Raw genomic sequence first — 72,089 nt, 5'->3', positions numbered from 1 at the left:
GAAACTAAGAGGAAAAGGGGTGGAAATGGCAGAGATGGAATCTAGAAGGATTGAATGAAGGAAGCAGAAGGATTCAGGGAGAATATCGCCAGTCTCGGCAAGTCGCCACCGCTGCTTGGCAGGAATCTTTGCATGACCTCACTTTTGAACACTAAAGGAGAGAACCTCGCAGAGCATGCTACAGTGATTCATTGGCCCTGTTTGGATACTCTAACACAGTTAGAGTTAGAGTTATTTTCTAACCCACTCTAACCCAAATAAGCATCTCTCCACCGGGATAGTCGGGTTAGATGAAACTAACCACTCTAACTTTTCATGTTTGGATACTTTTAAGTTATTTGAGCCTCCAACTAATTCAAATTAGTTCTAACCCCATGATCCAAACAGGTCCATTGTTGGCGTGTCGATGAAGAGAAAACGAGCGGAAGGCTGCACGTTCACGTTAACATCTACTTAGGACCCCTGATTCCTTTTTTTAATGTACGTCGCTCAAATGCATCGCGCAGAAATTTTGTTCGAGGCGCGCTCCATCATGTATGACTCATGTTCCTGGCTCAGCTCTGGCATCATCCAGAAAGTACGGCTGTTCATACGTCCATGTCTTGTTACATGAGTAGCTACAAACTAATACTTCTTCCTTAATAAAATATAAGAGCGTTTAGATCACTAAAGTACACCAGTGCTTGGAGCTGATACACTTCACTTTACTGACGCAGTCATACCTGTACATGGTACAATAATCAACAGTCACGAGCATACTTGTACCTAGTAATTCATCCAACATAACCATTGTTATGCACGTACAATTAGCCGATACAAACATACTTGTGCCTCGTACATTCACATGACACAATCATACATCAGCTAAAATAATACTACAACTAAGCACAATATATAATTTCCCGGCGCCTAAAAAAATCAAGCAAAATGACAACAATTCCTCCATGTTTGCATTGCGAGACTCATACGGCTACACTACCTCCTTCAGACACGTCCTACATGAAAAAACCGTTTTCATTTTGCTTAATTTTGTTTGGTGTGGGAAAGCATCTATTTTGCTTGGTAGAAATGTTATTTTGATTGCTGATGACAACAATTCCTCCATGTTTGCATCGCGTGACTTATACGGCCGCACTACCTCCTTCAGGCACGTCCCCGATGACATGCATGAGCTTCCCGCATTCCTCGACGTCGAACAGAGAAAGATCCCATTGTGCTGCCCCATAGCTGGAGAACACAAACTAGTGTCCTTCCTCAACACCATACATGAGTACTTGGACGTGGTACATTTAGCCAAACCATATTTTGACCTGATACATTCAGTCAACACAAAGATACTTAGATCTGGTACATTCACCTGACACAACCATACTTGGACATGATATATTTACTGGACACAAACATACTTTGGACTTTGGTACATCCATTCACCGGGCACGATCATATTTGAACCTCACACAATCAGCCCGCACAATCTTACTTGGACCTGGTATTCACTACGATAAACATCTAATTTGCCGTCAGGGAAGTACAAACAGCAAAGGACGAATTACTGACGGCAATGATTTTGCCGTCAGCCAGTTGACAGCGAAGTTAGACAGCAGCGATTAGGCGGCAAGGGGGTACTTTGTCGTTAGCCTTTCATCGGGATGACGACAAAGATACTGTCGTCGGTCATTACAGTTTTGCCGTCTGCCGCAAAAATAACAGACGACGATAATGTGTTCTTTGCCGTTAGTCAAAACGATTTCTTTGCCGTCATCCAAACTAAAGTACAATAGGCAAAAATTGTTTTTCTTTTTTTAAAGTGACGTCCGATCAGAGCACCTCGCTGGACACATGAACATCAGCCCAAGATAGGTTCAGCTCACGGAGATTTTGTATTCGACACGGCCGTGCTGCCTTTCATTCATCGTAGGTGTAGTTACACAGAGGTTACACAGCTGTCCTTACAATTTACACAAAGAACCCTAGAAAGAAAAATAAAAAGCCTCTGTGCCCCTCCTCTTTCCCGTCCGGCGATCCCGTCGCGCAAAAGGGGAGTCAGAACCTGTCTGTTGTGTTTTCTTTCCCTTAGGTTTCAGTTCCCCTGGCGGGGTGAGTGGCTATTGCGTTCTTCAAAGTCTAGTATGGCAAAGATGCTTGCGGGTGTCCCACTTCCTTTACTGTTGATTCAATACAATTTTCATTCTCCAGTGTGCGACTTACAATCAGGGGGAGAAGAGGGCTAGTTTGATTTTCAATGGATTTTTATATTACCAATAGTTTTTACGTACAGTTGTCTATCTTTTATACTGCCTTTTGTTTCCTTCATATTAATCAGAAATGCCATTTTGACTTTTGAATAAAATATGAAAATCTATTTTTCATCAATAAATACCAGAAAATTGATTTACCCAACAGGTTGGGGGTTTTCATGTGCTTCAGTTCTCGGTGGCCCCAGCGCAAGCTGCTGGGAAATTTGTTTCCCTTGTCCCTGACCATCAAGGTGATGGAGAAGGTCGTGCGGGGAGAATATACCGGGTCCAAGTAGGTTGAGTGGGGTGAGTGTACCGGTTCCATGTATGGTTGTATCGGGCGATTGTACTAGGTCCAAGTAAGGTTCTGTCGGGTGAATGTACTAGGTTCAAGTAAGATTGTGTCTTGAATGTATCAGGTCCAAGAAGGGTTGTGTCCGCTAAACGTACCAGGTCCTAGTATGTTGCGTCCGCTGAATGTACCAGGTGCAAGTAGGGTTGTGTCCGCTGAATGTAACATGTCCAAGTATGGTTGTATCGGGTGAATGTACCAGGTCCAAGTATGGTTGAGTCGGATGAATGTGCCAGGTTCATGTATGGTTGTGTTGGGTGAATGTACCAGGTCCAAATAAGGTTCAGCCGGGTGGATGTATCAGGTCCAAGTAAGGTTGTGTCCGCTAAATGTACCAGGTTCAAGTATGGTTATATTGGGTGAATGTACTAGATCTAAGTAAGGTTGAGTCGGGTGAATATAACAGGTCCATATATGGTTGTGTTGGGTGAAAGTAATAGGCGGAGGGCCTGCTCCTACTCAGCTGCTTAGCTCGAGCCGCTCGATCTGGATCTGGTGCATTGTGCTCTGTTCTGGTTGCTGATCCTGCGTTACAACGGTGGTGATGGTTATATCGGGCAATTCTCTTCTTCTTAAACAAGAAAAATGACAAGTCTTTTGTCTTGTTTAAAAAAACTCATATGACCATGGCCTCTCCTTTGGACACTTCACTGACATACTGTAGCACCCATTTGATTAGCAGGTCTAGCAGATCATTAAATGTGGTAGGATCTACAATTTTTTGACCGCTTCTGGGCCTAGTCTAGCACTGTTCGACTTAGCATGATTCCACCTAGCGGGGAAGGAGAGATAGCGCCCTTGACTCGACTGCCCACGTGACAGCACGAAGGGCATACTTTGCGTAAGCGACAGTGGCATGCTGCCGGACGGCCGTGACTTGCATGGATTTGACATCGGGTAGATGCTTGTCTGCTCGGCTCGTATCCATTGCGTGGTCAGAGAGAAAACTAGGGTGCTACTATGATGCATATTACGTTGTTATGGTACCGTGGAAACTGAAAACATAAACATAAAACAGAAAATATAACTATGTTTGATGTTCACTATTTTCTATTTAATTTTGTTTTTTCGTATCTGCCTCATAGTAGCCTTCCCGTGCATGACGTGGCAGAGTATTTCCATCAGCATGCGGGACGATGCAGCCATCACATGCGCGGTGCGCGCATCCCTCCACCCAACCGTAGCTATCACGAATCACGTCAAGCCCCAATGTGTTGCGTACACAGATGTGACTATACAACTTTTCCCTTTATCGGGACAATAATATTTGGCGCCGAGTTGCTTCACCGGACTTGGCCACATCATAAGTCGTCGGGCAGGAACCTTTCTTCTGGAGCTAGCAGGCTGGTGGCATGCAGCCATATGCATTCATTGGCCGCACCATGTTTTAGAAAATATTCCTTCGACCATGTGTTTGAACGACAGAGAAATGAATCTCAAACTGCATCGCGCACAATTTTTCTTTTTATGTACACCCACTCCTTCCTGTGTGACACCCGTACCTGGCTCACTTGTTCGTGGCAGATTCGGAACAGATGGCTCTACATGCGCCTGGTACATGTTTCGTAATGGGCATGGTACAGATGAGGTACTACTTACTTCCTAGATATGCATCTATATATTAGGAGCCACATCAACTTAGGAAAATCACCCAGGGGGCCTTCGGGTTGTGGGATTGATCTCCTAAGGGCCAAATATTTTTCTAACGGAAATTTCTTTGAAGGGAGGGCAAGGGGCTCACCTTTTTGGAATGATCTTCAGTTGATCAAACCAGCTTTTGCCATGGGGGCAAAATTTTTGGTTGGGAACGGCAGATCCGCGCGATTCTGGACTGATCTTTGGATAGGTACCCAACCCCTTTGGGTTGAATTCCGGGATTTGTACGATATTGCTGTTGACACCGCGTTGTCAGTGGCGGATGCGCTTGCCGCGACGCCACCTGAGATTCAGTTTAAGCGGGAACTCAACGGGCCCGAGCAGGCAAGCCTCGCGGCCTTGCTGCAACTAATCGAACCAGTGGGTCTTTCGGATCAGCCTGACACGGTGAGTTGGGCGCTCACTAACTCGGGGAAGTTCTCGGTGAACTCCTTATACCGCAAGTTGTGTCGAGGGCCGACACAGCCAGTGATTGCAAGATTATGGAAAGCGCGGATGCCTTTGAAGATCAAACTTTTCATATGGCAACTGTTTCGTGATAGGCTTCCCACTTCCTTGAACGTAGCCAAACGTAATGGACCGGCCACGGGTCCGTGTGCGTTGTGCGGGGAACCGGAGGATGCCAATCATGTGTTTTTCCGTTGCCCTCTAGCGAGGTTCGCGTGGAGTGCAGTCCGGACCGCGGCGGGTGTCCTTTGGGACCCGCGCTTGGCTACCGAGCTTTTCAACCTCCTAGATGCGATTAAGGGCCCAGCATATCGGGTTATGTGGAGTTGTGTTGGGGCACTTCTCTGGGCCTTATGGCTAACTAGGAACAAGTTTACTATAGAAGGGTGTTTTCCAAATCATCCGGCTAATATCATCTTCAAATGCAACCTCCTATTGCAGCAGTGGAGTCCGTTGGGGAGGCGCAAGGATGCTGAGTTGATCAAGACCGCCCAACAACGACTGGTGCAAGTGTATGCGATGGCTAGGGAGTCATGACTTCGGTCCCTTTTGGTTGCTTGACGAGTCTGCGTGCTCTGTACGGGCCCTGCACTGTAACCTTGATTTGCGGCTTGTTTAGTTTAGTTTCATTTGAACTGTGGTGGTCGAGCCGGCATGGCTTTTGGTGATGTATCAAGACTTGGTATGTGGTACGCTACCGTTGGGGTTTTATTAATCTAAAACCGGACGCATCTGGCATCTTCGTTCTAAAAAAACTTAGGATGACACATGTTGAACCTAAAAAAAAAAACTTAGGATGACACATAATGGAAAAAAAATGCCAATCAATTCATAATAACCCAACTTATCTTCAGGGCTTAAATAAATATTGATTCGAATTGTCATGTGCCCGGTACATGTATCTTAATGGGCATGCACATTTGGATATATCGTTTGTATTTTCTATTTTTCTTTTTTGTTACTCACTCCGTAAGAAAATATAGCGAAAACTGAGGGAGTACCAGTGAAAATATAGTGAAAACTGAGGGATATATTATTTTTTTCCTTTTTTGTTACTCACTCACATTTGGATATATCATTAGGTTCCCGCGCTTTAATTTTGATCATAAATTTAACCAATGAGACCGATTGAGGTGGGAGCAAAAATTATATCAGTGAATTCGTATTCAAAAGAAGTTTAATTTTTGCTTCCGTCGCAGTCAGTCTCGTTGATTAAATTTATGATTAAAGTTTAACCTTGAAAAACGCGGACGCGCTACATTTTTCAACGGAGGGAGTAGAAACTATGCTTGAATCATGTCAGGAAGCAGTACTATGTGTACGGCAACTCCCGGCTGAAGGATACCCATTCTCAGTTTCTCACCTCAATCGCAAAACACTGATGCAACGAAGAAGGAAATATAATATAGAGGTAATATCACCGGAGGTCATATAACTTACGCTGGATGTTCAGTTTGGTGATAGAATTTTGAAAATACGGATTTGTGATCACCTAACTTACGTTCTTGTACAAATACGGTCATCTTATCCGTATCCGGACGTATCCTGACGTATCCTGCGCTTACGTGGCATGACTGAAACCATTTTTTACCGAAACACCCCTGCTTTGTTTTTAATTGCATAGAAGCCCCCTCATCAGCACATATAGGTTACACTTGATAGAGAAATGAGAAATAAAAAGGCCGAGCGCATGTCACGCTTGACAAAGAAATGAGAAACAAAAGGGCCGTGCGAGGCTTGAATTCACGAGGCCATGCACGCACATGGCCTGACTAAACCATTGTACTAAGCACGTCTTTAAAGAAATATACCTTATTTCACTCTATAATGTAAGCAGGGATCAGCTGACATTTTCACACACTTGCAAGCTGGGGTCACCTACTGGATGCGCAATACTAACCACTGGAACATGCCCAAGATTTGTACTTTTTTAGTTTCAATTTATGTATTTAATTGCCAAAAACTTTTGAATTCAAAATCCATTTGAATAAATTCTGGTGAAAAAAATCCGCTCATCCTCAAGTAGTTGCCGTTGCCAACATATAAAATTCTAGGTTTCTCCTTAGACACATGAACACGTATGGATTCCAAAATGGCAAAAAAATTCGCTCGCGCTCGAAATGCTTGAAAATTCTTTCATACAAAGCAACAAATTTTTTGTTTGAATTCAAATAATTAAAAATTTAGAAGTCTAGATAAATAAAATATAGCACATAATGATATATCATTTTTATCCTGATGTTTGTCCATTAATTAGCTTGCAACTGGCCCGGGTTTGAATCTTGCGTAGGTTATATTTTTGCCAAAAAAACATATTCAGTACAAAAACAATCAAAATGTTTGTACCTCGTGATTTGAATTCTAGACCTAGAGGAGTGAAGAAAACTAATCTACCGCAACAGTACAAAATTGGATTTGAAATTTAAGTGATCCAAGTCCATTTTGACATAGGAGTTCAAACCAACCATAAACAATTTGAGCGGAATGAAAAAAAATTGTGTACCCTCTAAATTCATTTAGATAACTTGATATTAGAGCAAGTTTATTGATAACACCATTGTTCTCTTTGTATATGATTGAATTTATGGTTGTCTCAGCTAAAAAAGAATTTATTTGTCGCAAAAAAATTAAAAGAAAAATAATTTGTATGTCGGGTTGCACAATATAACAACATATGCATGTCAATCCTAGACAGCAAAGGACGTCTAGTGTGGTGGCTAAAACATGAGACCGGATTGAAGAGGTTGTTGGTTTGAATCCAAACGACACGATTAATTTTTAGATCTTCAAATCTTTCTCACGTCCACTAGCAGGTGAGTCCCTTATAGGTCTGACTACCAAATGAGACCCACAGACTTAATTATTAGTATTTATTATGTGCGAATGAATTATACAGCCATAATTATGAAAAAACTAGGGGTGTTTCTACAAAATGGACATTACACATGTCATACCTAACGCCTCCTCCACCAACAATCGTTGACAGTGGGACCATGCATGCGTGGCACGCCATGCAAGCGGTGGATACACCCGCGTACACGTTTTGTGACCGTATTTGCACCACAATGCAAGTTGGATGACCATAAATCCATATTTTCGAAGTTCTAGCATCAAACTAACATAGAAAGCAAGTTATGTGACTCCCGGTGATATTACCTCTATAATATATTGGGACGATGTGAAAACTTGTTAGGAATAAAATATCTTTAGATTTAGAGTAATTAGGAAATTAGCATATTCCTTAGAATATTCTATCTAGTAGTTAGAATATTGGCTTTGTCCATACGCTGTGTCTCTCTAATCATCGTTGTGCCTTTTCTAAATGACGCGACTCTTGTAACAGACATGTACTTGCAACTGTTCAGGTCATATAAAAGCCTACAGTCATTATCAATGAAATCACTCTTTCACTTCATTTCTCTATACTCTCTTCACGTTATCAAGCACTGTTCTGACTAGAGCAAATAGGCTACAGGAGAGAACGGAGAAGAAAGGTGAGAAACTGATGATTTTCTTGCCGGATGTTGCTTGTTCCTTCGCTTTGTGGCCAGAGAGCACCGGCACTCTCGTTTTCCTCGCCGGAATTTCGCTCTCGCTGCTACTCGCCGATGGAACTCCGACGATCGCCGGGCATTAAGCCTTCGCTGTCACGGTCGTCCGGACAGAAACGACGGCCTCCACCGCCGCCTCCGCCACTGCGGAAACCTTTGGCTACCCCGACACCGCCTGGCGCCCGCCGCCGCCTTCGCAACAACCGCTGGGTGCAGCGCCACAACTACCCTGGAGCCCCTGGACCAAGTATCAGGGCCGCTGCCGCGCCGGAAACTTCCGCAGTGCCGAACGCAGAATGAGGCCTCTGCCTCCAACTTCAGCGCGGACGCTGACAACTAGTGCCGCTGCCTCCTGAATCCGCCGTTCGGCCTATGGAGTGGCTGCTGGGCGGACCCAGCGCCGGATGGCTCATCTACGACCAGAGCGCGAGTTCGACGACGAGCCCGTGCACGACTCCGGCAGCGTGGAACTCGCGGTCGCGGCACACCTTCCGCCGGTATACTACTGCCTGCGCCATGGTTTCGAGCCGTGCCCACAGTCCCCGGCGCTCCTCAGCCTCACCAACCGCTTGGGATACCTGCGCCCCGACGACCCTTCCGAGGGGACGAGCCAACGCTGAAGTTGCTGGTGGCCACGGACCCACGGTGCCGGCACGAAGCATGAAGGGGCGATAGGAAAATAAGGGGAGGCGGCGCTCGTACAGGCCTGAACCTTATCCACTGCTCCTCGTTCCCCTTTTGACCTGCTGGTCCAAGCGGTGCCGACACAGGCTTGTGGGCCAAAAGGCCTTACGTGCCATGCTAGTGTTAAATAAATAACATGCTGATTTAATTAGGCGATTTAGCAGTAGTCCGATATTTCTGGGAAGCTGCAGATCTGCCACTCTATCTGTACTTAGTGTACTTTAAATTAATGTCTAGCACCTCCAGTTCGTACTATGCTTAGTTCGACAATGTATTCTATTGTACATATATATTCTATAGACCTTATGTCTATTAAAAATTGAAATATGACATGTTATATATTTGCCTTTAGCATATTATGACATGTTATTTGGTACAACAATTTTATTTTGCATTTGAAAAATTAATTTATACTTGCAATATTATCTCATTAATATGAGATAAAAAGGCCAAATAAAATATGTGATTATCTTGAATTATATTTGTGCAATCACACAGTAATGGCATCTCTACTGTATATTACAGTTTGCCTATTACTCAGAGGCATTTTTTATGCCCCCATAGTGCTCTTCCAAATATATCAAAATTCGATGATATACACATATATGGCTTACAAATTATAAGTGTTCCTCTAGAACATATTTGTTGTTACCAAAATAAATTTTACTATCAAGTAAAATTAATCAAATGCATGATCATACATGCAGGAAATATGGCTGACATCAATAAGAAAGAATTCCAAGAACTACAAATAGATGGAAGTAACTATCTATCATGGGCCATGGATATGAAAATATTCTTAAGTGGATGTAGCCTCGGTCCTTGCATTGTCGCACCCCCTGAAAATGCTCCAGAAATACCTCAAGTGGTAAAGTATGCAGCATTGCACTACATAAGGCACCATCTCCATCCTGATTTAAAAACTGAATATTTGATGGAGGAGGATCCCTTAGCTTTATGGGACTCCCTCAAGGAGAGATATGACCAACAAAGAGCAGTAATGTTGTCGGAAGCCCAAAGAGAATGGTCTCTTATAAGGTTTCAGGACTTTAAGTCCGTTGCTGCATATAATTCTGTCGTGCATATAAAATTAACTCCAAACTAAGATTTTGCAATCAACAAGTTTCAGATGCAGACTTAATAGAGAAAACTTTATGCACATTCCATCCCTCGATGAGGATATTGCAACAGCAATATCGCCAACAGAAATACACAAAGTATTCGGAGCTCATATACACATTACTTCAGGCCGAGAAGCATGATGAACTTCTCATGAAGAATCATAATGCTCACCCAACGGGTGCCATGCCTATCCCTGAAGCACATGCTAATGCTCATTCTACTAGTAAATTTGGAAACCGTAAAATGAACTTCCAGAAATTCAAGGGAAAATGGAAAAAGAACAACGGTCAAACTAAGGGGAAAGATCATTTCAAGAAACATGATCATAATGATAGCTCTCCAACTTGTCAACGGTGTGGATGCATGAATCATCGTACTAATCAATGCCGAATTCCCAAGCACCTTGTGGATCTATACATGAAGTATGGAGAAAAATGCGAACAAGTTCATGGAAAGAAAACTGAAGCTCACTTCAACGCCATTCAAGATAACCCTCAAGCTGGTCCTTCTCAAAGCACTATTGAAGTATTCAAGCCGAAGGACGATATCATCCTCGATGAAGACATGCTTGTGGATTACACCCAAGATGTTTCTGGAGACCTCACTTAATCTCCGTAAATAAGTCGATGTCATTTAGCTATTTCAATACTACAAAATGTTATATACTGTATAACAATAAGTAGAATAAAGTCTTTCAAACTACATATATTATATTATGTGAATCAGACATAATATTGTAATGTATTTATATTTGAATTTTTAATATAAATACCTTGTCTGTAATTTTATGAATATATGAATAAGATAGGATTTATTCTAAAATACTCTCTTTCTATCTATAGAACTTTTACGGGAAAAATCTGATGGAATAAGAGTTAAGTTTAGTGGATAGTGCTACCACTAATACAATTTTAAGGGAAACAACATACTTCTAAAGCCACTTTCACACTCCCTATGGATACTACTATCGTAATTCGGAATGCACTCTTGTATCCTGAATCTACTCGTACCCTTATAAGTTTCAAATATATCCGATCTAACAATTTCCATCTAAAACATTAGAGGTGGATAAGACAGAATTTTTGCTTTTAACAAAAAGCAACGGATATGAGGAACAAACTCTTGAAAAATTCCCTTTATTCTCATCTGAATTAAACTTTACATACATCAAACCCGTACCTTACGTTGCGTATAAAATAATTTTTCAAAGTCTTGATAAATTCAAGACTTGACATGATCACCTTGGTGACCCCAAAATTGGGATGATATGAAAGATTAATGAACATTTTGTTGGTCACAATTAAAAGCTGCAAAAATTCTCAAGTAGATTTTATGTGCACCACATATGCCATGAGAAAATTGATTTTTAGGACACTCTCATCTTAAAATTCAGAAAGTAGCCACTTAAATTTCTTGAACACATCGAAGAATATATATGTGGACTACTCAACCATTTCTGGGACATTTATTCATGGTATCAATAGACATCTAAAAAATGATCTTATGTGAGTCTCTAACCTCCACAAAATCATGAGTTCCTAAATTAATTGCTCAAATTATCAAATTAAGAGCAAATTATCCTACCATATGGATTATACCCATTTGAATGATGTTTTCACGAGCATGTATGATTTTTACTAAGTACCTCATGTACATACCCAAAATGGTGCAGCTAAATTCTTTATCAAAAGAATAAAACTAATAATGTGACCAGTTCTACAGAATTTTAATATGCCAACATCTTGTTGGAAACATGCGGTCTTACACACCGCAGATCTATTCTAGATCATAGCAACTGCATATCATATTGCTTCCCCTTGCAGTAAGTACGTGGAAATCAAACAAGTATTTCTCATCTGCAATAATTCGATTATATACCGATATCACCACTCCATCGTACATGGGCCCTCACATAAATTTGGGATCCATGTGAGGTATAACTATTTATTTATCCGTCAATCATAAATATTTTAAACTCCCATCAGGAGAATTAGTTATTGCCCTTACGCTGATTACATTTAAAATAAGGACATTTTCGGCATTAGGGGGAGATTCGTACCACAAATAATGCCAAGAAATTAGAAATGTCATAGACATTCAGTCCTCATATTCACGTACTTCAAAATGTGAACCTAAAGTTCAATCATATATATTTGCAACAGTTTGCAAATCTGCCAAATACATTTACTTATGACAAAGACGTCATCAAATCACATTATACATGCAAGCAATGTGCCATACAAAGTGGAAGTACCTCATACAACCACTATTCTCCCCAAATGAGAGCTAAAGGGGGAGAAACATGGTCACATGAGAAATGACTTCTCATATGCATCCGCGGAAAAAAGAGGAAATTATATCCTCAACTAGTAAATGTAGTTCGACCTCAAGTTGAATAACACATAACGGATGCTCATCATCCAAACCCAACATAAATGTGCACACAAGTTGAATTGTTGGGACATCGAAACACCTTGACTCCATTCTTATGGGAAATCACGAGGAGTTAAAAGATGTAAATATTATTTCCACAAATTCTATTGATTCAACAGAAACATATAACATAAGACTACATATGTCGACATATATTTGTTCTTAAATTGCTAAAACCTTTAGGGCCCCGAACCAAAGTCCATGGCAGAATGCCTAATGCATTCATATATTGGTTCAACTAGAAGGAAGCAATTAAATAAGAATAGCACTCGCTTAACAAAAGAGATGTATTTATCACTGTAATACATTCTCCTCATAATTATCTTCCTTTTCGGAAGACAAATGAATTTTATTTCATAACAAAAACAATGAAGTGATGAAAAGCGATGCTTGTAGCATAAGGGTTCATGCAGAGACCTGACATCAATTATGATGTAACGTACCCTCTTGGTATAGGTGGAATTACGTTTCGATATTAAAATTATTGGCAGTTACAAATAAACCATCCATGCAGTTAATAGACTCGGTGATTACATACTCATATGGATCACCCAATTTAGACATCTATATATAAGTCCATTAAAGGCTTGAAAGTCTAAACTTATGAACAAATCGCAACATATATTGTGTAAAACATCAAAAGTCACTCCATGACTAAAAATAGTCGAAATATTGTGTGGTAAAATCGACTACGAGAGTTCCTTCTTTAAAAAGATTACTCACATAATGATTGCTTGAAGACATGTAGTTATTAACAAAATCCTCGCTGGATTCTACATGACCTATGTATATACCAGTGATTTTCATCCTCAAAGTATATACCATATATGAAAGGTGCTCGCAATCATATCAAGACGGAAAGTTGGATGAAACCAAATATTATTCAAGTTCATAACTTGAACTTATTCCCTCAGGAATACTCATCTATCAGCCCTCTTATATTCAGAAAATTTTGGAAAAACTCAACATGGATAAATCATATCCATCCAAAACACCTGTGGTCGCCCGATCCCTTGATATGAATAAGGATCCTTTTAGACCCAGGGATGGCAACGAGGAGGTATTGGGACTTGAGTTTCCATACCTCAGTGCCATAGGAGCACTAATGTAACTTGCAAACTCTACTAGACCAGACATTGCCTTTGCGGTGGAACAAACAGGGTTTGTATTTTTACATGGTGGAACTGCTATTTCATGAAAGTCAACAAAACAGACATTGGTAGCAACTTCCACTAATCACTCTGAAATAATTGCATTATTTGAAGCCTCGTGAGAATGTGTATGGCTTCGCAGAGTGATAAATCATATTCAGACATCATGTGGAATCGAATCATTAGAATTACCTACCATTATCTATGAAGATAATGCCACATGTGTTACCCAAATGCATATGGGATATATTAAAAGTAATATCACAAAACATATCTCCCCAAAACTATTTTTCATCATCAATTACAGAAAGATGGAAAAGTTAATCTTTTGCAAATAAAATCTTGTGACAATCTTGCTGATTTGTTCACTAAGTGTTTACCAGCAACATCATTTCAAAATTGTATTCATGGGATTGGTATGAGACGACTACGAAATTTGCAAAGCCCAGGGGGAGAAAACTCCTAGAACTAAAACTTATTTATTATCATCCCCTGATGATAAATATATTTTTCCTTATGAGTTTTTCAACGGATTTTCTCATACAGGTTTGAATGATATAATAAATTATCCTGACAGTATATATTCGAATTCCATTTGTTTTCCTTATATTTTTCACAGGATTTTTTGGAAAACATAGACAATATAAGATCAAGGATTCTCGAAGTTACAAGATCAAGACAATCAAGAAAATGCAAGATTTTTCAGCACTCAAGACAATGAAGATTGCTGACAGCGTTGTCCAAGGGGGAGTGTTAGGAATAAAATATCTTTAGATTTAGAGTAATTAGGAAATTAGCATATTCCTTAGAATATTCTATCTAGCAGTTAGAATATTGGCTTTGTCCATACGCTGTGTCTCTCTAACCATCGTCGTGCCTTTTCTAAACGATGCGACTCTTGTAACAGACATGTACTTGCGACTGTTCAGGTCATATAAAAGCATACAGTCATTATCAATAAAATCACTCTTTCACTTCATTTCTCTATACTCTCTTCAAAACTGACGCAGTTGTGAACCCCCACGGGACCCGCGTCGGCTGACCGGACTGCTGAACACGTTGCGTGATTGAAATCTGAAGTAGATACAACGCATGCACTTCCCTATGCATTGTCCTTTCAAGGATGGCCCGCCTGGAGTCGTGACATGCCTATTACGGTGACATCCGTGACCTCGTGCATGCCTACAATGCCCTGCTACAGCCTAGGACCTACCCTGCTCATCTCCGTAATTTACCTTGCCTAATTAACCTGACACCCCATGTGGTCTGCTGCTGGCGAATAAGCTACACGAATCTACAAATCGCTGTACGGCTCGGATAAGGGGGTGTCGGGGCACCCGGGTGCCGTCGCACCTTTTCGCTCTCTCTATTCATAGGCGTTGGCACTATTTTTCCAGGTTGCATGTCTGACAGGATACATCTGAATTGAATTCATGGATTCAGAAAGTACAGTCCGACATTAGTCATTAATTTATTTATTTAGGACTGTAAAATCAAACTCCTTCCCAGCCCTCTCACATCTTGTGCGCTCCTGGCCTGTCTGATTTCGTGATATGGTCATCCCTGGCCGTTGCATTCATATAGCACCGCAATAGCACCCGCAAACTGCTATAGGGCCGCTACTCCCGTAGCAAAATGAGAGGCCTCTGGTTGATTGGACTGGCTTACGGTTCATTGGCCCTTGTACATATACGAACCCCATATGTTTACCCTCCTTTCTTCAACTAGTAAATGTGCACGTGCAACGCACGTCTAGATAAACATACATGCATTGAAACTGACTTCAGGCCATCGTATTTTTCGTTACATATACAATCGTTCAAAATTTGCAAGTCATATTATTACAATGTTATCCAATAGAAGCTGGAATCCCCTTGTTGCACAATGGATAATTTAAAGTGTTCATCACTATTCTCCATTTGCGCAGACACGCATGCAAATACCATTTCAGTACCAATAAAATTGAATGAATGACTATCACTATGAGAAAACCAAGTCCGTCATCCACAAAAATGAGAAGTGGCCAATGTCAGACCGTAGAGATAATAGCCCGAAGGGAGTATGAAGACTAAAATCTGAAACAAACTGAATATCATCTTCTCAATGAGAAGAAAAAAACAATCTATCAGAACATAGGGCTTGTCACATTTGTAATGATTATACCTCGCATCCACACTTGAATCTTGGAGTTGCTGGTTGTTGATATTGAATTCATGAACACCGTTTTTAAGTGCAGCCTTGTTGCCCTTCTCACTATTATGCGGAATCGGAAGATTGAAATCATTCCTAAGCATGAAATTTACTTGTAACCTTGTCCCCTATTACTGTTCTGCGGATCAAAAATTTGGAACGAGGAGCAACAAGATCTTGAGGTGCGACATATAGCATCAGGAGAAAAAATGGCTTAAGTTTGAGAACAAACATCAACAGACATGCAATAATCCTGAAGCTGTCACAAATTCGGGATCCCAGATTATGAGTAAGTAATGCTTAATAACAACCTCATGAAAATGGTATCAATGTGGCTAAAGTTCAGGGAAAACAATTCTTACATTTTACCCACATTCTCTGCATTAAGGCAAACTGATGCATGAACACACTCCATGTTACAACTTTAGATCTTGTGGGCTTTTGTATTTTTACTACATAGTTTTTATCTGCGCAATAAGAAGTTCTCATGTCATTTTTATCCAAACAAATAGTCTAGTTCTAATATTCTTCTAACAAAACCAAAATGCAGCTCTGATGACATTAAAAAAACATAAATCTTCAATTCCCAGGGAAAGAAGTATACAAAGAATTGTAATCCACAAACCTGTGATCACCAAAACAGAAAGCAGGGAGGATAACATAGCGTCCTCATAGTTGTGTCATTTCTGCCATTTGTTGCCAAGTTGCAGGCCAATATTGACATAGAAATTAATTAGCGGAGTTAAATAGAACTGCTAGCGATCAGTGGCCCTTATTTGTGAATAGAAGGCATGTCCAAATAAATCTCATATAGATCAGAAATAACCGCATACAAATTTAGAAAACCCAACCAAACGTCAGCATATAATATATTAAAGTACAGTGGAAGTACCATGAAGAGTGGCATCATTAGCACGACACCCAAGTGCTGAATACCAACACATCTATCATCATCTATATACGTTGCCTACCTACCAAGATAATACATCATTTCCTTGAAATAAGTTCTAGCTAAACTTGAATATATTTCATTTGCAGCGCACAATGATTGCCGAGCAAAAAAAACAAAATCAGAGTTTCAGGTTCAGATCCTTTGAGTACCTTCAGTCAACCTTCTTAAGCTTTGTAGCCACAAATGAACAGATTTTTAAAGAAAACCATTCTTGCATCAAACTTGAATTTCTTTCGGGTTTGTCTAGAGTTATTGCACATCTAAGTGTCTCAATCAAACTAAAAAGGAAAAGAGAAGGACAACCGAAAATCTTGCATGAATCTTCGCATAAAATCAATGATATAGGACTTAGATGTGCAATACTTAGGGCACATCTAGATGTGCTTTAGCAAAACTATTTTATTTAAGGTGTGCTGATGAACACTTGTCGATGTGTAGCATAACCTATGCCAGGTCCGCCCAAGACCCTAGATAGGCATTAGGTCGAACATATGATCACCGGTACAGAGAAAACGTAGAAACTCCATTTAGATGACCAGTGCTCGAAACATAGATTCAACCTGAAAAAATGGATAGCAATACCTTCACCTGAGCAATAGCATCAGCAAGGAAAGTAATATGTAATTCTAGAGAGGTAAACACATATATGTCCTCTAAAAATCCATATTCCAGTGAAATGTCATTGTCTTAGTCTCCTTCTTGTAGTATTTATAACTCTTTTGAAGGAAAGCTTCACTAAACAATTGACAAACTTGCGTACCATTCAAGAGAAAAAGCAAGACCTGTTTTCTTATGTATTCATTGAGTGTAATTCAGCATCACAGAATCTCACCATCTTAGGAGAAAAGATAAAATTTGTGCAATGGAGTTTTAATATCAGAATCTATCTTAGATGTTGCAAGTCAAAATTAAAAGCACTAACATGGATGATTTATCCCCCGTCACCTTAGCGAGGCCAGAAGCGGTCACTGGGTTAGAAAAGCATGGGGCTTCATCGTTGTTTTGTCTGTAAGCAACAAAATAGTGTGACAACAAAGTTGGTATAGATACATTTACCACCTTGGCACTTAGAAACAGTGTTTACATATACTACGACAATGTGAACTGCAGATTGAAGGTGCCATGGCCTAAATTTAAAATAATAGTACCATGGTGTGATAATCTTATGGTGCTGAATAGTTTTAAATAGCGCGCTAAGCCTCTTAGCGGTGGACCTCTTCTAAGTGCTACAGCGTGCTATTTAAAATATTTGCTCATGTGTTTGAATCAACGTCCCTTAGCGCAAGACCTCTTGTAAACGCTGTAGCGGGCTATTTAAAACCATGCCCGCCTGAACACAAATGTCGAGTAAGAACGAACGCCCATTTTAGTTATATTGATACAGATGATCCATTAGCGATTCTAAATAGGCTGCCCAGCAAAATACGACCCCCACCGTAGAGCACACAAACCAATGAAGGAAGATGCTTGCATGTCATCCAATATTCTGATCTAGCAATGATCTGTACCCTCCTATTTATCATCATTTATTCACAGTAACTCCAAAAGAGCAAGAAAAAAAGTAGTGACCATGGTAAATAATTTACCAGCATCAAAGGCTTGTGCTCCCGATTGTAATGGATATGTTACACTTATATATCCTGCGAACTGTAAAGCCATGATCTACTAATTAGCTAATTCTAATGGTCCGTAACAATATATAACAATTTGCCAGGAAACTGAATTATGAGGAAATGCATAAATGAATGTTATGGTTCTAGTGATGTGCAGGAACGCTGCCTCCTCCTTTCATTGAATTATGTGAGGGTAAAACACGGGTCTTCCTCCCCCACCGGCGAACAAAACGATGAGCCATGCCATCACGCTTCCCTCTTTTCTTTTCTCTCCTCCTCCTTCATTCTCTAACCACCGGTGCAACCGTACATGAGGCATCACGCCGCCACCGAAGTCATCTGCACCCGCCGCCGCCGCCCCAGATCCGGTCGCCTCCGCCTATTCCTAGCAGCGACAGAAGCGCCGGCGTCCTCCACGAGCTCCTTCGTGTCGCCTCACCGTCGCCACCATCGCCTTCCATTGACCCGGCGAGATGCGCCGCCGACACCTGGACCCCGCATCCCCGACCGCCTCGAGCCGCGGCACCCGCACTCCCGCACGGCCCAGCAGTCGCGGACTCGGCGCTTAATGCGAGGCTAGGCGGAGGAGCGTCGGGCGACGAGCCGCTCCCAAGGACGGCAGCTGGGGCCCCTGATTGTAGCGCGTGCAGTTCTTTTAGATGATCCACGTTGAGGCTTCTTGTTCATGTGTTTGAGTTTAGAAGTGGCGGGAGTAGGATATGATGTATAGAAGGAAATCATTTGCGTGATTTCAGGATCGAGATCATTGCCTTCCGTGATTGTAGGGGACGCGGGATCGCAGAGACTCCTCTCGTGGTGGAGTATGGTCAGTCATTGGAAAACGCTAAGCGCACATCATAGATGTATTAAATAAATAATGACGGTTAGATTTAGTCTTATGGACTAATTGTATGGTGTTGATTGGTTTGTGAGGTGTTGTGGGACTAATTATGGGGTGCATATAAGAAAGTTCTTGTTTGATTGTTTAATAGTAGTGAAGATACTCCATGCCGCTCTGCCTCTCCCGTTACCTCCTCCGCATTGAAGGTGTTCCGAAGAGCATTGGAGGGGGTGGACCCAACAACCATCATGGTTTTCTTCAACAAGCCTTGCTGACTAGTCACACACGCACCAGGGCTTGCCACTCAAGGAGTACCAGGACAATCAATTTGTGGGTACTTCAACGTCCACACCTCCATGATAATTTATACTTTCGACCCAGGTGGATATTTCACGTCGAATGTCATGCCTCATGTTTCCATGTTTTTAGCATCCATGTATTGCTCAGATCATGATTTTGTGTATCTTATTTGTTGTAAGGTGAGATTTAAAATGCATTGATTTTTAATCACATCATGAATATATATACATATATATATATATATATAAATTGTTTGCTATCAGAAAATTACAGTCTATTAAGAGAAAAGTGCGTCACTGCAATCATTTCCCTCATTCCATGCTATTTCTTCATTAGCTCTTTGTTACTAGTCTTATGTCTAAATCTCATCTCTCAATGTTTCACGCCACTTACTACTCCCTCCGTCCCATAATATAAGAGCGTTTCTAGTGTCAGAAACGCTCTTATATTATGGGACGGAGGAAGTAATTCCTATATGACACACATGAAAGTGTGCTTTGACAGATATATCAAGGAAACATCCACATCTTGTTTTGATATATTTTATATAAATTCATAGCTCACTGGTCATACCATTTTCATTTGTGACATAAAAAAAAATCTTTGCCTTCTCCAACCACTACACATCGAGATTCCCTTTTTGTTGGGATTGCAACATGGTCAATTAATTCATTCAAAGTTTGCCAGGAGGAGGTTAATCAAGGAAGTACAATAGCTAAATTTAATTTTTCTTTGTCAAGAACATAGACCAAAACCTTCTCCTTCTAGATCCTCTCCTTATATTGCACTAAGGTTTTGAAGTGTACTATGGTAAATCTGAAGTGCAAGCGGTGCTGGTATCTATAGTTTCCTGTCATACCACTTAAATTATTCGACATGCTTGGATGCAGAAAATATTTTGGCTAGTTGATACCAGTCAGCATTTGCTCCACGGACAAGATCTTTCTTGTAGCACTTTCAGAACAGTACATGACAGTGCTGGAGCTAGGCAGGATCTTAGGGGCAAAGGTTATATTTTTTCTAATCCAAGCACCCCTTAAAAAATTTCCTTCCTATTTTTTTATTAAGGCTGGGGGAATGGGGGCCATGGCCCCTGGAGGCTACAACGTAGCTCCACCGCTGGTAGAACACCCGACTAGCTGGTTGGCTCCATGCTTATTATTCGTTAGTTACCTAGGCTCGGTCCATGTACTTTATGCAAGAGTTCATGTATAGCTTGGGATCTAGAAGTTACATAACTCATTTTGGGAAGCATGTTGCTACTCTATTATTTTGGTCAGTACCAATTAATGTTACTATGCACTATACTACCTAGACAATGATGCCCTATATAGACACCGCTTCATCGGTTCCTAAATTTGCTGGGACTGGCTGGTTCTATGTATTTCTTAGTACTCCCTCCGTTCCGTTTTAGTCTGCGTTTTAGATTTGTCTCAAGTCAAGTTTTGTAAACTTTGATCAACTTTTTATATTAAAACATATCAACATCTACAATACCAAATAAATCTAGTATTAAAATATATTATACAATGCATGTAATGATATTGATTTGGTATTAAAAATATTAATTTTTTTCTCTAAAAATTTGATCAAACTTTATAAAGTTTGACTTCAGTCAAAGCTAATGTACAAAGTAAAAAAGGACTGGAGGAAGTATGACTGAAGACAGAGCTAGATATTGTTTGTTCTGACTAGCACAATATTTCTCAACTATTTGCACCATCGAAAGAAAGAACTAGGCCCATCTTTCGTCACTTTATTTACGAAAAATCCTATATCATTCGGCTGCAAAATATGGACGGACGCGGCACCGCGTCTGTGTGAATTGATGAGACGATGATGAAGTATGTACAAAGGCTGTTGAAAAGAAGATCGATCCCAGTCACATATGTATGGTGATCGGTATGTGTGCTGTAAACGTTGCTCTTAAGCAAGAAAGGGTCGACGCAAGAAGAATCACGGGTTACTTTCTTGTCATGGCAAGAAGAAATCACTTACAATTTGCACTCCCTCACGTCTCGCTTGGTTTCTGTGTGCGTCGCCAGCTGCGCGCAAGAACGCTCCAGCTACTACTCCGCACATGCACACTTGTCCAAGTCGTAATGCATATCTGAATGCAAATATGACCTGACACAAATTGTTTTTCATGGCATCTAAAAGGGAATTCGTTTTCTTTGGGGTAAAAAGAAGAAAAAAAAGAGGAACCAAAAGGAATTCTTTTTTTTTCTGGTAAAAACAACAAAACAAGAGAAAAAAATGGGGCATTCCGAGAATTGAACTCGGGACCTCTCGCACCCTAAGCGAGAATCATACCACTAGACCAAATGCCCTTTGATGTTTCGTTTTCCGAAAGTGAATATTTATTCTACTATCATACATACGTAAGTACTGCCCACACAGATGATCTGGATGTTTTCTTTTTCTAGAAAACACGACCTGAATCTGAGATGGGATTCAACTCTCTTGTGGATCTGGCCATCACGCGAGCTTTCATGACATGCACTCACAGTGAATGATAAACAGTTCAGAAATGTACGCCTTATAGTTTGTCATGGAGGTAGTATGTAATCTCCGTTGCTCCGTAGCCTGACAAACATAGTCCTTCTATATACACTAGTTGAATGCCCAGGCGTTGCCATGGAATAACAAATTTTAAATGGAACAATCACTGTAACACAAAAGAATAATCATAACATACACACCTCTCTCCATATATATACAGACAATCGCCTCACGCCACTACTTGAATTTCTTTCCTTGGCACACGTGTTATATTATGTTTATTTAAGTCAAACTTAATTAACTTCGGTTACACTTATAGAAAAATATCACCATTTCATATAGCTATACATTTGTCAATTTTCTCTTTATAGTTCTATTTTAGCTATTCTATTATGTATAACATTATAGTTGATGTGTTTCGCAAAAAAACATTATAGTTGATGTGTTGAAAAAAAATGTGAATTGTTGCCGTAAATACGACATGTACACCTACAACTAAATATGCCAGTGTCGCCCAGCTCCCGAGCGTCCCTTTCACGTCCTGATGGTGTCGCCGCCCGAGGGTCGTCTCCCTCAAACTCCCTCTCCCTATGTTGCATCTCCACGACCATGGCACTATGTTAATTGCCCGCAGTGGCGGGGGCAGGGGGTTGCCCGCAGGGGCCTGGCCCTCCCCCACGTCCTGATTTTCCTGCTATCATGCATATGAATAGTGGATTTTTTTACTGTTCCCTACCCCCACCTCAACATCAAATTTTAGGCATTTTTGCCACCGCCACTGGTTGCGCGGGAGCTTAATGTTGCCGCCTGTGAGCTAGTGCCGGTTCCAGCTACCAAAATGAATCAAGGTGAGTTAATGGCAGGCTAAACCCTACGAAAAAGCAAGGGTTGACAGTACTCGAAAATTAGTGAAGCTATAATAGATGGGTGCTTCTTGGTTCATTCATATCTAAATAGCTAGCCCCTACTAACATATTTCTTTCAACAAGCAAGCACACCACTTCATCATGCAACATACATGGAAAAAAACCACATCAACATGCAAACATGCATGTCCTACAAACTATGCAAACATATATGAGAATTTCCATTCTATTATGTTATTTGTATTTAATTAATATTTTACAACTATGCAATAATCAAACACAATAAATTATAAGCAAGCATGGAGAAGATTGTAAGCGACGGGATGGTATTCATTTGGAAGAAAAAGTTCGTTGGCGAGTGGTGGGATAGAAAACTGTGGGGGTAATGATTGCATCAACAGAATGTAAGAAAATCTCAAAATGGGATGCTACTTTTTAGGAATGGAGTATAGTATAGAGGCTAACACATTCTTCAGCCGTGTTGCTTTCACTCATGGGATTAACTCTTTTTTTTCTTTAGTAGATTACTGCGGTTGTTTTGTTTGGTTTTATCTGCGCTAGCTTGGGTTTTAATGATGTTCCGGTGATGTTTTTTTTCCGCTCATATATCATGTTGGGCTGTGGGTGCTGGAGACGATTTTTATTCTGAGAGGAGACTGGAGTTGTTCGTTGCATGATTGTGGTGTCTTTTACACGTTTCCACAACTCGTGTTGATTGTGTGAACCCACTCAGAGCTCCTATTCCACACCGACACCTTGAAATTGCTTATATACTAGGTGGCCCAGGAAGCTCTCGCTCGCTCAGCTCGACTTCCTGCCCCGTTGCTCCCTTAGTGTTTTTCACTCGCTCCAGTGCAAGCTCAGGAAAAAAACAGCTATAAATTTTCTTATTTGCGAAATTTTGTTAAATCAAAAGATGTTAATGGATTTTTACAATGTTCATGAATTTAAAAAATATTCGTGGATCCCAAACATTGTTCACGAATTTGAAAAAAAAGGTTTCACAGTTTAACACGGACTTAAAAATGCTCATAAATTTTAAAAAATATTGAATTTTAGAAAATGTTCGTGACCAAAATGTTAAAATAGAAAATAAAATTTTTGAAACAAGAAAAAGGGAAAATCAGGAAAAGGGGAGATAGGAAAAAAGAAGAAAAATAACCAAAATCCCAAATACTTGAAAAAAATCTAAATTTTTGAAAAATAATATCAATTATTTTAAAAATTAAAAATCTTAAAAAATTTCATGGATTTTGAAGTAAAAGTTATTTGATTTTGAAAAATATTCACAAATTTAAAAAATTATTCATCAGTTTTTTTAAAAAAGGGCTCATCAGGTTGAAAGAAAGTGCACAAATTAAAAAAAGGAAAACAAAAAATAAATAGAAGTAGAAAAGTAAAATATAGAAGAAAAACTGGCAAACAAAAAAATTAAAATTAAAATAACACCAAACAGAAAACCGCTGTGTATTTTTAACGTTGAAAAGAAAAAGAAAAAAGCAACCTAGGCACAAAAGGTCGGCCGTACCACCTAGTCATCCGTTTGGTACTAAAACTTGGAGGTACACAGTTCGAATCATACTTTAAAACATAAAAGAAAAGGTGAATGAGCCGGCTCAGATAAGAGGGGGTATGTGCGACAGTTTGCTAAAAGAACTAACTGGCGCTTAAGGCGCCATATAGGGTTTGGGGGAAAGGCGCCTGCGTGTGCCATAGACGGGCTGGCCAGAGGAAGACAGCGCCGGCCGCCGGCGTCCGCTGCGTGTCCGCACCGGGCAAATCCTATTTGACGCCTGCAGGCGTCAAAAGGACGAGCCTTCTCTGAAGCAAGTAGCCACTTGGGCCGAACCACGGACGGATTTCATTCGCTGCTATTTTCTTTGTTTCTTGCGGGGTTTTTTTTCGTTTTTCTTGTATGGTTTTTTACTTCCAGTTTTTTTCACAGATTTTGGCCGGTGTTCAGTTGTTTTGTTCCGGTTTTTTTATTTTTCTGTTTGATTTCTTTTTCCTTTCATTTTCTTTCTTTTACATTTATTATTTTTATTTTCTGTTTCTGTTCTTCTTCTCATTATTGCGTATTTATAGAGAAAGTTTGCCATGTGTTACAAAAATTGTCAATGTATTAAGAAAATGCTCATCGTATATTATGAAATAGTTCACCTTGCACTGTAAAAATGTTCATTGTTTATTACAAAAACAAATCATTGTATATTGAATTGTTCAACGTATATTAGTAAATGTTCATTGTGTATTACAAAAATGTTCATTGTATATTATGAAATAGTTCAACGTATATCAGAAAATGTTCATTGTGTATTACACAAATTTTCATTGTATATTGTTAAATTGTTCAATCTATATTAGAAAATGTTCATTGTGTATTACAAAAATGTTCATTGTATATTATTAAATTGTTCAACGTATATTTGAAAATGTTCATTGTGTATTACAAAAAGTTTCATTGTACATTATTAATTTTTTCAATGTATATTAGAAAATGTTCATTGTGTATTTAAGTTTTGTTCATCATATATTAAAAAATTGTTCAACATATACCGATAAAATGTCCATTTTAGTATTTTAGATTTGTTCACTATTTTTTTATAAAAATGTTCACTATATTTTAAAATTTCTTCAACGCATATTATAAATTTGTTGAACATCCTTTTTTAAGGATTTGCCGCTTAAGATTGGCGATGCATCTAAAAGAGTCGAGGTAGCTAGTTCGGCTGGCTAGCCTCACTGGATTCTTGCATGAGGTCGGAGGTTCGATCCCGCGCATGCGCTTCTTCCTTTTTCGATTTTCACTCACATGGCATGATTGGGCCTGCCTGTGTGCTCGTTGCTTCAGCGAAGTCGCAATGATCGGACGCACACGGGCGGCGTATAGGAGCTCCCTCTGCACTGGTGTAAATCAGTCTTAAATTTGGGCCAAAAATATGTCTAATAGGACAAGAAAACGGACAGCCATCCCGTTGTGTTGGCTCGCTAGGCCGTGTTTTCTGTCCGTTTAGACTCAAAAGGATATGGACGACTATGTATTATTTTTGAATGAAACCCTAAATGCATCTTATACGGGGGAGGAAGTCAAAAGGGCTCTTTTTCAAATGTTTCCATCCAAAGCACCTGGGCCGGATGGGTACCCAGCTCATTTTTTTCAGAAGCACTAGGATGTTTGTGGTGAGGAAGTTACCAAAAATGTTATTCGAATTGTGGAGGGAGTAGAAAGTGACGAGTGCATCAATAAGACATGTCTAGTTCTTATACCAAAGGTGAAGAGCCCGACATCTTTATCTCAATTTCGTCCGATAAGTCTTTGTAATGTTCTATATAAGATTGCTTCAAAAGTCATTGCTAACCGCCTCAAGGAGATATTGCCAGAGATAATATCACCGGAGCAATCGGCCTTTGTCCCTGGTAGGCTCATTACAGACAATATTATCATGGCATATGAATGTCTGCACTTTATGAAAAGAAACAAGGCTCTGAAACATCGTCATTGTGCTTTGAAATTAGACATGATGAAGGCATATGATAGAGTTGAATGGGAGTATTTGGAAGCGGTAATGCTCAAACTGGGCTTCTCAACAGTTTGGGTCAACAGAATTATGGGAATGGTAAGATCAGTTTCTTTTCCAGTCATTTTTAATGGGAGAAAGTTGGAGGAATTTAAACCTACAAGAGGTATTCGGCAGGGAGACCCAATATCACCCTACCTTTTCTTGTTAGCAGCAGAGGGCCTTTCAGGCCTCCTCAAATCTAGAGATCAGTCATCGCATGTTGGTGGAATCCAGGTGGCCCCCTCGGCGCCTCCAGTTAATCATCTTTTATTTGTTGATGATAGCCTGCTGTTTTTCAAGGCGAACGGTGCGGGGGCGACAGAGGTGTCAAACTTACTGAATTCATATTGCCAAGCGTCAGGGCAAAGGATCAACAATAGTAAGTCATCTGTTTTCTTCATTAAAGGGTGTTCGGAGGTGGTTAGAGAAGAGGTAAAAGGCATCCTTAGGGTACATACAGAAACTTTAAATGAGAAATACTTGGGGCTGCCGTATGATATAGGGACATAGAAAACATGGGCTTTCAAATATCTAAGGGATAGACTTTGGAGCAAAGTGAAAGGTTGGATTGAGAAAGCGATCTTTGCTGCGGGCAAGGAGATTTTGATCAAGTCAGTGGCCCAAGCGGTTCCGGTTTTCTCCATGTCTTGTTTCAAACTGCCACGAGGTTTATGTAAACATCTAAATAAACTCATTAGACAAATTTTCTGGGGCAGCAAGGAGGGGCAGCGGAAACCCCATTGGGTATCGTGGAAGGCCATGACACAACCGAAGAGATGCGGAGGTTTAGGTTTTAAAGACCTTGAGTTATTCAACCTAGCATTATTGGCACGCCAAGCTTGGAGGATCTTAACAGTTCCTGACTCAGTGTGTGCTCAACTTCTGAAAGCTATCTACTTCCCAGAAGGCGACATCTTAAATGCGGTCTTGGGGCCTCATCGGAGTCAAGTATGGCGATCACTGGTGGAGGGAAGAGATGCTTTGTCCATGGGCTTGATTAAGAGGATTGGTGATGGTACTACCACACAGATATGGTCGCAGAACTGGATCCCGCGTGATCATCCGATGAGGCCAATTGCTTGCATAGGCCAAAACCCACCTTCTGTGGTGGCGGAGCTAGTTGACCCAGTTTCAGTGTCCTGGAGAGCTGAAGTTTTATCCCAGTTTTTCCTCCCGGCCGATGTGAAAGCAATCCCAAATATTCCTTTGTGCACACGGTTAATGGCAGATTTTTGGTCTTGGCAGTTCGAGACGAGGGGAGTTTTTTCGGTAAGATCAGCATATCGGATGCTATGGGAAATGAAGAGAAGGGGAGAAGATCTGCTGAGTGGAAGAGCATCAACATCGGATAATACTCTGGATGAGAAGGGGTGGTCCTCATTATGGCAGACAAAAGTGTCGTCGAAAATCAAATCGTTCTTGTGGAGGCTTGCTAGGCAATCTCTGCCAACAGAGGACGTGCGGCAACACAGAAACATGAGTATTGTGGACAACTTCCGCTTATGTGGTAACATTGATTCGTGGAGACACTCTTTGATTGAATGCTCAATGGCACAGTGCGTATGGGCACTAGCAGATGAAACCTTGGTCGAAACCATGATGGAAACAGTGGAACCGAATGCCAAACAGTGGCTATTCCAGATTCAGAAGTCATTATCACATGCCCAGTTCGTGGAAGCATCCGTGACACTTTGGGCAGTTTGGACGGCGAGGAGGAAGGCCATTCATGAGGAAGTTTATCAGAGCCCACTAGCAACGCATGGATTCGTTCACTTTTATCCAGGAGCTCAAGAGTATAGAAGTATTGTCAAAAACTGCATCGTCACCCAGCACAAGGCGTACCGCTATCCCGAGTGGTGTATGGCAACCTCCGCCTAAGGGTCACGCGAAAATCCAGGTGAAGGGATGTATTGACCAGGAGCTAGGGAAAGGGGCGACAGCTGCAGTTTGCCGAGATCATTTGTGACATTATTTGGGCTCCTCCGCGTTGGTCATCTCCAGTAATGTTGATCTAAGTATACTGGAAGCAGTGGCATGCCGGGAAGTGCTGGCCTTAGCTCAAGACTTACACGTGCAGAAAGTGGTGGTGGCTTCGGACTGCAAATGATTGATATCAGATATCCAAAGAGGAACTGGAGGAGGTTACCTGTCGGTAATCAAAGAAATTTCTCTCACAAGTTCTATTTTTGATAGCTATAGCTTTATTTCTGAAAGTAGATCAGCTATTAGTGAGGCGCTTTGCCTTGCCAGACACTCTCTTACACTTGATCAGGGGCGCCACATGTGGCTTCTATCCCCTCATGATCCATCTTGTATCCCTCTGAACTCTCTTATTGTTCAATAAAGTGTCTGGTTCCCCCTAAAAAAATGTATTATTTTTGAAAAATAATTTTGATGTAATATTTCTGAAAATTAATTTCGGCGTGTTGGAGTTGGGCTAATCTCACCGGGAGGCCCTGGCCCATTCCCTCCCCCGATGAAGTCCTGTGAAAAAAAGCCCATGGCTCTACCATTGTTCGTCGGAGGTGTATTTTATTTCTTTTTTTCATTAAAAGCAAATCAGTCCCCACCTCCAATCGATCTGTAGGAGTAGGAGTACGTGCCAATGGGCAGAAGCAAGGGCGCCGCCGCCAGGCGAAAGAAGGCCGCCCCCGCTAGGAAACCGATCACCGCCAAGGTTGATGCCGACGTTCCAAGACACTGGCCCAGCCTCCTACCGGAGCTGCTGGCGGACATCCACGATCGCCTGGGATTCCTCGACCGCATTGCCTTCGCCGCGGTCTTCGCCGCATCCTGCGACGACGACGACGTATTCAAGCCGTCGGCCCCGTGACTCCTCCTCCCCGGCAAGAACGAGGAGAACCCGGCGGCCGCTACGCTCTTCTCCGTCGCCGATCGGCGCGCAGCCACGGTGCGTGCGCCGTACCCTGCGCTGCGCGACGACCACGTCGTCCTCGGCTCCTCCCGTGGATGGCTCGCCACGGCCGACGACCGAGGCCAGATCTACCTCGTCAACCCCGCCACCGGCGAGCAGCACGCGCTCCCGAACATCACCACCATGGGCGTCTTCCTCCGCACGCCCTACGAGGGGTTCATGGTGGACATATGGCGCTTCATGGCCATTCGATTCGGCTTAGGGCCGTCGTTCATTAGTGATTCGTCGAGGCGTCTGGTGTACGGGGCGCACGTGTTGACCGCCGACGAAATGCGTACGTCATTCTACCGGAAGGTTGTCCTCTCGCCGGCCTCCCCGCGTCGCCTCGGCAGCTATGGTACGGCCATGCTGATCCTGGACCTGGATTTCGGCGCCCCGGCCTTCGCCACGGCGGAGGACGCTGCCTGGATGCTGGCGCCGTCGCTCGATGGCGTGGAGGACGCTATCCACCACAACGGTTGGTTCCTCTCCGTCTCCTATTCCGGCATGATGGAGGTGTGGCAACGTGACACTGAGTCTGGCGGTTACACGAGCACGGCTGTCACGCCAAGGCTGGCCATTGAGGAAGGCGGCTCGCCGTGCCATCGCAAGTACCTGGCGATGGCGCCGGGTGGGCGGTTGATGGTGGTGCTCAAGTACGCCCAGATGACCAAGGGCAAGGATCTGTACGGCCGGTATAGGTGGACGTGCTCCTTCAAGGTGCATGTCATCGGCGATGACGGGCAGTGGAAGGAGACGAGGGACATTGGCAACCTCGCGTTGTTCGTCGGGGTGAACAACTCGTTGTGCGTGCCAACGAGTGAGCGCTCAGATATCAAGGCTGGCTGCATCTACTTCACTGACGACGAACCGAGGGTCGCCGCCGCACTTGGCAAGCCCATGGACTTATGGGCTGACGAGTCCGACGCTCGGGCCGTTGGGGTGTACCGCCTCAAGGATGGCACAGTAAAGAAGATGGAGGCCCTCGGGCAGCACTACCGTACATTGTCGGCACCACCGGTGTGGATCACGCCTTCTATTTCATGATATAGCAAGGTCGATCTGTTTCGAATTAGCTAAGTTTTTGCGTATGATCGCTAGCAGGGTACAATTTTACAAACGTCGCAGATGGGTACGTGCACCATTTTTTAGCTATTCATGCGCAAAATCATTTTGCCAAAATGCTACAGTAAAACTGAGCTACCTCCAACAATGTTTGCATTGATTTACCACCAAAGTAAAAGAGAGACTCCCTGTTAAGAATCTTCCTAGCAACAGGTAAGAAGGCTGAGAACTATACAATGTGTTCTCTCTTTTTCTCTTCGGGATATGCTGTTCTTAGGGTCAAAACCGAGGGTCGCCGCGCTTAGCGAGCCCAAGGACTTATGGGCTGACGAGTCCGACGCTCGGGCCGTCGGGATGTACTGCCTCTAGGATGGCACGGTAAAGAAGATGAAGGCGCTCGGGCACCACTACCGTAGGTTGTCGGCCCGGCCGGTGTGGATCACGCCTTCTATCCCATGATATAGCAAGGCCGGTCTGTTTCGAATTAGATAAGTTTGGGCGTATGATTGCTAGGGGTGTACTTCATGTACTAAGCTTTGGATTAGTTAAGAGCATCTTCGATAGATGGTTCAAAATTTGGTGGTCTAAAACTGGAGATGTAAAATTTGAACCGTCAAAAAGTGCGTTTTGAAGCTCTGAAAAAACTCAACTCCAAAAGATGGTCCAAATGGATGGTCCAAAACAACAACTCCAATGGATGATTCAAAATGAAGATGTAAATTTCTTAAAACGACAAACTACTAGTCCATTCAACATAGTTCAAACATCAAATTCAACATAGTTTCATACATGAACTTCAACTACTACTTATTCAAACTACTAGATAAACTACTCCTCATCGTCGGAGCCGCGGAACTGCACCTAAGAACTCCTCCTTCTCCGGGTCGTCGCACCCCTCCTCCTCCTCCCCCTCCGAGAAGTTTGCCCAGCCCTCCTCGGAAGAGGACTCGATGGGGATCACCGTCGAGGGACCGGCCTCGTCCTCCTTCTTCGCCCCTTCTTCTTCTGCTCCGCCTCACGCTTCCAGTAGTACTCCAGCTCGGTCTGGACGTACTCCGGATGCTCCCGAGCAAACTCGCCATCGCCTCCTCGTAGGTCTCACCGGCACTGACGACAACTGATGGCTTCTTCGTCGTCTTCTTCTTCTTCGTCGGGATCTCCTTCATCTTGATGCCCTGCGGCACAAGCATCTCCGCTTCCGCCCGACTCTCGATCTCTGGGAAGTTGAGGTGCTCTCGAGGCCTCTCGGCACGCCACACCACCACGTCGTAGGCACGCACGGCCTCGTGGGCGGAGGGGTACGTGCCGATCCACCAACGCCTTTCGACGTCGGAGAACTCCACTCCGAAGTTACCGGAGGGCTTTTGCCTCACGCCGAAGAAGCCCGACTTGCCCTTCGGCGTCTTCTTCGGCACCATCGGAGAGCGGTGAGAGTGGTGGAGCGGCGGTGGCGTGCGGCCGGGGTGGTGGCGGACGGAGCCGGGCGGGGCGGAGCTGCGGGGCGGCGGCGGCGTGCGGGGCGGTGGCGGACAGAGCCGGGGCCGGGCGGAGCTGTGGCGCACAGGACGGCAGCGGGCGCGGCGGCAGCGGCCGGATCCGCGGCGGGCGGGCGGCGTGGAAACAACGGCAGGGGGCGGGGCTGGATCTGATGCGCGCGGCGTGCGGCGGGGCGGCGGCGGGCGGGCGAAAGGTCGCGGGCGGGCGGGCGACAAAGGAAAGGAACTGGCGGTTGGGCGTTCGCGGATGGCGGCTGATTTTGGACCAGATGCACCTCGTGATGTAAATTTGCACCGCGAGGTGTTGTATTTTACATCACGAGGAGGCCGCGGTCTAATTTTTTTTTACATATAGACCGTCTGTTGAAACTGCGTTTTTGGCCTCCGACGGTCCAAAAATTAGTTACTTTTACATTTGGACCGTCTATTGAATGGAGATGCTCTAAAGAAGGACAAGGCGACTATGGGGAAACATGTCGTGTAATCGTGCCTTTGTAATTTTCGTTTCTTTGGTTTTTTTGAGGCAGCCACTAGTAAAGCATATTTATCCTACAAGATACTTTGCCTTATTTTTCATTTTTTATATTTTCTTTAAATTTTTCTTTTTCCGAAATTTTTAAAATTTCCAGTATTTTTTGGAGTATTTGAGCGAAATGTGCCACGCAGGCCAAGTGAGGCAAAGTATTTTTTGGAGGTATTTGATGGAAGATTTTAATGAGACAACCACTAATAAAGCCCCATATCTATTCCACATGATGATACTTTGCTTCATTTATCATTTTTTGTATTTTTTATTATTTTCCAATTTTATGTTTTTTTGGAGATACTTGAGGCGAACTTGCCTCGGTGGGCCATGCGGGCCGAGTGTGATGGCCGTGCCTAATGTGTCACCGTGTTGACCCATGTAAAAATACCAGATTTTTGCTATAAAAAGGGCTGCCCACCCCTCTCATTTCTCACACTCAAATCTCATCTCATTTCCTACACGCAAACATGGATGGTCCCAACCTATTCCAACTTTATGCACGTGTTCATCGCAAAACCTTGAATTGCTGGGACTACTTCGCTGAAGAAATAGTTGTGGAGGGCGGTGTCAACGTGCCTAAAGCTAAGTGCAATATATGCGGGAACTTGTTGCCCACTATGGGAAAGGGCGCAGAGGAACCGACCACCTGCTTAAGCACAAATTGGCACACATAAAAAAGGACAAGGAGACTGTGGGGAAACATGTCGTGTAGTTGTGCCTTTGTAATTTTTCTTTTTCTTTTGTAATTTTCGTTTCCTTGGTTTTTTGAGGCAGCCACTAGTAAAGCATATTTATCCTACAAGATACTTTGCCTCATTTTTTATATTTTTCTCTTTTTCCGAAATTTTCAAATTTCCAGTATTTTTTGGAGGTATTTGGGCGAAATGTGCCACGCAGGCCAAGTGGGCCGGCCATGCCGGCGCGTGTAATATGGGGCCCGTGCCTCGGCTAGGCAGGGGGGCCCGTGTGGCGTGCCTGGCCGTGCCGGGCCATCTAGGCAGGTTTGACCACAAGTAGACCTTCAGCCTCGCACCGCCAGTCCACTCCGCCAGGTTGGCGTCTCGCATTCCTGGCCCCATCTGGCGGCCTCAGCGGGCCCCACCTGCCAGCGATTACCTCTCGCGCAGCCACCCCGTCTCACAACGCGAGTAGAGAGGGAGGGGGCGAGCACGCCGCCCGCCGCCTGCGTCGTCCATCGCCGCCTTCGGAGAAGGAGGAGGCCGGACCTATGGCGGGCCGCGACGGATTCGAGGACGATATCTTCAACCTCCCGCAGTCGTCGCCACCGCGTCGTCCGTCGCTGCCGCCGGAGAAGGAGGAGGCCGGACCCGGACCCATGGCTGGCCGCGACGGATTCGAGGACGACGACGTCAACCGCCTGCAGTCGCCGCCACCGCGTCGTCCATCGCCGCCTTCGAAGAAGGAGGAGGCCGGACCCATGGCGGGCCAAGACGGATTCGAGGACGGCGACGTCAACCGCCCACATTCGTCGCCCCCGCGACGTCCATGGCCGCTGTCGGAGAAGGAGGAGGCCGGACCCATGGCGGGCCGCAACGACTTCGAGGACGACGACGTCAACCCCTTCGCCGTGAGTCCTCCATCCCTGCTTCACTCGTCGGCAACAGCCCTCGGGATACTTCCCCCGTATGCGTAGATCTCGGGATCCCTTTATTTTCTTAAACCGGTCTGGTTCGCGTGGGCTGTGCTCGTATTTGGGGCTGGCGTTGCTTGGATCTGAGGCTCCGAACGCGGGATGGGGATGCGATGGGGAGGTGCCGATTTGTGCGCTTCGAGTTGGGGATTACGCTTTGGTAGTTGTGTCCGCTAATTGCTCTGGAAATGGTTGGTTAGCTCTGGATTTGTGCTCGTGTGATGAACTAGGCTGCCCAGTGGATGATTAGTAGCTGTGCTAGGTGATTGGAAGCGCGATGCGTGAACTAAAATGTAGCTTGGTTGCTGGAACTTGAGATTTGCTGTCGTAGCAGGCCAACACAATATGGTGTGTATGGTACCGGTCTTATATGACTTGGTTTGCTTGTTAATTAGTTGATGAATACAAGTGCGAAGTTGTCGGAGCTTGGCTACTACTGTATGATATGTTTAACATCAGGGACTTGAATATTATGTATGGTGAATGTCCAACTTTTCTGGTAGTGTTTGTCATGTAGAGAGGATGAGCACTTGTTGCTGGTTCTGGAAATGCATTATGATGATGCTTTCCTTGGGCATTTTGGGACATCTTTAATTATAGATCCAATGCTTTGAGTTCAGTAATTCAAGTGGTTTCCATGCACCAATGTGCTACAAGGTAAATGTATGTTAGTACATGGTTAATGATACCAGTGCCATTGTATAGATAGCTCATGGATAAAAATCGTAAGTCCGAGATTTCTCAAATTCTAGGGCTCTAGGTGGAAATTTCCAAAAATTGAACTGTACATGTCGCAAGGTGTTTTGTACCACCCGGCAGTGGCAGCGCTAGAAGTCAGAACAAATGATGTCAAAGCTACATTCATGTGTGTATATATAGACAAACTACAGTGAAACACTAGCCTATTAGTTTAGCTAACCCAACTTGTGATGTCGCTTGTCATCGCATAGAACACGTAGGTTAATTTCTTGGTGATGTCATTGAGCTGATGTAATAAGACCACATTTGAGTGTAATCAACTTAAACACGCCCCGTTGTGTTGATCGTATGCAAAACTTAAAGTGCCTATGCACATGCCCATGGAAGCATATATGCATTGGCAGGCAATGCTCAGTAACATACTAGCACGCCAAAATATTTTATATTTTTTGTCGTGCATATTTACTGATTACCGGGTATCTAATGCCAAAACCAGTCTCAAGTTCTAATATCAAGTAACTGCGCAGGCATGCAGCAAGTAACTATCTTTGCTCCCATCAAAGCTTTTGGTCTCTTTCAATCGTTAGATTCTTTCATCTGATTTTTCATAGTATGCTATGGTATGTTGATGGTTCAGATGTAATTACGTATACATTACATAAAATATTGTTGTTGAGCAGCAGATTAATTGTTCCGGCAAAAAGAAGATCATGCTATTATTAAGTTGCTCAGAGGCTTCTAATTTTGTTTTTTAGCTGTCTGTTCCTAATATCTTCCAAATGCTTCATATTCTACAGGGAGGAAGCGTTCCCCCTGCCCCCAGTTCTCGGCTCTCACCTCTCTCCCACGAGCCAGCGGGTTTTTATAATGTGGACATTCCTATGGATTCAACTAAGGTACTTCTAGTTTTGAGAAGTTTTTTCTTCACTCTTGTGTCAATTTAGCTTCTTACTATAAGTGGATAAATGCTCTCTTTGCCATTTCGTTGGTTATTTTTTATTATTACCAAATTACTTTTGGTGAAGATATTAAAAGTCTGGTCTGTCTTCCAAAATAATAAGGCATCCATGCATAATTAATTTTGTTATTTTTGTGAATTATTTTTTTCACTATAATTTTATAAGAATATGTGCATGGACCAACCACATAAAACATTCTCTTGCATCTTTTAAAAGCAGTAAATATAAGGGTATTTTAGTCATTCTGTTTGGTGACTTTCTCAGTCTTGGAAGTTTCTTAGTTCATATGCCAGGCCAAAATGCGCCTTATAAAGTTCATTGTATGGAGTAAAACTGTATAGGAAATGTGATAGTTATTCCTTTATTTACACTGTTCACGTGCAAAGGTAGTTTTGGCTATCCTTTCAGTAGTTTGTTATGTACGATTGATAGTAGATGCTCATGTATATTGCTCCGTAATATGCTGCTGTCCACTAGAAGAAATTCATGTGTCTGATGTGCTGTTGTCTACAGATTTGAGGAAGCGAACAGAAATAAGATGTTCTGTATCTGCTCATGTATATTGTTGTTGCATACAGATTCCTTCGTGGACAGAGTCAGCAGGCGGCGGGGCAACCGAAGTTCGTCTCTACAAGAGATCATCCTATGGATCGGCGCTGATTCAAATAGCAGCTCTTGCCCCTGTTGCACCACCCCGAGCTGTGGAGGGCGGCTCCGATGACCCCGACCAAGAGTTCGCCGGCGAGCCTGCTCTGTATCTGGCAGTGGTCCAAGACGGCCACACCATCGACATCGCGCGGCTGCTATTCCACGGCGGCGAGCCTGCGCTGGAAGTGGACATGGCCGAGGACTACTATGCAGCGGCGGAATTCAGTTCCAGCGAAGACGACCGGTCCCTCCCCCTCGACGACTATGGGATGGTGAAATCCAGCTCCAGCGAAGATGACTGGGCCCTCCCATCACTAGGTGGTGCTATGTCCTTTTTGGGAAGGCTGGGGTGCAAGGAGTACTCGGGGATTGGGGATGGGGACTGGGACAGGGATGAGGATGATGAGGATGAGGACGAGGATATGGATGCGGATGAGGAAAAGGATGAGACTGAGAATGTGGATGGGGTGGATGAGGATGTAGCAGTTTCTGGAGGTTATGATAGTGGAGGTGATTGCAAGGAGGGTGATGGAGAGGAGGAGGAACATGGGGATACTCACCAAGATACAATTAAGCTTCGAGTTTGGCCAGCACAGAAGCACCTGCTGCTTAAATTTTTTAGTAAGTTCTCGACTTGTTTAAATTCAGTCATATGATCTGATAACTCTAGTGTAGTGTCAAAAAACGTCTTACATTATGGGACGGAAGGAGTATGTAATTTTACACTCATCCGGGGAAATGTTTGTTCCCAGGCGTAGAGTATATTCAACTAATGCTTGGACTGAATTTAGTGCCATACCTTCTCCAAATACCAATGGAATAAGCTAGGAACTAGTGTCAGCAAAAGGAGTTAACAAGTCTAGATTAAGTTTTCAAGCAATGATTGAGACCATGGACTAGAGTTTACACCCAACAACCATGTTTGGATTAGCTCCTGTAGTTTAAGGTCGAATGAGGCTCCCAGCTGGCAAGTTCGTGAACAATGGAATTGCTGCTTGGGGAATACAAGTTATGCAACATATCAACCCTTGCAAAATCAAGGCATTGCATCATAGAAATTAGTGTCCCCTGTCCTTATCCAGCTGCCAACACAAAGGGCTAGAGTTTGCAAACTCAAGGCTCTGCACTATTTGAAACCGTGAGCTAGACTTTGCACCCACCAACCATGGTATGCAGATTTGCATATGAATGTTTTGGGGATTTATGTCACTCTTATATTTGTGACTTGTTTAATTCATTTGACACATGCATCATGGTAGTTGAATCTGGTCATTTAGTGCTTGTATGGTTATTTGGTTGCATCATAAGACATCCTTGTTGAATTGAAATACGCCAGTACATGTTGGGATCAGTACATGTTGTGATCATCTGGATTGCCTTCACATGCATAGTTGGTCCGTTTAATGAAGCTTCTACGCAGGTTCATATCTTGTTAAGAAGTGATTTAAATTATAAATATAAGATAGAAAGAGAGGGGAGGTTTATGTCACTCTTCTTATATTTGTGACTTGTGTAATTCATTTGACACATGCATCATGGTAGTTGAATCTAGTCATTTAATGCTTGTACGGTTGTTTGGTTGCATCATAAGATATCTTTGTTGAATTGAAATATGCCTGTACATGTTGGGGTCAGTACATGTTATGATCATCTGGATTGCCTTCATCCGCAGGTTCATATCTTGTTAAGAAGTGATTTAAATTATAAATATGAGATAGAAAGAGGGGAGGTTTGGAGAGTATGAGATAGTTAGTTAGTTATTGTAAAAAAGAAAAGGAGTTCTGTTCGTTGTTTCTTTTATTCCGTCATAATGCGTGTTGGTCATATATGGATTGGAAACTTGATTTTCTGCCGGAGGTATGGTAATGATGTCAAATGAAAAAAATGGGCAACCTTTTTGTTGAACTGAGAGGACCTCACCCCTCCTTCTATTGCTGTGGCGGCTGGTGTGGAGCGCCAGTTGCTAGGTTACACAAGGAGAGAGCCCTCCTAGATGCCTATACTAGAGAGCCCACTTGGGCCAAAGGTAGATGGGCCAGGCCCATATCGGTTCAGCACTCCCCCTCATGATGGGTGGTAGATATCTATCAACCCCATCTTGTCACATGCCAAGTTACAGTCCTTTGTCCTATTGCCTTTGTCAAGCAAATCTGTAATATGTTGCCCAGAGATGACATGGGCAAGGCTGATGATCTCAGCATCAAGTTTCTCCTTAATGAAGAAGTGATCAATTTCCACATGTTTTGTCCTATCATATTGAACTGGTTATTGGCAGCTGACTGACTGATAGTCACACCATACTCTCAGGGGCCCCTTCCTCAGAAGTTTCAACTTGCTCAGTAGATTCTTCACCCAGAGCATCTTACTCAACCCTTAAGATAATGCTCTATACTCAGCTTCTACTGTTAATCTAGACACAATTGTCTATTTTTTGCTTCTCCATGACACCAAATTTCGTCCCACAAACACACGATAGCCTGAAGTTGTTCTTCTATCATCTTGACAATTAGCCCAATCAGAATCACTATAGCCATCCACGTCAAGATGTCCACTCTTCGCAAACCACAACCCTTTTCCTGGAGTCAGGATTCTGTGCATTTTATCAAGATGCCCACTCTTTGGTTCATGCATGTATCTGCTCACCACACCCATGACAACGCAATGTCAGACCTCGTATGACACAAGTACAATAACCTCCCAACCAGTTTCTGGTAATCTTCCTTATTCACTAGCTCACCTGCTTGTGCTGTCACTTGATGATTTTGTTCAATCGGAGTAAGAGCTGCACGACATCCCATCATGCCCATATCACTCGAGAGATCCAAGATGTGTTTTCGGTGGCCAAAGATATTCCCTTCTCTGTGAGTAAATTGCAGAAAACCACCACTTTGAAGGCAAGGTTTGCGAAAACCACTACAATACATTTTTTTTGCAAAAAACACCGTGTCTTCGGTAATCTTTTTGCAGAAAGCACTGATCGGCGGATTTGCCTCTATTGAGCGCGTTTATGACAAGTGGGGCCCGTTTACTACTTGCGTGGCCTACCTTTTTGTAATTTATGGGTTTTAATCTAAAATTACAAACTAGACCCTAGAATTTTACAAACATACCCCTAAATAAAAAATAAAAAATGCAATTAGCCCCAACGCTCCTCCGTGGTGGAACTGCTCCTCCCGACGGCGTTCTGGATCGGGGGGTCCTCCCCGACGCTTCGTTCCATGGTGGGCGGGGTTGCTGCAGTTCGCCGTGGTGGGCGCCGCCGGCCAGCCGCTCGTCAGCTGCATGCGCAAGTTGTTTCGGTGCATCTGCGGCCGCGGGGGCGTCGAGGAACGGCAGGCCACCCCTGCCCGTCCCGTCCCCGGCCGAGATAAGGGTAGCCATTGCTGCGCCCAGGTCGACATACAGGCCGCCGCTGCCGCGCCCAGGTCGACGAAGAAGGCCGCCGCACCAGTCCCGACCTGGCCGAGGCAAAGGCTCGGGCGCCATCGTCGTTGCCACACGTAGTTCGAGGCAGAGGACGCTGCCCATCCCGGCCCTGCCCACCGCCATGTTGGAGCTCCACAACAGCCCTCCGCCGTCCGGGGGCGGTGCGGCACCTCGAGCGCCGGCCGCCGCCGCACCTTCCGGCATGCTAGAGCTCCCAATCGCCCCCCGCGGTTGCTCGATCCCCAATGGCCCAATCAAGCCGATGCGGCCACTCCCTCACTGCCGGCGGCCCCTACCCGGTGAGGCACCCTCGGATCCGGTGTTGGGCGGGACGATGGGGGCACGACGGCGGCGGCCCGAGGAGGAGGGGCGGCGCTGAGCTCGTGTGCGCGCTTGCCGGCTGCGGCGTGGTTGGAGGGCCTGGGAGCAGTGTGGAGAAAGTCGAGGGGTGTTTTTGCCTTAAACCTAAACTGTTGTGCCACATAAGCAAAAAAAGGACCCCACCTGTCATAAACAAGCTTAACTGAGCCTGATCCGCCGATCAGTGCTTTCTGCAAAAAGATTACCGAAGACACGGTGTTTTTTGCAAAAAAAATGTATTGTGGTGGTTTTCGCAAACCTTGCCTTCAAAGTGGTGGTTTTCTGCAATTTACTCCTTCTCTGTCCATGCCACTTCAATGCCTAGGAAGTATTTTAGGTTGCCCAAATCCTTCACCAGACACCCCTTCAATCTCTCTATTTTCTCCTTATCATCCACATAAACTGCAAGAATGGTGATCTTTCGATCAGAGTGTCTGTAAAACACTGTGGTCACCATTACATTGATCATACCCCATAGTCTGTGTGCAGATGCAGTCATAGTCAGCAGCCTCCAGCAGCTCCACTTCTTCCTCCTCCCGCTGCTTCCTCTCTCCTTCTCCTTTCCTCCAAGAGACACAAGCCTCCTGTAGCTCCAGTTCTCCACGAGAGGCACAACGGAACGGAGAAGGAGAACCAGCCCAACCGTCAAAGAACCAGCAAAGAACCCGCCCGCCCGTTGCCTGCAGGCCCCAATACACGACGAGCTCGCCTCGCGCACTGCTCGCCCAGCCCCACTGCCACTTGCGTCTGATACCATGTTGAACTAAGGGGACCTCACCTCTCCTTCTATTGTTGTGGCAGTTGGTGTCTGGTGAGGAGCGACAGTTGCTAGGTTACGCTGGGAGAGAGAGACCTTCTGGATACTTATACTAGAGAGGCCACTTGAGCCAAAGGTTGATGGGCCAGGCCCATACCAGTTCAACATTTCTCCATGGAGAAAAGTAAAGTCATGTAGCCATAAAAGATCCGTGACGTTCTATTTTTTTGCTAGGTGGCAAGCAATGGAAATTAAAAAAGCCTATCGTATAATCTGGCTAAACTGTGATGAACTGGAAGAGCTCTGCAAATTCTCTTTCAAAATTGATGCTACTGCTCCTGATCCTTTTTCTACAAGCAGCGTAAGCCCATAATTAACTTTTAGTTAAGCTTTTGCAATGTTTCACACTGTTGGTAATGGATTTTATAGCTAAATATGCTTGCGATTACAGGTTTTCAGAAATGCGAACAGTTCAATTGATTTTGAAACGAACAATGTATGTATAAATTTTCCCTTAACGCTATATTTTCTGTGTTGTAGTTTAAAAGTCTAACATTAATTTTTAAAATCTTAGGTTCCTTCTGCAATTTTTGATGATTTTGTAGCTTTTTTGAAACCGTCAATCAACACTTTCAAAGTCTGTAAAGAACTTGGTAAGAGTTGTTAATAATATTATTCGTACAAATATTTTATTTGTGCCTATGATGATATTTGTGTTTTTATTTGTCATAGGCGAAGGCAATGATTGCAAGATTTTTAAGTGCCTTGTTTCGGGTAGTAAATGTGCTGTTAAGTGTAACCCTTTGCATCCATCTTGCATCGAAGAGCCTAGGTAGGTTTAAAAATTACTTTATTATCTAAACCTAATCTGTTAGATATATTTCCACATTCTAAGTTAGTTTTCTGTATTCAGGGAGGTTAATATCATTTCAAGTTTAAGGAATGGGCGCATTATGATGCTTTATCAGGTAAATGTCTACAAAAAATTTCCTCCAGTTGCTCTCAAGGTTTTTCTGACTTCTTTTTTAGTCCTGGATAGAGCCATGGAACTACAAAAGGCATCCTCGACAAGAAGATTACCTGTTTCTCCATCTAGAGCTCTGCTCAAGGTTCATATTTTGTTACTATGATTTTAGCTCAACATATGTATTTTATCTAGCAGTAATGTAGTTATGAATATGCTTCGTGTTAGTAGCCAAAGCCTGCTCTGCTAACACGATTTGGACATAGGACTTAACTGTGCCTCATTCTTAAATCCACATAGTTCATTAAAAACTCACCTACACTGCATATGCCCACTTATACATATAGCCTAATGTGAAGATGCTGAATAAAATTGACCAGTCAGGTTTCAGAGTTTCCTCACTAAATGGCTGTGCAAATTATAGGACGTAAGCAGAGTATTTATTTTTTGGATTTCAGCAACATTGTTGCAGCTCAACTACAATTCCCAACCACCCAGCAGCCCCTATTATTTCAATTTGTGTAATTTAGAGTTGTTCTTCGGGAACTTGAAGAGAATAGTTCGAAATGATTAAGCATCACTTTCAGTAATGTCGCTGACTTGACGAATGGTGAGTTGGGAGTCTTGCTCTCATGCTTGTGTTCATGAGGCCTTCTGCTTTTGTCTTCGCATACCCCCCCCCCCTCCTCCCCTCCCCTGCACTTATGCTGCTCCAAGCCCTTTTATGGCACAACTGTGTTGTCATTAAGTTGTTCGGCCGTTACAATTTTTGTGCTCGGTAGTTTAGATCACAGAAGAACTTAGCCTTATTCATTTCTGATTGTTTGCTTCTCTTTTCGTGTAACTTCCAAACAGCACATTGGCGAATGCACTTTTGCCTGAAAAGTTTGACACAATTCCGGATAGGTGGAAACTTTTCGAAGAGATAGTAAGAGGTGTCGAAACACTGCATAATGAATTTATTGTGCACCGGGATCTCAAGCCAGATAACATATTTCCTGGCCATGATCATGAAGTCCGAATTGGAGACTTCGGAGATGCCTGTTGTGGCCAAGATGAATTCGGAAAATATGGTGGTATGCCTAACTGCGGGACAAAAAGTTATTTGGCGCCAGAGCTAGACAGTGGTGAGAAGATAACCGAGAAGGTATGTGTTTGATTTTTATTAGTTGTTGCCAACTCGGTTAATTATATGACCGAGGTCCACTTTCGTTGTTACATGCCATCTTCCCTTTCTGTTTGCTAGGTTTATTTTCGCAGCATGTCTGTTTTTTCTGTGCCTCAGCCGGTTTCCTCAGTAGCTCCTCTTTTGGATCTTTGTTTTTTTGTTGCCTTCTGGGTTATATCGGCAGCTTCTCTTTTGGTTTGTAATGTGTTATAACGTGGTAGGCTGATAGGTTAGATCACCCCTGGACAGATGAGGTGTGGCACCCAGGAAAAGGAGGCTGCCACACAACAAGAGCAGGGGAAAAGCTGGAAGGATAATTGGGATTATTTTTCTGCTTCTCTATTGATTGATATTGCTAGGCATTATATAGCTCGCTTACAAACTTGGACGCCTAGCTGAACTAACAAACTTTAGAAAATAACTAACTTGAGAATCAAAAAATATCTCTAAGATTTAAACTACCAAGGATAACTAGGGATACTTATCCCCTTTAGTTTCAGCTGTGACCTCCTTGGTGGCCTTATGTGGTTCCTGGTAGTTATGTCCTAGACATAACATCTCTCTCCCTTTTTGAACACTTGATCCTCGAGCTGGACTAAGGACTGCTGCTAGCCCCTTGCAGCCTCCATAGAAACGTCTTCCTTGCAGTCATCTGCACCTGGATCAATCTCCAGGACGAAGTGCTTTTGCAGCAGTGGCCAGCCATGAATTTCTCATTGGAGTTGTAACATCGGCCTTCTTCATGCCGCATTGCCATCACTGCCGGTGTTAGCGTATGTCGTGAGTGGGCTGCTGGAGATGCCACTATTGCAGGTCCTGGAGGTAGTGCTGCTGGAATTGCAGGTGCAGGTGGTGCTCCGAGGTCTGGGAATTGCTGGTGGACACCTGAGCGTCCAATGTGCATGTCGCTAGCTAGTGGACTTGCAATAGGAAGCAGTATCCAGGAGATGCACGGTAGTGGACTTGTAGTTCATGGCAACATCAGCAACAATTAATTGTGATTTATACTCCAAGGCTTTTTTTCCAGAGGACCAGGGAGTCTCTCCCCAGTTCCATTGCAACACAATAAAACCATACCTTGTCCAACTAAAACAGCTGAAAAATAGTCTAGGATTAGTGCCAGGAGTTCAGAACAGAAGGAAAATGCATAAAAACTTGCGAGAATATGAAATATGTTCGCACAGGTGCCCATAAACTAGAAAGCAGACATGGCACAAGCACAAGTGCACAGGAGCCCATTATCTCCAGGTGCACTGTGTGATGGCGCATTCTTGCCTGCGTGCATCACCCACGGTGAATCATCGTGGTTAGGCCGAGCGGTCATCATAGGATATTTACCAGATATGCTATAAAGCAATCATGCAGCTGCCGCCAGTCTCTTAAGTAGCAGAGGACCTTTCGCCACACGTGGTTAACATTGATCAAGCGATCTTTCTCAAACACCAAATCATTAAGACGGTTCCATAGCCCCCAAAGGATACATCTGTAGCATAGCTGTTTACCAGTATCATCTGCAGCTAACTTGTGGTTTCACCTTGCTAGAGCTTTGGCTATTAACATGCTTTCCTCCGATTGCTGCTGTTGGTTTGCTTGGTTTTGAGGGGGACACATTTTGCATTTTTGTCGTTGTTTCTTCTTGCCATTTGCTTCTTTATCTTTTCTTTTCTTTCCATTTTACTCCTTTCTTTGTGCTTTTCTCTGTTTCTTGCTGACATGAGACACCTGTTTCGCCTTCAACTTGCTTGAACCCTTGCTGTCTTACTCACCTTATTTGCTGTGTTGTCGTCCGTGCTTGCCGTTGATTTCTGCTCATTCAGTTTCTTGCACTTCTGCGTTATGCTTGGTAAAACACTGAATATTTGTGGTTATTTTTTGGCAGGTGTTATACTCAGTTGGTGTAATGTTTTTTGAGCTGCTGACACCTTTTACTACTGGACTTGGGAGAATGAAAGCATTTGAGAAGCTGCGAGATGAAGGGCCTCCGGATGGCTGGAAGGGTGACCATGAGGGCGACCGCGAATTCTATGGTAGAATGACTGCTTTGGTACCTGCTGACCGGCCTTCGGCGGACGGTTTATTTTTGCGCTCACAATAATAGTACCAACGAGGATATGAAAAAAAATCTGACATCTTTATATGCAGATGTATATTGAGCAACAACGTTGATGGACTGCAATGCAAAAGTTGTGAACAGCCGGCTGTAGAACTAGAAAGGTTGGGAGAGGAGACGGCTGCGGCAACAATCTGTGTGGCTATTGAAGTGGAAAAGCTCAGAGAAGAGTCTTGTATTTCTGTCTCTGTTCGATAACACCTGTAGATATGATGTAACTAACTTGTCCGGTCCTTTGGAGTCTAGCCGCTCGCGTGCCTCGCATGCACCTGATGTAACTAAATAGTAAGTCCTTTGGAGTATACCAGCTCGCGTGCCTCTCATGCACCTGCGTCTCTGGCATTCTTCTAAACACAGCCACGGGTTTACGTTTGCATGTAATCTAGCCTCGCCCTAGTTGAGATGCGGCCTTGTTAGATGGAAAATTTGTAGGATAATACTGTATTTGATAGGAATTTTGTCTATACTAGTAGTCTTTTAGTTTAAAAAATTGTTGTCACCAATTTTTTTACGGATCGCTTTTCTTCTACAATATCCTTTTTCCGAAAAAAGCAGACAGGAATTGGTAACGAGGATAGGCGAGGCCAAATTACACTAGGCCGCATCTGTACAACCCAAAAGCAAGCTCTCTAGATTGATTTGATCCACCCACACTCCTGCCAGAGCCATTTCATCGTAAGAGCGATGGTGAAATTAACCAGCAGCATCTTTGATGCTCAGACCACAAGTGCTTTGGCCTACCACAGCGGCTGCTACCATACGCTCTTCTGATAGTAAAATTGTGCATCAAAGGGTATGTGTGGAAAAGTGGAATCGGAGTATGAAATGTGGGCTATTTAGTAAAGGATAGAAAAGTAAGAAAATGCCGAGATAGACGATGTGGTGATGGAGAAAGACTCGACGATATACAACCACATCACAAGAGAGCACAACCAAAATAATAGCGAGAATAACAAACCGAGACCAAGCAGAAGTAATTGAACCTAGATCAAAGAGATCCCAAATAGTACCTGAACTGCAGAGATGATCCACTCAGCACACCGAATGCCGAATCAAAGTCGAGAATGAGCTCACTTGTGCGATTTCTGACAAAAGAAACGAAAATCTCAGGCCACCATATGGATGGCATAGCATCAAACACCTAATGAGCATGAATCGACCAACATACATATGGGTTCAAGGGCAGCGAAAAACACCAAACCACGCAGACGAATATAGAACCACATCTTGACAACGAACAGAGCAGAAGACCCACCACAGGAAGATAAATAACACGATCGATCGATGAAAGGCCACAAAACCGCTGCTCAACCAACAACCACCTGCGAACAGAGGAAACACACATGCAAAAATTGGATAAAAGAATTGCTTCACTACAAACATAATAATAATAATAATAATAATAATAATAATAATAATAATAATAATAATAATAATAATAATGATAATAATAATGGTGATTTCAAGGGAGGAACGATCTCAAACACATCAAAATGCACTGTTTTTGAGGGAGTTCTGATGCAATTTTACTACTACAAACAGGAGTAGTTAACCAAACTCTGCCAAACGTATATAGATGGAGGAATTTCACGAGCAATAACTACCAGTCTACGATTATCTGGCCATCACACCACTCAAATCAAGATTAAGCGTCCTGCCAGGAAGAGGGAGAAGGAGAGGGGAAGGAAGAGGAGGAAGATCTTACTGATCAAAGAAGCTGGAGGCGGACTATGCAACGACTCGGTGGTGCTCCCGGCCCTCACCGACGCCGGCGCACGGGAGGGTCTCACCTCAGATCTTGCCATCCATCCCTGTGGCGGCGCTGGTGGCAGATCACAGACTGAAACCGCCGCCACTGCCTTCTCCCACCCAATCCTCCCTCGTTGTGCACGGGCGGTGGCGTGCTTGCAGCCGCTTCCCCTCCTCCTTCCTCGCCCCACCTTCCCTGCTCTGCCTCCTGCCGATGGCGAAGAATGGAAAAGACCAGATCATGGAAAGAAGAGAAAGGAGAGGTTGCCTTGCTGCGAATTTTTTGGGAGAGGAAATGAGAAGGGATAGGTGACAGAGACGAACGAGGAGGAGGCGACCCGATTCAACATTTACTGCAGACACTGACGGTTCAGACCCATAGAAAACCAGGGCCACAATACAGACGAAAAAACCACGAGCGGCATGTGAACTGAAAGAAGCACTCCAGCCCACACCTGACATTGCGTAGGAGCCAACAGACATCCATGCAACGACCACACCACACAGAACAACCCACGCCACTGACAGCAGGCCGTTGAACAAACCTGGGACCACTTGCAGAGTCCGATAAACAAACAAAACGTGTCGATCGCGAGCTGGTCTGCCCGATCACTCTTGCCGTTCCAATCGCCCATTGCTTCGCACTTCGAAGTCGATGTGGCCAAGTGAGCACCGTGGACCAGCGTTGGCGTTCACATAACCAGCGCTCCCATTGGCCAAAACGAGCGTTGACGTGGACACGAACTGGAGCTCCCATTGGCCAAAGCAAACAATACACATCCCGCCAACGTGGACAGCGCAAGGAGGCGCCCATCTCCCGCAGCTTATTGTGTTCGATAGCTCCACCTCCCACGCGCATTTGTAGGCGATGGTACTAAATAAGCTGCGAGTGTGCAGTTTGTTGTCTATGTGACCGTGTACATTGTTCTTTTTTAGATCATATTTTTTTTATCATGTGACCGTGTACATTTTTTTAGGTCAATGTGACCGTGTACTTTTTTTTAGGTGAATGTGACCGTGTACTTATAAGGCGGGAGACAAGCTGATTGGCTTTTTAGCCTTTAGAAGCCCAACAGGCCAACATATTGCACCATTATTACCAAGGCCAACATGTTGCACGTACCGTGTACTTAGCAAAAAGGGGATAAATAATAGAAAAGGGTATTTTGCTAGTTGTGATTTTGTATTTAAAGGTCGTGCTTTGAATCTAGAGGCGCACAACCTTGTGAAATTTTCTATCTCACTTCCGCAGGGTCGCCATTTGTGGCTTCTATCCCCTCATGACCCCCTTTGTATCCCTATGAAATGTGGGCTTTTTGCTAAGTACGCGGTACGTGTAACATGTTGGCCTTGGTAATAATGGTGCAATATGTTGGTCTGTTGGGCTTCTAAAGGCTAAAAAGCCAATCAGCTTGTCTCTTGCCTTATAAGTACACGGTCACATTCACCTAAAAAAAAGTACACGGTCACATTGACCTAAAAAAATGTACACGGTCACATGATAAAAAAAATATGATCTAAAAAAGAACAATGTACACGGTCACATGGACAACAAACTGCACACTCGCAGCTTATTTAGTACCATCGCCTACAAATGCGCGTGGGAGGTGGAGCTATCGAACACAATAAGCTGCGGGAGATGGGCGCCTCCTTGCGCTGTCCACGTTGGCAGGATGTGTACTGTTTGCTTTGGCCAATGGGAGCTCCAGTTCGTGTCCACGTCAACGCTCGTTTTGGCCAATGGGAGCGCTGGTTGTGTGAACGCCAACGCTGGTCCGCGGTGCTCACTTGGCCACATCGACTTCGAAGTGCGAAGCAATGGGCGATTGGAACGGCAAGAGCGGTCGGGCAGACCAGCTCGCGATCGACACGTTTTGTTTGTTTATCGGAAATTGTGCATCAAAGGGTATGTGTGGAAAAGTGGAATCGGAGTATGAAATGTGGGCTATTTAGTAAAGGATAGAAAAGTAAGAAAATGCCGAGATAGACGATGTGGTGATGGAGAAAGACTCGACGATATACAACCGCATCACAAGAGAGCACAACCAAAATAATAGCGAGAATAACAAACCGAGACCAAGCAGAAGTAACTGAACCTAGATCAAAGAGATCCCAAATAGTACCTGAACTGCAGAGATGATCCACTCAGCACACCGAATGCCGAATCAAAGTCGAGAATGAGCTCACTTGTGCGATTTCTGACAAAAGAAACGAAAATCTCAGGCCACCATATGGATGGCATAGCATCAAACACCTAATGAGCATGAATCGACCAACATACATATGGGTTCAAGGACAGCGAAAAACACCAAACCACGTGGACGAATATAGAACCACATCTTGACAATGAACAGAGCAGAAGGCCCACCACAGGAAGATAAACAACACGATCGATCGATGAAAGGCCACAAAACCGCTGCTCAACCAACAACCACCTGTGAACAGAGGAAACACACATGCAAAAAATGGATAAAAGAATTGCTTCACTACAAACAAACATAATAATAAAATAATAATAATAATAATAATAATAATAATGGTGATTTCAAGGGAGGAACGATCTCAAACACATCAAAATGCACTGTTTTTGAGGGAGTTCTGATGCAATTTTACTACTACAAACAGGAGTAGTTAACCAAACTCTGCCAAACGTATATAGATGGAGGAATTTCACGAGCAATAACTACTAGTCTACGATTATCTGGCCATCACACCACCCAAATCAAGATTAAGCGTCCTGCCAGGAAGAGGGAGAAGGAGAGGGGAAGGAAGAGGAGGAAGATCTTACTGATCAAAGAAGCTGGAGGCGGACTATGCAACGACTTGGTGGTGCTCCCGGCCCTCACCGACGCCGGCGCACGGGAGGGTCTCACCTCAGATCTTGCCATCCATCCCTGTGGCGGCGCTGGTGGCAGATCACAGACTGAAACCGCCGCCACTGCCTTCTCCCACCCAATCCTCCCTCGTTGTGCACGGGCGGTGGCGTGCTTGCAGCCGCTTCCCCTCCTCCTTCCTCGCCCCACCTTCCCTGCTCTGCCTCCTGCCGATGGCGAAGAATGGAAAAGACCAGATCATGGAAAGAAGAGAAAGGAGAGGTTGCCTTGCTGCGAATTTTTTGGGAGAGGAAATGAGAAGGGATAGGTGACAGAGACGAACGAGGAGGAGGCGACCCGATTCAACATTTACTGCAGACACTGACGGTTCAGACCCATAGAAAACCAGGGCCACAATACAGACGAAAAAACCACGAGCGGCATGTGAACTGAAAGAATCACTCCAGCCCACACCTGACATTGCGTAGGAGCCAACGTCCATGCAACGACCACACCACACAAAACAACCCACGCCACTGACAGCAGGCCGTTGAACAAACCGGGGACCACTTGCAGAGTCTGATAAACAAACAAAACGTGTCGATCGCGAGCTGGTCTGCCCGATCGCTCTTGCCGTTCCAATCGCCCATTGCTTCGCACTTCGAAGTCGATGTGGCCAAGTGAGCACCGCGGACCAGCGTTGGCGTTCACACAACCAGCGCTCCCATTGGCCAAAACGAGCGTTGACGTGGACACGAACTGGAGCTCCCATTGGCCAAAGCAAACAGTACACATCCTGCCAACATGGACAGCGCAAGGAGGCGCCCATCTCCCGCAGCTTATTGTGTTCGATAGCTCCACCTCCCACGCGCATTTGTAGGCGATGGTACTAAATAAGCTGCGAGTGTGCAGTTTGTTGTCCATGTGACCGTGTACATTGTTCTTTTTTAGATCATATTTTTTTTATCATGTGACCGTGTACATTTTTTTAGGTCAATGTGACCGTGTACTTTTTTTTAGGTGAATGTGACCGTGTACTTATAAGGCGGGAGACAAGCTGATTGGCTTTTTAGCCTTTAGAAGCCCAACAGGCCAACATATTGCACCATTATTACCAAGGCCAACATGTTGCACGTACCGTGTAATTAGCAAAAAGGGGATAAATAATAGAAAAGGGTATTTTGCTAGTTGTGATTTTATATTTAAAGGTCGTGCTTTGAATCTAGAGGCGCACAACCTTGTGAAATTTTCTATCTCACTTCCGCAGGGTCGCCATTTGTGGCTTCTATCCCCTCATGACCCCCTTTGTATCCCTATGAACATAGTTTCTAATTAATAAAGTATGAGATCCCTAAAAAAAGCAAACGTTAATTCTTTTATGGGCTTATCTCTCCACTTCTCCAGCACGGAAATCAACATATCCTTGGCAGCATTCTGTGAATGTATAGTCTGCATCTTCATAAGTATTTCCTTCGTCCGAAAATACTTGTTGTCGAAATGAATAAAAAGGAATGTATTTAGAAAGGGCCATTCTTCTGCATATTTGGAGAACAATGATGTCATATAAAATAAAATACATATTTCATTATTACTCCCTCCGTAGTGATCTAAATGCTCTTATATTTCTTTGCAGAGGGAGTACTACTTATCAGGCGACCCATGGGCATGACTTTATGTTCATACCATACCATCACTAATTGGGTTATCCATCGGGCTTACGCATGGATGAAGATGACGACCCATACCACCCCATTCGGGTCGGTGCGGCCGCTCATGGGTTGAATTGCCGGATTAAATCCGGGCCATACGGCACGGCATGCTGGCCTGAGCTCAACATGGCCCGAAGCATGACCAGGCCATGCCGGGCTTGCCCGACCCGGCCCAACTCTCAGGATTAGCCACAGTATATATATATATATATATATATATATATATATATATATATATATATATATATATATGCCCGCTTCCCTCTCGTTAGGGTTTCGTATTTCTCTCGGGGCGATCTGGTCGCCGCCGTTGAGTCTTGTCCCTTCCCTGCCGCTGGTTCCCGTCCCGTCTCCCTGCTAGGAGTGACCAAGGGGCGCCCTGGGGTCGCCGCTCGCTCTTGGCCTGGTTCGGGACGCAGCGAGGTTTTAGGGTTCCACCTCAGAAACCCGATCTGTTCGTCATCGGGTCAGTGATCTAGATGGCTGCTGAGGGAGCTTCGAGCTCCTCAGGGATCAGCTATGTTGAGAAGATGATGCAGGAGCTAGGCCTCCGGGAGGAGGATCTGGACGACGTCGTCTTCGACGAGAAGGATGCTCCGCCGGAATCGCCAAGATGGGTAGCATTGATAAAGGTCAATACAAGCAAAACCTACAGCCAGACCTGGTTCTACAGGAATATGCGGGCGGCCTGGGACGTGGCCCAAGAAGCGAAGTTCAAACCATTGGAGGACAATCTGTACACTGTCCAGTTCACATGTTTGGGGGATTGGGAACGCGTTATGCATGAAGGCCCATGGAACTTTAGGGGAGATGCGGTGCTGCTAGCTCCCTATGATGGTATTACAAAACCCTCGACGATCAAACTCGAGAGTATTGATATTTGGATCCAAATTCATGATGTGCCGGATCTTTATGCTCATCTGATCCAGCCCCTGGCTTCTAAGGTTGGTGAGGTTCTCTTTGATGAAACCCAGTCCCATGACTTCATCGGGAATTTTTATCGTGTCTGGGTACGAATCAATGTGCACAAACCTCTCAAGAATGCGGTATCCATGGTTAGAGAGGGGAAAAGGCAGATTTACAAAGTAAAGTACGAGCGGCTCCCTGACTGGTGCGCTGTCTGTGGGATGCTTGGTCACTTATACAAAGAACATGGTAACGGGATCCACCCACCATCTGCATTAGTGTTCAAGGAACCCAAGGCTGATTGGTTTATGAGATCGGTTAGAGGCCTTGGAGAGGGCCGCGGTCGTCGTGGTGGTCGCCGCGGTGGCTGATCCGGAGGCAGATCAAACGGAGGCCGATCACAAGATCGGGAGGATTTTGTCAGCGTGTATGGTTCTGGAGCAGGGCGTGGGTATCAATCACATGAACCAGCAGAAGTGGCTAGCGAGATGGACACTGACAACTTAACCAGGAAGAGACAAGACAGACAGGAGAAACACAAGAGTGGCTTAGCTTCTGTTGGTATGCCACCTGACACCGCTAGTGGCATGCATCTAGCGATTGTTCCTGTTGGAAGCAATCTGTCAAGTCCTCCTCCCCAGAGAGACCCGAAGAGGTCTAAGGTAGATGATGATGGTTCAGATGGATCGATTTCGGCCGTGAAGAATTTGGCGGGCTCCTTCGAGGAGCGCCGCCGAGCCCAATGAGTGCCCTATGTTGGAACTATCGTGGCGCGGGCAAACCGGCGGCAGTTCGAGAACTTCGCGAGTTCGCGAGGAAGTTTGCCCCTGACGTGTTATGCATTGTTGAAACACAGATAAGTGGTGTGCGGGTTGAAGCTTTTGCAAACACGTTGGGATATGATCATGCATATGCTATTGATAGCCAAGGGAGAAGTGGAGGTATGGGTATTTTCTGGAATAACACTATAGATGTTCAGATTTTAGGTGACTCCGTCTATCACATTGATGCTAGAATTCAGGAGGCTGGCCAAGATCCTTGGAGGTTGACCTTTGTATATGGTGAGGCTCAAACTCATTTGAGGAGCCAAACTTGGGATCTGATGAAAGGTTTATCAATTTTGAATGACCTTCCATGGCTCCGCATGGGGGATTTCAAAGAAGTTCTACGTCTGGAAGAACATCAAGGTGCTGCTAATCGTAGTAATGCACAAATTCAAGCCTTCCGAGATACTGTTGATATTTGCAAGTTGATGGATCTGGGCTATCGGGGCCGCTTTTGGACGTTTGAGAAGAAGGTGAGGGGTGGCTCGTACACGCGCGTTCGCCTTGATCGCGCACTAGCAACGCCGAGTTGGATGGCAAGGTTCCCGCTAGCACACGTTAGCCATATCACGTCCGCGTCTTCAGATCATGGGCCTATCTTTCTGGAGACGGACTCGCAACAGCAACGATCAAACCAACAGTTCCGGTACGAAGTGATGTGGGAAACACATGAGGAGTGGCGAGACACGATCATCTCAAGATGGAATGCGGTGACACCAGGGTATGGAGTTGGAGATTTTCGGGACAAGCTGCTCTCAATCTCGAAGGATCTCGCTGTTTGGGGTAAGGATACTTTTGGGAGCGTGCGAAAGCAAATTAAAGAAGTTAAATGCCAGTTAGAGCAGCTCCGGAGCGACCCGGCACGGACGGGGCCGACTCACATTGAGTTGAAGATTAATGAGAAGCTGGTGGAGCTTTATCATCGAGAGGAATTAATGTGGCGTCAGAGGTCGCGGTTGCAGTGGTTGTCATCGGGAGATAGAAATACAAAATTCTTCCATATGAGAGCCAGCATGAGGCGGAAACGAAATATGATCAAGGCCTTGCAAAACTCCCTAGGAGTGCTCACAGATGATCCGGCTGAACTGAGAATTATGGTGACAGATTTCTACAAGTCCCTATACACCACAGAGGGTGTGATCGGGATGGAGGAGGTTCTTATGCATGTCCCTGCGAGGGTAATGCCGGCTATGAATGAGGAGTTGTGTGCTCCGTATACCAGTAATGAGGTCAAGGCAGCGCTCTTCCAAATGTTCCCAACGAAGGCACCTGGTCCGGATGGTTTCCCCGCACATTTTTACCAGCGCCATTGGGAGATCTGTGGGGACGAGGTGACAAAGGTGGTTCTCAGGATTATAAAGGGAGAGGAGAGTGCAGAGGCAATTAATGACACTATCTTAATTTTGATCCCAAAGGTAACAAGTCCGACCCACCTCTCTCAATTCAGACCTATTAGCCTTTGTAACGTGCTCTATAAAATTGCCTCAAAATTCATAGCTAATAGGCTGAAGGTCATACTACCTGACATTATTTCCGAAGAACAGTCAGCATTCGTTCCCGGCAGATTGATATCCGATAACATTATATGTGCGTACGAGTGTTTGCATTTCATGAAGAGGAACCGATCAAAAACCAATAGCAGTTGTGCACTGAAACTTGATATGATGAAAGCATATGATCGCTTGGAGTGGGATTATCTTCAGGCCATAATGCTCAAGCTAGGTTTCTCGTCTGCTTGGGTGGACATTATCATGGGGATGGTGAAATCAGTATCATTTTCTGTGTTGTTGAATGGGGAAAAGCTAGAGCAGTTTAAACCCTCAAGGGGTATTCGACAGGGAGATCCGATCTCCCCCTACCTTTTCTTACTTGCAGCAGAGGGCCTATCGTGCCTTTTGAAGTCTAGTTCTCAGTCATCTGCGTTTGGTGGCATCAAGGTGGCCCCTACAACCCCAACTGTTAGCCATCTATTGTTCGCAGACAATAGCCTGTTGCTTTTTAAGTCAAGTGTGGAGGGAGCAGAGTTGGTATCAAACCTGCTGGGTACTTATTATGGAGCCTCGGGACAGAGAATAAATCATGAAAAATCTTTTGTTTTCTTTAGCAGAGGTTGTCCAGATTCTCTTAAGCAAGGTGTCATGCAAAGACTAAATGTCCATAATGAATCTTTGAGTGACAGATATTTAGGGCTGCCAACGAAGGTCGGTCACTCAAAAAATGGCACGTTCAAGTACCTTCGAGACAGAGTGTGGGAGAAAGTAAGAGGATGGATGCAGAAAATGCTTTCGGTTGGTGGAAAGGAAGTCCTCATCAAGTCGGTCGCACAAGCGATCCCAGTGTTTTCAATGTCTTGCTTTAGACTTCCTAGAGGAGTTTGCGAGAGTGTAACATCCATCATACGGCAGTTTTGGTGGGGCAGCAAACAAGGAAGAAGGAAGCCATGCCGGGTCTCGTGGGATGTCATGACAAGGCCAAAGGACTTGGGGGGGCTGGGTTTTAGGGATCTTGAGATCTTCAACGTTGCCCTACTGTCAAGACAGGCTTGGCGTCTTTTACAAGAACCGGACTCCCTAAGTGCTCGCATTCTCAAGGCAGTCTACTACCCATTGACGACCTTATTGGAGGCGGAGTTAGGCCCCCATCCATCGCAAGTCTGGCGAGCTATTATTGATGGAAGAAATGTATTGAACCATGGGATCATCAGGCGTATTGGCGATGGAGCAACGACCAGAATTTGGCTCCACAACTGGCTTCCGAGAAGTGGCCTAATGAAACCTTTTCCGCCTCAGGTAGCTGATCCACCGCAGATGGTAAGCGATTTGATCGAACCAACCATGGCATGCTGGAGAGAGGAGGTAGTACGCCAAGTCTTTGTTCCCGCTGATGCGGAGGCAATCTTGAAGATCCCCCTCTGTACTAGACAAGTGGACGATTTTTGGACATGGTTGGGCGATCCGAGGGGCCGTTTCTCAGTAAAATCAGCTTACAAATTGATCCATAAGATGAAGATGGGAAGGGAGGACTGGCTAGATGAGGCCGAGGATATGTCCAGCGGAGAATCCAAAGGATGGTCATCTATTTGGGGATTGCAAGTTCCTTCAAAACTGAAAATATTCACATGGAGGCTGGCTCGTCATTCACTTCCTACCGGTGATGTTCTGCACCGTCGAAACATGTCATCATCGCATATGTGTGCGTTATGCGGAGCAGATGACAACTGGCGCCATTCTCTTCTCGACTGTAACTACGCCTGATGCGTGTGGGCTCTATCAAATGAGGATATGGTGCAGCATATGTGTATGCAGAGAGACGAACAGGCAAAGAGATGGCTCTTTCTGATGAGCGAATCGCTTCCTCAAAAGGAATTCACTACCATGATTGTCACATTATGGGCGATTTGGGCGGCAAGGAGAAAGATAATCCATGAAGGAATTTACAAAACTCCATTCGCTACTCATGGTTTTGTCACTAGCTACTTGGCTGATTTAAAGCACATACAGAAACCTATTGACATGTCACCGACAACTCCAAGGGCTCGCTCTATTGTTTGGCAGCCACCACCGGATGATCATGTTAAGATTAATGTCGATGCGGCTGTGCCGCGTGCTGGTGGAAGGGGGGCTGTGAGAGCCGTTTGCCGCGATGCATCGGGTGTGTATTTGGGGGCCTCGGCAGTTGTTTTCAACAACATAGAGGACCCGGAGGTGCTTGAAGTTCTAGCTACCAGGGAAGTGCTGGCGCTTGCCGAGGATTTGTACGAGCAGAAAGTTTTCATCGCCTCGGATTGCATGGCAGTTGTGGAGGCGATCAAAGGAGGAACGACAGCAGCATATGTACATGAAATAACGGACAGAGCTCGTTTTTTCTCTTCGTGTTCTTTTAGTCATGAATTTAGATCCTCGAACTTTGAGGCTCACAACCTCGCGAAGCATGCATTAATGTTGGGGACCGGCCGCCATGTCTGGTTAGGCCACCCCGGCGATCTTTTGTTCATCCCTGTAAACATTGTGACGGTTGAATAAAAGTTTCGCGAGTTTGTCTTAAAAAAAAGCCACAGTATATATAATTAATACTCGTAAAAGAAATATTTGTCTTTGACCCTGCCTCTTTCCCCAATCCCCACACTCACCACCAATCGAGCCAAGGAACTGGCTCCGCTCCTCGCACCCACCCAGGCCGCCGCAAATCCAGCAACCCCCCACCCCCCACCCCATATGCCCCCGCCATGGCAGCCCTCGACCTACGCCGCCGGCACGACAGTGGCAGCATCCCCCTGCCGCTCCTCCTCACCGGCCGGATTTCACGCATCCCCTGATTCGGATCCCCTTTCTTTCCTTTCAGATGAAGAGAAGACCATTGGAGATACTTCCACAGCTGCCCCTCCTATCTCCCTCGATGATGAGTTTCCGAAGGCCGCAGCTATGGGTAAGCATACCTTAATCTGTCGCTCAACGATTAGAAAGATCCAATTTTTATGAGTTGTGTGTGTAGTGTTATTGAGGGGGGCTGTTTTTTTTTTCTCTTCTTTTTTTGTCGCAAAGATTCGATTTTGCTGGCAATCAACCGTACGGATTATATATTATTCTCATATAAAGATGAATCTGTTGGTTTCGTTCTGTGCACTCTGTTTCTACCAAAAATGTTGATGCGATTTTGCTGGCAATCAGCCGATTTTGCCGCGGCCGTCAGTTAACTCGCGCTGTGCTGAAAAGTTTTCTTTTGCTCTTTCAGTGGCTCAGTCAATCCGAATGATAGTAGAAATCGGCTTGCCAATTTGAATTGTATACTTGTTCCTTCGGTATCCCGAGTGGGCATTGTACACGGGCTTGTTAGCTTCGTTATATACATCTGCTTACCTGTTCTTTTTTCCTAAAAGAATATAACGCAAAATTTTCACGATGGCAGGACCTTATGCAAGTTCAGGCTGGTCAGACCTCCCCATCGACCTCCTGATCCGGATAGTGCATCTCCTTGAGCTCCCGGAGGCCCTTGCCTTCCGCGCTGTCTGCCCGTCTTGGTGTTCTGCATCTGCGGCCGCAGGCGCTGCCCCACCTCGCCGCACGCCGTGGCTCATGTCCTTGGCGGACGATCCTCTTTCGGTAGGGGATCAGCATCGGCGTGTACGTCGTGGGTTATGGGATCCTGCTGCTACTACTGAGCTCCGCAACCTACTGGATCCTGATAGAACTTTTCAGGTCAGCTTTCCCAGGGGGCAGGCTGTGGCCTGCTGCGGCGCCTCCCATGGCTGGTTAATCATGGCAAATGAGTTCTCGGATCTCGTCCTATATAACCCCTTCACCGCGGCGTTGATCCCGCTCCCCCCAATCACCGGTTTTGCGTCGTGCATCGAGGGGGTCTACGGAGATGAAGGGAAGATCGTGGGCTATCGTTACGGGTGTTACATGACGGAACATGTTCATGGTGTGCAGTCTCCCGGCAGGTGTTTCTACGACAAGGTTGTGCTGTCCGGTCCTCCGTCCACTTGTCGTGCCGTCGCTCTGGTCATCCACCTGGACGGCAAGAGGCTATCTTTTGCGAGGATAGGAGACAGCCATTGGCAACAAGTTTCAGTGATCCAAAGAAGCGGGGATAGCTTTGCAGATTGTATCTACCACCGCGGAAGGTTCTATGCGGTGACAATGGAAGGGATATTGAAGTCATGGGACCTTGGTGGACTAGACAAACCGAGGAAGAAGACGGTCATTGCCGGGGACGATAACGACATGTTCGACGACCCAGTTATCACTAGGTACTTGCTTTCGACACCTTGGGGTCATCTCCTGCAGGTGCGTGTCTTTCTTGACACGCTCCGTGGAAACAACGTCAGGATTGAAATAGACAGGTTGGACCTCAAGAGTCAGACAAGGGTAGCACTGAGCTCAGGGAAGGCCCTACGGGGACATGCGGCATTCGTCGGGCAGAATAGCCCAGGCATTTTATCAACCAAAGAATTCCCTGACCTAAAACCAGATTGTATATATTTCACAACTCCCCGCCTCAGAAAGCGCCGCCCTTTTGAGAATCGCCATAACCAATGGAGCGGCGTTAAGGTCTATGACCTGAAAAAACGGACGCTTGAGGCCGCTTTTCCGTCAGGTGGAGGTCATTATGGGACCATCTGTCCATTGGAAGTCTGGTTCACGCCCAGTCTAGTCTTATAACCATGCTGCAACTTGTAAGTGCTATTTTGGTCCATAATTAAGTAGTGCCCCTAATGATTTTTCTGTGAGGTCTCACTGTTGTTATATCATTTTCAGGGTGGAAATCTGCCTTGAGTTGATGGGAATCCCCTTCTTTCCGAAAGTGAGTCATCTGTCTCCATGATAATTTTCTCTTGTTTCTCTTTTGGCTATTTTCATGTGTTAGCAGCATGGAAGAAGGTTGCCAGCAACAGACCTATACCGTTGCTTCGCTCTGGTGTTGGTTTTATTATATAGTGTATGTGTTTGATTGTTTCAGAGAAAAGTGTTGCTTGACGTGTAAAATGTGAGTTCTGTGTAGCAGATCAGTGAGTTGTGTGTCACTTGTGTGAATGCTGGAGACCCAAGAGTCTGTACTATTTTGTAGGAGTAGTTGTTGCACAGGTCCTAGTTCAAAACACATGTATCAGGCGACCTGAATAGAGACCCAGCTCAATGTGGGTGCCTCTGGATGAGTGCTTGTTTAATCCTGAGAAGGAGATGTTGCTAATGTATGTTCTGTTGTGTTGAGGATGACAACTTGTTTGATCCTATTGTGTTGAGGATGATTTCTTTATGGCTCGAGTGCTTCATCAAATCATGTGGACTAGTCTTTTAGTTTTAAAAATTTCAGTCATCCTGTGCACTGATTGCTATGTTCCGATTACGTTTATGTATTTTTTTGCCTAGGAAACTATATGTAACTTGGCATGATCAGTGATGCAGATAGAACCACGATCTGAATATTCCATGGTGAGTGCACGGGCACGGAAGGAAGGTACGGTGGACCATAGCCATCCTGCACCGCTGCCACCGAGTGTGTCGCTCCTTGATCCACTTCAGTGCTCCAAAGCTACAACCTGCCTACGAGGTTTCGTCTTGGATAGTAGGTATGTGGCAGGATGGCTATTGTAGCAAAAAGAAAATCTAATTCGTGAAATCAATGGTCTGTGAAAAATGAAGTAAATCTGTATGTTACTAGAGAGAAATTTCAGAGTTTGAACTCAGGCAAACGATTTCAGATGATTTTAGTCTAACTGGCTTCAGAAACTGTGTTAAACTGAGACTACTAATTATGATTTTCCATCTTATTCAGGACCTATCTCATGATTTCCAAAGCATAATACCTTTGGAATCTAGTGAATATAGATATGCTGACCTCCACCTTATGTGTCTTATGTGTTTCCCTTGATTTTGTGCCATTGAGCCTAAACACAAGAGCTATGTATTTTGCAGAACCTCTGAAGCGCAACGCTTTAGTTTAATTTTTGTGTGTGGCCTTCGTATGGAATTTTTTTTGCCCTTTTGGTGCAAAGATGTGATTTTCCCAACAATCATATGGATAATTTTCAATAGCTGAATGCCCTCGCTGCCAGGTAAAAACAAGCTTGAACATATTTTGCAAACCGAACAAGGCAACCTATCCAAAGACATTGATAAATATATTCAATCTTTGAATAAACCTAGATTATTACTTGAACCCCAAAGAAACCAATATCAAATAAGTTTTGAGCATACAAAGTTGTTTCCTTGAATCATGAATCAGAATAAAAGTGAAAAAGTTGGAACACATGAAAGTAAGACATAGCCCATGGCACACATAGCTTGATGCCACATACTTCAATCACATCGAGCAGATTTTGCATATTATATAGATTATAGAGTAACAGAATTATAGAACATACATAAATTAAAACACTAAAACACGTGACACAACTCCTAAAATTGTTGCTTGATTTGCAACTTCCTTCTTAACCTAGGCTCATCAGCACCACTTCAGATATTATGCCAGCTTCTCTTGGATTTGTGCATCCAAATGTCATCTTGGCATCGCCCACAAAGGTTTAACAATACAGAGCTTGTTTACTGACCAATCCAGCTGGATCAGGGAGTAATGCCTAGCTCTGATAAAATTAGCCCTTCTTTATGGAGGAAGTTAGTACAATTTCTGATTGTTTTAGACTATATCCTTATTTCAGTAAACTTTCAGCAAATCACTGTCCATTTTCAAAATTATATCATGACTAACCCAAACTAGTGCTCTTAAAGAGTACTGTAATTCCAAAATATCTTCCAAAGGTTGGCGCACATTTATGTATAGTAGAGTAATAGAAATAACAATGCACAAGATACTTTGCCTGGGAATCATTTTGGTATTGTAGGCAAAGCTTTTTCCCTGTCATGTTCATAAAGCTTGAGTTAGGACCACGCCACCAACAAAATTTCCAAGAAAGTGCTTTGTCAAAAAAATCCAAGAAAGTGTTGAAACATACTCCCTCCGTTCCTAAATATAAGTCTTTGTAGAGATTCCACTATGAACCACATATGGATGTATATAGATGCATTTTAAGTATAGATTCACTCATTTTGCTCCGTATGTGGTCTATAGTGGAATCACTCCAAAGACTTATATTTAGGAACGGAGGGAGTATTATATGAGTTTTCCTAAGTACATTTGGATGAGAGTTTAATATGGTGATTAATATGATGAGAGCTTGAGTTCACACATATGATTAATCAACTCATCATGGGAGGTTATAGGACATAGCTATGCTCGAGACCTTGGAAAAGCATGTAAAATTTTGGATGTTATCTTCTATACACTAGAGATCATATATATAGCATAATTTTTTAAAATATTGAACTTCTAAAACTTTATACAGTGCTCGAAGAAATGGTGCTCCAGAAAACTGATTTGTTCTCTCGAGACAGTGTGCACACCAATTTAAATTAAAGAAAAAAAATGACCATAAAAAATGTCCAGCAGTTGAGACAGCTGCAAATATAACATAAAATCACATATATTTTATGTTGGCATCTCTGTAAAAAGTAAGTGTCGATGCTCGAAAATGGCATGATTGCAGCACATATATTTTTTATTCCTTCAAGAGCATACTACATGGTTTTAGTTCAAATTTGAGCTTAAACCACGACACTTATTATGGAATGGAGGGAGTATGTTATTCTGGATCTTTGTGATGTACTAGAATGATGCATTTGTGTTTGGTATTACAGTGAATCAATTGAGGGGATGGTAAGGACATATACTTAAACCTTATTAGGTTGGCCGTTACAAGCTGTTAGACGAGACTGTGAATTCCAGTCTTGATGAGAATTAGCAAATCAATTGTTTCTTTCACTTCGAAGCTGTGATGAAAGAGCGAAATAACTTTACAGCCTGGGGCGTAGATAATATAAAGCATGTTCACAATACGAGCACACAAAAAATCTATCATTTCTTTCTTGGGCAGAATCAGAGGGCTAAGCATTGCACAGAACGAACCAACAGAGAGAATGCATCTTTATGAAAACCAAATCTTCAGCATTGAACTTTTCTCTTAAATTTATAAGCAGTGATATTTAGCTCGGTGCACATCTAAACCTCTGAAGCGCTGAACCTTGTGCTGGGATAGGACATCATACAAACTCGTGATCGCCAGCATGCTAGTTACTACTCCCTCCGTAAACTAATATAAAAACGTTTAGAATACTAAAATAGTGATCTAAACGCTCTTATATTAGTTTACAGAGGGAGTACTATATACAGACAACTCATTATGCATTACGTTCTCTGGAACAAACAAGTGCATACAGAATTTAGAAGGAAACACCCAAAGCAAAGCACCAGTTAGGCATGCAGCACGAAACATCTTCCGACATGGTTGCTAAGTGATCACAGGCTCGGCGTGAACCAGACCTCCATAATGACCACCACCCGACAGAAAAACACCCTCCAGCTTCCGATTTCTCAAATCATAGACCTTCACACCGTTCCATTGGTTATGGCGATGCTCGAAAGCGTCCCCCCTGAGACGGGGAGTCGTGAAATAGATACAATTCGGTCTTATCTCAGGGAATTTGTCGACAGACAAGAGACCCAGGCTATTCTGTCCAAGGAACATAGACACTGTCACTCTCGTAACAACTGTAACGATAGCCCACGACGTTCCCTTCATCTCCGTAAACCCCCTCGATGCACGATGCAAATCCGGTGAGCGGGAGCGACGCCGTGGTGAAGGGGTTATAGAGGACGAGATCCGAGAGCTCGTTTGCCATGATTAACCTGCCATGGAAGGCGCCGCAGCAGGCCACCGCCTGGCCCCAGGGAAAACTGACCTGGAAAGTTTTCTCAGCATCCAGGAGGTTGCGGAGCTCAGAAGTGGCAGTAGGATCCCATAATCCACGACGCACAGGCTGCCGCTAAGGACACGAGCCCTGGTGTGCGGCAAGGTGGGACTCTGCCGGCGGCCGCAGATGCAGAACGCCATGACGGGCAGACTGCCACTTCTGAGGAGACGAGGGCCTCGGGAAGATCGAGGAGACGCAGTATCTGGATGAGGAGGTCGATGGGGGAGGTCCGACCAGCCTGAACTTGCACAAGGTCCTGCCATTGTGAAAAATTCACGTTAAGGACAAAAGAACATTTTGCGAGAGTGGAGTTCTCACCGTTGGTCCAGAATCCAGCTCATAGGGATATGTGTAGCGAGCAAACCATTAGCAGGCCTACTGTTTTGCTAAACGCAGGGGCTGGGCCTAGTCTGTCGCTATGGCTATAGGTTTGATTCCCCTAGTAACGACATGACCTGTCGGCCTGTGTTGAATAAAAACAAGAAAAGGGCTGAAAAGGACTCGTCGCCTTGAAGCTCGGCGTCGTCAACATATCTGTTCCCCACACTCCTTCCGCCTTCCGCTCCTGCTTCGCCCCCGCGGACGTGCGCTCGCCGGAGACCTCCCTCTCCGACGTCGACCTCGACGCCTCCCACCAACGTACGTCGTTCGCGCACGCTTTCCCTGAACCTTTTCTCCAGTGGTCCCTGTGTGTGCTCTCCTGATCCAAGATGCCGTTTTTTCTTCTTGTAATTTTGTCGCTTGATAGTATATTGTTCGTCAACCATGCTTGGTGAACGCATACTTCAGCTTTGTACTCAATTGAATTGCTTGTGTACTAATGATAGGAAAGAGTCCCCCTCGTACAGTCGCATGTGTACGGCAATAAGAATACAAGATGCATTCTCGTCTTGAGCTTTAGTTTAATCAGACGTCTGTCCTTCCATCAGTTTGTACTTTCCTAATTACCAGTACCCCTCTAATCCATATTAATTGTCACTGATTTAGTACGTATTATTTTCCATCTGTTCCATTCGATTTGTCGTGATTTGATCATGACCGGAAACCATATTGGTCGAAATGTTGTCATCGTTTGCTAATTCTTTCTCAGTTTCACAAAGTAAGAAAACCCCCATCATATAAAGTACCATTTGCTAATTCCTTCCCTGTTTCAAGAACAAGGCATGATATTACTCATAATCATAGTTTTAAATAGCCGGCTATAGCCCCGCTATAGCTGTTTGAGGGTGTTGCCGCTAAATGATTTCATGTACAATTTGCCGCTGTAGCTCCGCTATAGCCCGCTATAGCCCAGCTATAGCTGTTTTTAAGGGTCGCCGCTAAATGCCATAGCCTGCTATTTAAAACATTGCTCATAATAGCCTTCTGGATCGATGTAGCCCACGCTATTACATACCTTCACACCTACTCTGGTAATATCCTAGACCTAGAGTTATTCATCTACGAGCATTATATATCTTCTCGTTTGCATTTTGATTTTGAATTTGTAAGGTTATTTGGACCAAAAAGTCCACATTTTGTTGTTTTGTTCTTGCATATGGAAGTTTCAGCAAATGATTATCAGGTGGTTAATATTTGGTTCTGATCAGAAAAGCTCCCATAAGAAGACTTTGAAGTTTGAAGCAAGATCACTTTAGAATTTAATGTGGCACTTGTTTTTGTAGTTCACATATGATGCTGCAGAGTCCTTCAGGGAAGAAACAGAGTACTATCGTATCTGTTGGCTGCTTCCGCTTAGCTTCAGATGGAACATGTAAGCTGAAACCGTATTCAATATTTCTGAATTGCCATCACAACAACCAACGCCTAGGATATTTTATAGTACTAATAGGAAATAAGACTATATTTGAAATGTAATTTAACTCTCTAAACGAAATTTGGACTAGTATTATAGTTGCTGATAGGAGAGCCATCATAACTGGAACTATAATGTGGACCACATTATGTCAAATATCTCGATCCAAAATGGAGGAAGTATGATTCGTTGCACTATTAGAACTTGATCTGCATATGCCCAAAAAACATGTATGTCCTTTCAAGAATCACTAAATCACTAGCAATTAGATCCTGACCATATATTTCACTCATACAGATCAGCCAGGGACATCCAGGGTGGGTTGCGAGCATAACGCCAACACTCTTGGTTGAAGGTAGATGAGGCTGTAGTGATTTGTTTCCAGAAAGATGAGGAGTCTCCGTCAATGAAGCTATGGTTTACCATCATAGCCTAGTCTTGGTTATATGGTAAGGATTTGAAAGCAAATGGTTAGAAATGCCTCTCTAAAACTGCTGAACTATATCCCAAAAGGTCTTTTGTATGGCATACCCATTATCTAAATCTGGGCACTGTGTCGTTGTCTTTAGTCGCAGAACTTTAAATCTTTGTCGTGTCCGGCTGACCCGGTATCTAAATTTGGGCACCGAGCCATAGTGTTTGAATCCTTGAACCTTCCATAATTTTGTAATGTGTTCTATGTTGCAAACATCCGAGAATAATGACATGAAAAATAAATGCTCCTGCTTGTGATGTTTCTGTGTATATGTCCATAATAAAATAGTCATACATGTCCTACATAAGTACATGTGGTGCATATAAATTACACTGATCCAAATTCGAGACATATAAGCAACAAGAACATGGACCTGATACAGCTAGTCTGACTGTGCACACTTGTACCTGGTACATATAAATTACAATGATCCAAATTCGTGACATATAAGCAACAAGAACATGGACCTGGTACAGCTAGTTTGACCACACACATGTACCTGGTACATATAACCTCTGTACATGTACCTGATACGTATGGGTTGGTTTATTTTGTAAGTGTGGGATGTGTATGACTATATACTGGATTTTTTTTTTAGTTTGGATGACAAACTTCGCGAGGGAAGAACTAAAGATCACAACTTGTTTCTGGTACATCAACCCAGACCAAATATACATGTACCTATTACAACCAACGAACAGTACTAGGACTTAGTACATATGGCCTCCAAAAGCTTAGCCCTACCTAGTACAGTAGGTGTACATGCAACAATAGCAAACTAAGCATACATCACCCAAGATAGTAGTACTATTAAGAAGAGCAATCAACATGAAGACGAATGTTTTCCGTTGATCAATGTGGAACTCAAAAGAACATGGTACCGCCTTCTTGCACGTCCCCATCTACATCCACATGCTTCTCGCATTCGTCGATGTTGAACAGAGACAACTCACATTATGCTTCCCCATATGCGGCGTGGTCGAGCAGAGGCGGCAGCGGCGCTGGTGGGGTGGGGGGTTGGGGGTGGAGATGAAGGGGTGAAAACAATGTGAGTTGGACGTAGTGAATCCGACTTACTGGTTGGGTAGTTTTTTTACTAGCGGTGGCCTAATGGATAATGTTGTCATAGGCCTAATGGGCTACGCCATAGAAAACGATAGCACACACAAAAAAACTAAAAAATGTCTATGGTGTGCAAGAAACATCCTAAGCCGTGGTAAGCTCGTATCAATGTCATGCCAATTTGTCCAACACCACTACTATTTGAAAAAATAGTTGTGGCGTTGCTGGAAATCGGAGCGCCATTTAGTTGTGGCTAGCACTTTTTCCACTAGTGTGTATTCATCTGACACAACCATACTTTGACTTGGTACATTCAGTCGATACAATACATTCAGCGAACACAACCATATTTGGACCTAATATATTTACCCGACACAACCATATTTCGACATGGTATATTCATTGGACACAACCATACTTGGCCCTGCTACATTCAGCCGACGTAACCATACTTTGACCTAGTACATTCAGCCGACGCAACTATACTTGGACATGGTACATTTACTCGACACAACCATACTTGGACATGGTACGTTAACTGAAAACATACATACTTACTGCAACGTTCAGTCGACACTATCATACTTGGACATGGTACATTCATTGGACACAAATATACATGGACCTGGTACATTCATCACACAAACTATACTTGGACCTAGTACATTCAGTGGACAAACCATACTTGGACCTTGTACATTGAGGTAACACTATCATACTTGGACCTAGTACATTCAGCGGACGCAACCATACCTGAACCTAATACATTCAACCGACACAATCATACTTGGACCTGGTAAATTCAACCGACGCAATCATGATTGGACCTGGTACATTTACCCGACACAACTACTTTAACCTCATACATTCAGCACATGCCATCGCACGACAAGTGCTATGAGCATCTACAAGCCACAGATAGCAAATTTGGGCCCTCAAATTCCTGTGGATGCGCCCGGGCATAACATGGCTAAAACTTGTACTTGGAACCCGCGTTTTAGTAACCGAGCGAAATTCCAAGCTTCCGCGCAGTCCCGCGTTTACCGGTCCCCCTTGAGAAACACTCATATCTAGCAAAAAATCTTGAATAATTTAAATTTTTTGAATTCAAACTCTTACAGCATAGTTAAATATAGGCCATCTCATGCCTAACAACATAACTGGGTGTGGCTTGGTGGTAAAGCGAACCTTCCCTCTGCTAAGAGACGCCGGTTTGACTCTAGACTCTCACGGTTTTACTTTTTGAGGTTGTAAAACTTGAAAAAAGCCGCCGATTTGTAGGAGTAACACGGGCTCGAACGAGTGAGCAAGAGCCAGCTACGGTCGAATAGCCACCAAGCCAGGGCAAGGTAGGTGGTAATTAGGAGTTAAATAACTATCTATATCGATTTCAAAAAATTTGAATTCAAAATTTAATTAATAAATTCCGTCCGGAATTTCACAGTTACCGTGGTAACCGCAAATTCCGATGCCTCTGGTACATTCAGTGGACACAACCATATTTGGCCCGGCTACATTTAACCGACGCAACCATATTTAGACTTGCTACATTTAACCGGCACGACCATACTTGTACCTGATACACTTAACCGACGCAACCATACTTGGACTTGGTACATTTACCCAGCACAATCATACTTGGACCTGGTACATTTAGCGGACACAACTATACTTGCATCAGGTACATTTAGAGGATAAAGCCATACTTGGACCTGGTACATTCAACGGACACAATCATACTTGGACCGGATACATTTAGCCGACGCAATCACACTTGAACTTGCTACGTTTAATCGGCACAACCATACTTGTACCTGGTACACTTAACCGACACAATCATACTTGGACTTGGTACATTTACCCAGCACAGTCATATTTGGACTTGATACATTACAACTATACTTGGACCAGATACATTTAAAGGATAAAACCATACTTGGACCTGGTAAATTCAACAGACACAACCATATTTGGACCTGATACAATCAACGGACACAATCATACTTAGATCTCATACATTCAGCCCACACAACCATACTTGAACCTAGTACATTTTGCCGACGTAATAATACATACACTTGGTACATTCACTAAAAATAAACAAACATGGACCTGGGACATTAAGCGACACAACCATAGAATAGCCAAAATAAGATTCCTATAAAGCAAAATAGATAGTTTTCACACACCTAACAGAATAAAGGAAAATGAAAAACGGTTTCTTCATGTGGGTATTTCGCGACTTACACGACCGCATTACCTTCTTTTGTTGTGTCCCAGACGATATGCACCAGCTTTCACCTTTTCAGCATGAAAAATGTGCACCGATGGCTCTCCTGTAACTGTCGACCTGAATGAAACTCGCATGAAATAAAGTTGTATTGAATCTAACCGGTCGAACACACTGCTGAAACAAATTCGTTCTCAATAATACCTGACCAACGTATCTTCGACGCCTGTGTTGTTTCTTGATGAAATTGTTCAACGGTGATGGGTCACGCCTCTCATAGGATATCAAAGCCTTGTCACGGGTTGCACCCCTAATGGCGAATTAAGGCATAGCATACCAGCGATTTTATGACACAAAGCGTTCTCATAAAATCTGCCTACTATTTGTGTCGATGGCACTGATATGATTAAGTATTTGTATCTCCACCGATCATGCATGCGAGGCTCTCATGCATCGGCGGACCAAAAAGCATCACAGCTAGCTACGGCTTGCAGGCTGTGTAGCTACCAAAGACAGGATGTAACCATACAGCTTTAGAAAAAAGTCCACATTTCAACCCTCAACTAACCACGTGTTTTGATTTTCAATCCTGATTTCTAAAACAGATCATATTTAACCTTCAACTTGTCACAGGGTCCAGATTACTACCCTTGACTCAGTTTGGAGCTGGTCAAGCAGTTTTGACCCAGTCAAAGCTGACTGGGCAGTCTAGTCACTATGCCACACACGCATCAATCGGACCCTATCCCCACCTCCCTCTCTTTCGATCACCGCCACACCACACACCCCACCCCGCCCCCCCCGCCGCCCCCACCCCCTGGGACGTGAGGAACACTGCCGCCCGCGGCCACCAACTCCACCGTCGGCGACCGGAGACTGGCGGTGCCACCACACCGCCGGCAGGTCCTCCTCTCTTCACCCCACCCATGTCCACCCTGCCGCCACCTGGGTTGCAAGGGGCGCCGCTGCCCGCGGCCACCACCTCCACTGCCGGTGACCGGAGACCGGCCGTGGCCCAACACCACGGCAGGTTCACCCTCTCTCCCCTCCCTTCCTCTCTCCCTACCTCCCCCCCTTCCTTCCTCCGTTCCCCTTAGGTTGTTGCTGTTGTTGCTAACCCTAGCCGCTGGCGAGCTGCTACCTAGAGCGAGATGTTGCTGCTGCCACCGCCGGCGTGTTTCTATTGCTGAAACCCTAGTAATTGATATGTTTTTTTGTTTTTTCATGTCTTGTAGATTGACTGGATCCTCTGGATTTCTTGGTTGTGCAATTCCATTTCAATGGTGCATTTGTGCGTGACGGTCAGATTTTGGAATATGTTGGAGGCAGGGAGGAAATTGCTCATGTCGAGCGGCGCACTTTGTCCTTAGACAGTATCATTGTTAATCTGAAAGTGCATTACAGTGTTGCTCGACGAGACATCATGCAAAGCAAGAAATGGCACAGGGAGTTCAAATACACCAACCCAGCAGCCTCCTGTGCAAGGCCAAGGTCCTGCTAGAAGCAAAGCATCATCAGCTGCTTCCAAACAGGCTGCTGCAAGCCAAACAACAACAAGCAGCCAAGCACCATGCGCTAGTCAAGGTCCAGATATGGTAAGCTATCCATTCAATATGTACGAACAAACCTGATTACAGTACCATGTATATAACTAACATTTGTCATGTTTCTTATAGCCTTCAAGGCAGAGCAGCACTAGGCAGAGCAAGAGGAAGGCCATAGAGGAAATGCCGGCACCTAACCAAAAGAGAATGGCGCCAACTAAAAGTAGCAGTAGGTCCAACAACTTCTCTGAAAATATAATTAATGTGCAAAGAAGCTCCAATGTTAATGTGAATGTATCTACCGGCAATTCTAGCGCTAGAGCTAGCAGCAAAGTTGTTAAGGAGAGTGTTAGTGCTAGTGCCAGGGGCAAGGGCACGGGCAAGCGCAAGTATGCAGGGATTCGAAGCCTGCTCACGTCGCTCTGACTGGCATCAAGGCCGTCGAGTTGCGTTTGCTCTCGAGCGTCAGGCCGGCATGAAGACCGTTCTAGTACGGAACCCACGACGATGACTTTAGATGGGGCCAAGCGAGGTGACGAGTACGTGCACAAGTCCGGACGAGTGCAATCCTCCCTCGGATTTGGCATAGGTTTGCGGGAATTCGGACGCTCGGACACGTCCACAGATATATACGGGAATCATTTCATTTGACACCACCATCGTTGGCCACCGTCGACCACCCGCCCCCTCCTCTCGCCAGCCGTGCCATCACCAAAAATAAATTTTAGGGAAAGTCTTTATGGGAATCAAGAAAACACCTCATATGTGAAATTCCCTAAATTCTATGAACACCAAATCAAGTTTTGTTTTTGTTTTTACAGAAAACTATCATATCAAAATCTTGTAAAGTTAACCAAATATTGCAGAGTACACGCAAATAGTAAACACATAATTACTTTAATCTATACTACCATATCGGTTCTGGTTTATTGGTTACTTCCTAATTTGTACTAAATTTTAATTTTCAATTTAATCAACAGAATATAAGTTATATGCCATGAAAGTTATATTAGTAGATGCATATTTGTAAAAGTTTCAATAATATAATTTTTGTTACATATAAAATATATTTTGTTAGTCAAGTTTCAAACTTTGACAGTTTAACTCAAAATGCGAGCAGGACTTATAAAATCAGACGGAGGAAGTATTTCTCAATACGGAGATGAGACATACTCTATATGGAATTAGCATGATGAAAAGCAATATACTACCTATTATTAATTTATAAACTATGCCTCTCCTGCTTGCTGAAGGGCAATGGATGGCTCTACTCTATGTTCTTGTCAACAGTGCGGTACCACTCACTACTCTCCGTACGAAGAAAAGAACGGCATGCACTGCCCATATCCGGTCCACGCCACGACGATGTTCGGTCCAAAATCAAACGACATCATCTAGAACAACTGATAAAAGGAGACCATTACCGTAACAGGCGCCATACGACGAGCATGCGCATTCCCCGTCGACGCAGATGA

The 72,089-nt window shown here is 44.1% G+C and overlaps 2 protein-coding genes and 1 non-coding gene across 7 annotated transcripts; 2 read left to right on the top strand and 1 right to left on the bottom strand.

Moving 5' to 3' along the window:
* Positions 1-21,787: 21,787 nt before the first annotated feature.
* On the bottom strand, positions 21,788-21,859 carry TRNAP-AGG. The gene has a single exon. It is a non-coding gene; the product is annotated as a tRNA-Pro (tRNA).
* Positions 21,860-33,550: 11,691 nt separating this feature from the next.
* On the top strand, positions 33,551-45,601 carry LOC125517330. Of its 3 annotated transcripts, none has more exons than XM_048682526.1 (9): positions 33,551-34,046; positions 35,606-35,704; positions 36,346-37,036; positions 41,691-41,790; positions 41,872-41,926; positions 41,988-42,067; positions 42,778-43,069; positions 44,970-45,134; positions 45,233-45,601. In XM_048682526.1, exons 1-9 carry the CDS (start codon positions 33,687-33,689, stop codon positions 45,254-45,256), a joined length of 1,866 nt encoding a protein of 621 aa, XP_048538483.1. In that variant the 5' UTR covers positions 33,551-33,686; the 3' UTR covers positions 45,257-45,601. The 3 variants fall into 3 exon arrangements, with proteins under 3 accessions (XP_048538483.1, XP_048538482.1, XP_048538484.1); XM_048682527.1 differs by having other exon boundaries at positions 33,553-34,046; positions 44,970-45,117; XM_048682525.1 differs by having other exon boundaries at positions 44,970-45,601.
* Positions 45,602-51,378: 5,777 nt separating this feature from the next.
* Positions 51,379-66,033, top strand: LOC125517329 (putative F-box protein At4g22170). 3 transcript variants are annotated; one of them, XM_048682524.1, is made up of 7 exons: positions 51,379-51,519; positions 57,543-57,626; positions 58,107-59,376; positions 59,459-59,504; positions 60,099-60,270; positions 65,173-65,261; positions 65,601-66,033. In XM_048682524.1, exons 2-3 carry the CDS (start codon positions 57,623-57,625, stop codon positions 59,360-59,362), a joined length of 1,260 nt encoding a protein of 419 aa, XP_048538481.1. In that variant the 5' UTR covers positions 51,379-51,519; positions 57,543-57,622; the 3' UTR covers positions 59,363-59,376; positions 59,459-59,504; positions 60,099-60,270; positions 65,173-65,261; positions 65,601-66,033. The 3 variants fall into 3 exon arrangements, with proteins under 3 accessions (XP_048538481.1, XP_048538480.1, XP_048538479.1); XM_048682523.1 differs by lacking the exon at positions 51,379-51,519 and having other exon boundaries at positions 57,039-57,626; positions 60,107-60,270; XM_048682522.1 differs by lacking the exon at positions 51,379-51,519 and having other exon boundaries at positions 57,039-57,626.
* Positions 66,034-72,089: the final 6,056 nt, after the last annotated feature.

The sequence above is a fragment of the Triticum urartu genome, chromosome 6 (assembly GCF_003073215.2).
Source record: "Triticum urartu cultivar G1812 chromosome 6, Tu2.1, whole genome shotgun sequence".
Taxonomy (NCBI): Eukaryota; Viridiplantae; Streptophyta; class Magnoliopsida; order Poales; family Poaceae; genus Triticum; species Triticum urartu.
Note: the sequence above shows the minus strand (reverse complement) of the source record. Positions and strands in the feature narration are given on the sequence as shown.

Coding starts and splice junctions, on each gene's coding strand:
- LOC125517330 (XM_048682525.1), top strand. CDS start 33,687: ATGGCGGGCCGCGACGGATTCGAGGACGATATCTTCAACCTCCCGCAG. Junction 34,047..35,605: donor ACGACGTCAACCCCTTCGCC/GTGAGTCCTCCA, acceptor CATATTCTACAG/GGAGGAAGCGTTCCCCCTGC. Junction 43,070..44,969: donor GTGAGAAGATAACCGAGAAG/GTATGTGTTTGA, acceptor ATTTTTTGGCAG/GTGTTATACTCAGTTGGTGT.
- LOC125517329 (XM_048682523.1), top strand. CDS start 57,416: ATGCCCCCGCCATGGCAGCCCTCGACCTACGCCGCCGGCACGACAGTG. Junction 57,627..58,106: donor TCCGAAGGCCGCAGCTATGG/GTAAGCATACCT, acceptor TCACGATGGCAG/GACCTTATGCAAGTTCAGGC.